Source organism: Cibotium barometz, chromosome 14 (assembly GCF_041138505.1).
Source record: "Cibotium barometz isolate CiBa-2024 chromosome 14, ASM4113850v1, whole genome shotgun sequence".
In the NCBI taxonomy this organism is placed as follows: domain Eukaryota; kingdom Viridiplantae; phylum Streptophyta; class Polypodiopsida; order Cyatheales; family Cibotiaceae; genus Cibotium; species Cibotium barometz.
Window position 1 is genome coordinate 4,063,486 of NC_141059.1, and position 72,089 is coordinate 4,135,574.

A 72,089-nucleotide genomic window follows, 5' to 3' on the forward strand; every position below is an offset into this window, starting at 1 on the left:
CAAAACTCCTTTCACCTCCGCCTCATGCCTATTTATTGACCTTGAAACATCATGTACTTTGATACCTCGCCATAGTGTCTCAAGCTTCTCAATCAAAGGCCTGAGGTACACATCCATGTTCGCCACCTTATACTTGCCTGGTGCAAGGAAAGCAAGCATGATATGACCTTTCTTGATTGCCACCCATGGAGGGAGGTTGTAATTCACCAATACAATAGGCCAAGTAGACCATGATTTGGACTTGAAGCCAAATGGGTTAACACTATCCATGCCCAAGCCAAGACGTAAGTGACGAGGCTTATCTTTAAACTCTGGCCATTGATGCTCCACATGTTGCCACGCCGGTGAATCAGTTTACGATATTCATGATGCCATCGGTCGAGCGATGAGTAACATGCCATGTTATGAGTTCTATAATCCCCTTACATTTAAACATGTGTTGGATGCGAGGAATGATAGAGAAGTGTCTCAAAACCTTTCGGGAAACTTTATCTCCTTTTGCAAATCATACCTATAACGGCTCTCCCCACATTGTAGACATTGTTTTACATCTTTATTAACCTCTCTAAATAGCATGCAATCATTGGGACATACATGTATTTTTGTGTAATCTATACCTAGCATAGAGAGCATTTTACAAAACCCATCTCGTGAGTTTGATAATAGATTTTGAGGGGGAAGAATCTTCTTGAGAAGCCTACAACATAACATAAGAAATCATATTTAAAAATATTAGCAACAAGGAGAGTATATAGAACATGAAACATTTTCTATTTGAGAGAATAGAATGAGACGTTCTTATCAAAGAAGATTTGTGATGCATCACTCCATCCATAAGTTGTTTGCAAGTTCAATAGCTCCAAGTTTGCTAACAGTGTGGAGTATGAACATCCTTCATACAAGGGGGTGCTTGCCTCTCTATGCAAGGTTTCCTCCTCTTGTGACATTGGAGTTTGCTCAATATCATCTATGACCTCCCTTCCAAAGAAGTCATTCACCATGTCATCCATGATGAGATTCTCTTCCTCCTCCATGATGAGATTCTCTTCCTCCTCATGTGGCAATGGTGGAGGCACACCTCATTAATTGGTTGGGAAAGATGAGTCTCAGCCATGCTTTCCATATGAAGCCTCCCCAGTCCCTCCCTTGTAATCAATCCCCTTTTCAGAATAATAACAGATCTTGTTTCTATCTATTTTGGCCTGGAGAGAGAAAATGTCTAGAGGGAGGTAATTCAAAATTGAGATATTTTTTGATATAAAAATTTTCCTAGTGTCTAAAATGATTTTCCCTGAAACAAAAATTCAAAAAGAACTTTCCAATGTGCAATTGGAATTAATTAAAAATAGGTATAAAGGACCTTAGCCTAAGGGTCCAGATTTTCAAAAAAAATTGAATTATAATCCAATTAAGGTAGGGAGGAGATAAATTGAAGAATAAAAGAAAAACCCCCCAAAAATGAGTAAATGCTCACATAAGATGAAGAGTTGACTGAGTACAAGGTTTATTAGTTAAAAATTAAGAGATATTTAGAGAAAATGATGCATTTTTGATACCTCAGTATGGGGATCTCCCCTCATAAAGGAGGCGCCTATTTCACATGTGTAGAGGAGTTTTAAACTAAAAAATAATGAGATAATTTCATCTCTCCTCTCTCCTGTTTCAACTAGATCCAAAAAGTAAGCTAAAGTGACCTAAAAATGGTCAAAAATTGACCAAACTCATCTGGAAAATTCTAGAATCAATTTGCTTGGTTAGAGGCTCACTTTTTCTTATAAATAGAAGCCTCCTCCCTTTGTAAAAGCTTAATGGTGTTTTATGCATTGTTACTCTACTCCTACCCAGAGCCATTTACATTGAATTTTCTTGATAATTCAATTGTTTTTGGCTTAATCCTCTCCAAAGCAATTGGTGGCCACTCTTGCTTCAAACAAGAGTAGAACCCTCAATCCCTCAAGCCAAAGGAAAGCTTACAACTCCATGTAAGCTAAAATTTTCTTCCTTTTTAATTTTAAATCTATGGTTTTCTTGATTTTCTTGTTTTATAATTGATTGAAGTAAATTCTAATGCTATGCCTTAATGAAAAGGCCACCCCCTTCTCATCTTTACAATTCAGTCTTTCTTTATCCTAGAATGATTAACAAAAAATATTAATTAAACTTTTCTTATTGTTTACTCTCTTGATTTCTGAAAATTGAGTAGATTAGAGTCCTATACATCTAGATTGGGTTAATTTAAGTTCAATTAGAATGATAAAAATGAGAAATGGTCAGCCATACAAAGGAGGTTATGGCAAAATTTTCTAGAATTTTAGGGAAAAGAAAGTTTATTTTTATGTTATTCCAAAAGAGTAATTCCCACCGTTTGTGCATTCTAAAAGAAATATTCTAATTTAATCCATGTACATATTCACCTATGAATATGCATGGATATCATTGATATTAATTATTAAAATTAATTTCTATGTATAGAAAGATGCATAATGGAAATTGTTTTATTTTAGAAGTGTTATTTTCATTGAATTTAATTTCTATGTATAAAAAGATGCATAATGGAAAAAAAATATTATAAAAGTGTTATTTTTCTTAAAATTGATTTTATGCATAGAAAGATGCATAAAGGATTTATTTTTATTTCAAAAGCGTTATTTTCATTAAAATTGATTTTATGCATAATAGAAAGATGCATAAAAGATTTATTTTTAATTCAAAAGTGTTATTTTCATTAAAATGGATTTTATGCCTAGAAAGATGCATAAAAGATTTATTTTTATTTCAAAAGTGTTATTTTCATTAAAAGTGATTTTATGCATAGAAAGATGCATAAAGGATTTATTTTTATTTCAAAAGTGTTATTTTCATTAAAATTGGTTTTATGCATAGAAAGATGCATAAAGGATTTATTTTTATTTCAAAAGTGTTATTTTTATTAAAACTGATTTTATGCATAGAAAGATGCATAAAGGATTTATTTTTATTTCAAAAGTGTTATTTTTCTTAAATTTGAATTTATGCATAAATAGATGCATAAAAGGATTTTTATAAAAGTGTATTCCCACAGAAGTTGATTTGTATACATAAATAGATGCGTAAAAAATCTTTATATCAAAATTAGAATTCTCTTAAATTCTATGTTTAAATTCTATGAAATAGATGAATAAATCCATGGATGGATGGATGTGATATGAATAGAGGTGATGAGATGCGAGGTGAATAGATGTGATGAGATGTGATGTGAATCAGATAAATGTGAATGAATGAATGAGATGTGATGTCATGTGAATTAGGATGTAAATGAATGATATGGGATGTGAGTGGATGTATGTGAAAGAATAGATATGAATGTATGTGAAAGAATGTGATGTGGATGTGTATGCGAAAGAATGTGATGTGATGAAAAGAGATGTGATGTGACATGAATATATGTGGATGTGAAGTGATAGATATGAATGTATGAATAGATGTGGGTAAACGTACATGTGAGAGATTGGATGCATGTGTATGAATGAGATATGATGTGGATAGAAGTGATGTGATATAATGTGGATAGAATGTATGTGATGGGATGGTTATGAGAATGTATGTGGTGGATATGAATGAAGGAATGTGATGGATATGAATGAATGTGATGTGATGGATGTAAATGGATGCGATGTAAATGAATGTGATGGACGTGAATTGATGTGATGTGAATCAGGACGTGAATTGATGTGATGTGAATCAGGATGTGAATGAATGAGATGTGATGTCATGTGAATCGGGATGTGAATGAATGAGATGTAATGTAAATTGGGATAGATGTGATATGTGATGTAAATGATTATGATGTGATGAGAATGGGAATACAGATGAAATCAATGAGGATTGATGTGGAACAATGTGGAAAAACGAGAATTCGCTATAGAAACTGTATTTATGACTTGTTTTTTTAAAAATGACTATTTTATGTCAAGAATGCTGGGGAAGCATTTTGACCATCTTGTGAATGAGGCGTGGAGACCTAATCTGATAAAGTTACAACAGCTGACGGAGATTCAATGGAGGATGTCTCGCATAGCAAGGTCGGCCGAGGTCTTGACCAGCCTCGGTTCGATTAAAATGGTGAGCTTCCGGTACGGTGGATGAGGGACCAAGGAAGCGGCCTATGAGTCAAGTGCTAGGTCACCTACGAAGGATCCTAGAGGGTACTGACTATACGGTGCTCGCACTCTGGGTCATCGAAGATACCCACACGTGTGTCGTGGAAGATATTAAAACAAGGAGTAAGAGTTGTTTTCTAAATTTGGGCATGGATCTTGTTGATTGACCTTGCTGGTCTTCAATGGATGAGTCCATGGTTCTTTTATATGGATCTGTTGGTTGATCTTGTTGATCTTCAATGGAGATTCCATTTTGATATGTGAATATATTACCGAGTACTATGAGCTAGGAACCATCAAAAAGGCCCCTGAGTGGACAGGTGGTGAGCGTTTTGGTTGCCAATGATGCCATAGGTACACCGATGAAGGAATGATTGGAAATGAGGATTCAACCGGAGATTTTGAGGATTATGATCAGTGACACTATGATTTCATTAAATGATTGTTTTAAAGATAGCTCAATCTGTGAAAAAGACAATTTCATATTGGGTGTGTAAGTGATGTGAATAGTTTTAAGTTTGCATGAATATCCGGCTAGGGAGCCTGGGAACTCTTTTCCCTCCCTGGTACCCGAGACAAAACCTAACCAAATTCCTAATTGGATCCCATCACTACAGTGGTTGGGTGGTTGGTTAACCCATGGGACTAGATGGGGTTAGGCTGGACTGATGGATCCCTAACATGAGACTCAATTCTGTTATGGTACGATAGATGAAGTAAATCTCGGATAAAAATTGTTCTATGGAAAAGAATCAACGGGTGTGCCTCTCAATGAGAAAAAAAGCGTTGGTCTCTATGATCCTTTCCTTGATCTGACTATGGGACTTACGGGTTCGGTCAGATCAATTTAGTTAGTTAAGGCTTTTGACTACGTTAGAGTAAAAATATCTTGGAGGAATCGCCCGCCTTTCGAGGCGAGGAAAGTTTTTTCCAGGTTCGGTTTTGGAAGAACCAAGGGATTAGTCTCTTGTCCGGATATCCGTAGGCGAGGCCCCAAGTGAGGGACCCTGCCCTGCACAAGAAGTGCTACTTCCGCTGCTAGTACCCCTAAATTCGTTGTGCGGAGGGGACAGGGATCTTTCAGCTGGTATCAGAGCAAATTGGCTAAAGTGGATCAACTGAGAAGCCAAAAATGATAAAAATTTATGAAGTAACAGTAAAAAGTTAGAAATGTGTGATGAAATTCATACAAATTGATATTCAGACTGAAATTCATAAATTAGTAATTGGGTCTTCAGATGAAAGTATCGCAATTATATGGAATCCCTGACTTGCTTGAGGCCTAGACATGATGATATTTACCCTATAGTTCCAAGGACCATGACTACCTGTATATACCGAGGATATAACTGCAGATCTTTACTAGCAGTATATACGAGTAAATCTAAGATCTTGAAATTATAAGCAAAAATGCTATCCAAATGATGAATTCAAATGTGGTTGATATGATTTTTAAATTCTAGTTGAGAACTGATGAGTTGATTTGGATTCTGATTGAAAAATGATGATTCTTGAATTTTGGTTGAAAAGCGATAAGCTGAGCAAAACCACAATGAGGATAAATGGGATGAGTCCCTGTGATGATGTTCATAACTGGAATGACGATAATGACTTCAGCAAATCACTATGAGATTAGTGGATTGTGCTTGACAAATTGTTACTGTTAACACTTGACCCAGTGGATCAAGTTAAGGGATGACAAATTAAAAATCTGTATAATTGAAATTCCCATGGAGGACTGTTCAGATGGAAATTTTGGTCTAATGGACCATTATTATGTTAAAGATATGAATGATATGTTCTGAATGAATTGTTATCTGATAATGAGTTCTATATGAAAATCTTTATCCCATGATTCTGTGAGGAGCTGACCCATCTAAAGAACCCCAGAATCAGTTGAATCTAAAATCAGATTTGAATCATAAATAAAGGGACTTAACAAGAATTTTCGTATTGATAGGAACATGGATCGAGGTCGTCATGGTAGAAATGATAACCCCCAACTCGATGAGGAAGAGCTCGACTTAGATGTTCGTAAAACTCTTCATAGATCGCAGCTTGGACCTTTCAAGGGTGAAGGGGAAAACCTGGGGGGCGAGGCTGTGGAGAAGTGGGTACAAGCAATGGAAGAGTACTTTGATGTCACTGGTGGATACAATGAGAAGAGCAAAATGGCTCTTGCAAGGCTGAAGATAGTAGAAACAGCTAGAGTGGCATGGAGAAACCACTGCGAGACAAATCGTCTGGATCGGAATACCCAAACATGGAATGATCTCAAAATTTACCTAAGGAGACGAGGTTCTGTCCTCCCGACTTTTTGGAAACAAAGATGAACGAATTCTTAGAGTTAACTCAGGGGAGCAGAACTATTGAAATATATCACCAAGCGTTCGCTCTTCTCCTCAAATACTCGCCACTGCTAGATGAAGAACAGCTGATGGCCAGGTTCATTCGAGGACTGAACGAACCTTTGAATATCTTGGTGAAGAATGCTAAGCCAGTTTCCATGGCTGAAGCAGTGCGGATGGCGAAGGATTTTGCCAAGGCCTTTGATGTCAAAGTCCCGCTGAAACCAACACCATCACCTTTCAAAAGGTTTTTAATTACAGAAGGTGATTCCAACCTTCCGCCGCGCCTAAAAGATATCAGGGTCAAGCCCAGGATATGGGAAGTTCCAGAATGGAAGAAATGTCCTTTTTCCGAAACTGAATCCCCTGGAATTCAACTTCAGAAGTTCCACCCTTGAACAAGGGAGTGAAATGCTATAACTGTCAAGGATTTGGACATCACAGTATAGATTGCCCAACTCCTTTTGGATCAAGGTTATTGGGGTAGGGAAATCAGGGGATCAAGATTCTAGACTCCAGCTCCTTCCTTCTAGAGTAATCAGGTTTCTTCTAGAGTAATCAGGCTTCTTTCTGCCAAAATCAAGGAAATCCCAAAGGTAGACCCCCTAACCAACCTGCAGTTTCAATCCAAAGTAATGCAAGACCTCCGCCTCAGAATAGGGAAAGTCAAAGAGAGATGTTCCCAAATCGACTGTCCACTTTCAAGGCAGTAACACTGGAAGTGATTGAAGAAGAAGAAGAAGAAAATGAAAGAGAACATACTCCACTTGCGAGATGAGGACATCTCGCATTTTTTAAGTAGGGTAGGATGTAAGTTTCCTCCCCAACCCCTCAAGATGTCCAGTTTCTCCCCCTGTAATCAATACCCTTTTCAGAATAATAACACATCTTGTTTCTATCTATTTTGGCCCTGGAGAGAGAAAATATCTAGAGGGAGGTAATTCAAAATTGAGATATTTTTGGATATAAAAATCCTCCTAGTGTCTAAAATGATTTTCCCTGAAACAGAAATTCAAAAAGAACTTTCCAATGTGCAATTGGAATTAATTAAAAATAGGTATAAAGGACCTAAGCCTTAGGGTCCAGATTTTCACAAATTTTTTAATTATGCTCCAATTAAGGTTCCTATGGACCAATAAGATTAGTGCAAATGTAGGGAGGAGATAAATTGAAGAACAAAAGAAAAACCCCCAAAAATGAGTAAATGCTCACATAAGATGAAGAGTTGACTGAGTACAAGGTTTATTAGTAAAAAATTAAGAGATATTTAGAGGAAATGATGCATTTTTGACACATCAGTGTGGGGACCTCATGAAGGAGGCACCTATTTCATGTTGAGATATCGAGCTCATCTAGTGAGGTGGTGGACATTGATAACCCGCTTGGGGGATAGGCCCCACACTTACACCACTGGCATGGTTGGTGAGATCCTGGGTGATATGCGACCAGTGGGATGATAGGCTATGTGATAGCCATTTTAGAGACTGACATAGTTATAGCGCCAGCTCATTTAGTTGGGTTCACACTATAGAGAACCCTAGTATGTATTTGGTTGAGTACCTTTTCATATAGTGTGTACTCTTATCTTTGTATATGGTGTGTTGAGTGTTGTGTGAAGAAGAAGAAGATTTTCAGCCTCTCACCTTCTGTGCTCTCTTTTAGGGTTTTGTGAGTGTGTGTGTGTACTTGCAAGAGCTCAAGCTCTCATCTCCCCTGCATCTTTTCATGGTATCAGAGCCTAGTTCATGCTAAGGGCTGAGCTGGAAGCAAGAGAAGTACAGGAAGCAGTACGAGGACAAGAGCTTCATCTACTCTTCCCTATTTGTGTTGGCAACTACACCCTTGTCGGGAGCTCTACGGGAGGCACTGGCAAACGATCTCTGATTGAGGAGCTTTCTTCGCGGGAGTAAAGCGATAGGGCAACTATTTCCTCCTATCGGACATCATTTTTCGGGCCGAAAATGCATTTCGGGCACGTTAGGACCTCCGTTTTTCAGAAAGCAGGCGATTTTGAGCACTGCAGGTAAGTCATCGATTCTATGTAGAACTCTGTTTTAAGAACTGCAGGAAGACAAATTGGTTGTACAGACATTGTGTGTGCTGCAAGGAGGTCAACAGTTGCCATTGGGTGTATGTATGCACATTGAGGTCACTGGTTGTGACATTTGAGTGTCGTACAGTACCACTGACCTATAGAAAATATAGTTTGTGCAGGACAAAACCAGAGTGCTGTTTCTGGTAAATTTGTGTCTGGCAAGATGTCAAATGATGGCATAAACCAGATTGTTGCTGAGAAGCTTGATAAGAACAACTTCCATGCTTGGAGGTTCAGGTTAATAAATTTCCTGATGGGAAAGGGTTACTGGGACTACATAGAAGGTGAGCATGAAGAGGCACCGGAGATATCGGAGATCAATCCGACTGCGATGAAATGCACCCCATGATAAGGAATTTCATTACATGGGTATTTTTATTTGAAAAGGCACCGATGGATTTTACATGAAGACTACATTGGGTTTACAGCAGCTGAGGAATATAGAGCTAGGCGATGGATATGGCCATATGCTAGGCAGATCTGAAATAGCTAATATGGCATTTCCTGGCTATCAGCCCGCCAACTTTTTACTACTCTATATTAGAGTTCACGAACAACTAAAACTGCAGATAGAAGAAAATGCTTACTTCTTCGGGATTGAGCACATTGCATACCCCAAAAACCATCCTACATGAAGAACTTGGAGAGCTAAAATACCTCCTTGAGGAGCTAGAGCATTTAAAGAAGCACAAAGGAAACTAGGAAATTTCAGACATCTTCGAGGAAGGGAAGAAGAAGAGAACAAAGAAATAAAGGGGCCGGATGAGGGGAAGAAAGATGACAAAGTGCAAGAAAAGAACAAAGATAAGGATGGCCAAGAAAAGCAAGACGCAGAGATAGATAAAGATTACAAGCAAGACCAAGAGAAAGAGAAAGACTTCCATGGCCACAGTAGGAAAAGAAACAATAGCAAGACCAAGAGAAAGAGAAAGACTTCCATGGCCACAGTAGGAAAAGAATGTTCAATAGCAAAAAAGGGGGCCAAAGCTAGCAGTAGTCTGGCAAGTCTACACAAGAAACTCAAAAGCCTAAAGAACACACAAAGAAATCGAAGGAAGGGGAACAACCCAGTGCAACCACAAATATTTTATTTTTTGATCTACCCTCTTCCACAAGCTCGCAAAGCAAGCACCAGCAGCCTCACCATCCAACCACAAAAAATTCACGATACCTAAAGGATTTCTAACTATTGTTCCCCTGAAGAAGACCCACGGCCAGAGCGCATGATCCCATGGCACATTCTAGTCTTAGAATATGAGGAAAGTGCAGAGAAGAGAGTTTAGACAAGGAGAGAATGGGAACAGATCAAGAACTCAAATGGCAACCTTCTCTAAAAAAGGGAGATGCTCAGGTACAACAACTTCATTTATGCCATAGAAAGCCCTAGACTATAGTCTCATGTGACTCTCGACATCTACAAAATAGAGTGCCTCTGCTCCACACATGGTGGTAATGGAACATGGACACTTAGAGGATGAGAGGGCTCGCTACCACTTGGCTACCATAGACCAATCAAAGAAACCAAAAACACCATGGAGAATTAGCCAGTTTGGAGGCTCCTTTGGTTTGCCATAGGCCCCTAGTACAAGAATACATACCATAAAGCACCAACCCAATAAAGAATGGATCCACAATACATGCCAATCGAGAGGATCTACTCATGGTAGAAGTACTTTGGGAGGTAGGCCATGAATTCCTTTTTGATAAACTTTCCAAAGCTTCCCTCTCTACCACTTGATGAAGCCCTATAACCGAACAATGGATGCTCACGTCAAGGTGATGAGTATGTTCATGGTGAGCACAAAGATTTTGAAGACTTACATGCCCAAGCCACCTACAAGATCTTTTATACATTGGCTACTACCGAGCTTGTAGGATTCAACAAGGTGAAGAGCTCTACGGGGTGGCATATTTATCATGAAAGTGAAGTGTAGCAATTAGCCTTCGATTTTGCCATCGACCTCACTCTGAGGCACATCTATGGCTACTACGAGCAAACCTAATAGAATTTCTTTCAGTGTGCAGCATGTCAAATATTTTCCAACCATTTTCTGTAAATCTTGTACTTCGACATGACGCCATCAAAAACTTCACTCACACCACTCACCTTACTGAGAGGACAGAAGCTAGACGGGTTGTTACTCCTTCTCCTTGCACATTTTGTAATCCCCCCACCATAGCTTAGTAGGTGCATATGGCCAGGGACCTTTCTAATGGAAGCCGACCATACAAGTCTTGTACACATAAAGAGAACATATTTTGGGCACCCCATACAGCATTTGTATCTATCCGACTTATGATGGTGTGGAAGGCCAATTTTGATAATACAATCTACAATTGAGCTTCATCTTGGGAGCTCGTCAATTCTTGCTTATCTTGTTATTTGCTTGTTTCTTGCATGCTTGCATGTTCTTGGCTATGGAGTTTTCTAGAGCTTGCTTACTTGCATGTGTGAGTGCTTGAGTGTGTGCACGTGCGTGAGGGGTGTGTGAGTGCTGAAGTGTGTGCATGTGCAGAAATATAAGAAATGGGGAATCTCATTTGGGTGACCCAAGCTATCAAAAAATCAATCTTAGGGGATGAGGGTGATATGGGAGAGGAGTCCTCTTCAATTGGCGCTTAGTTATGTCACGGAGAGCGAGGAGAGAGAGAGAGAGAGAGGGGGGGGGTGGTGGGCCCTCAGCTTTATCTTACACGGGGTCTAAGGCATGGGATCAAGGGCGCCCACCAAAAGACAACCCCGTCGCTTGATTTCGTCCGTTGATCCTGGAAAAATTAATCTCGGGATAAAAATTAATCTCGGGATCCCGAGATTAATTTTTAAGTTTTGAATATCGGGTTGAAAAGGCGGCGAAAGGGTACACACAATCATTAAAGGCTGAGCATTCAGAAAAGATTTCATTCTCTTAAAGAATATTTGGTGGAATTTAATGCCAAGACCTATGGAGTAAATGCCACGAACTACCAAACTAATCTCGGGATCCCATAATCTCGGGATCCCGAGATTAATTTTTACAGGAAAAAGTTTCCTATTGCGCTTTTCTTTTTTTCTCCTTCATTCTTCTTCATGTTTGTTGTAGGGTTCTTACAAGAAGCTAAGAGGCCCATTATGGTGGTATATCTACATACTCATAAGGTACTTCACTAAATAGCATTCGTTGTTCTGTTTACATAAATGCAACAATGGATTATGTATTTGAAGAGGAGAGTAGTGATGACAACACTTCAAATGAATCTAGTGAGGATTTTAGTGATGAAGAGCTTGGGTTAAATGACACCCTAAACGAACATGAGAGTGTGTCAAATGATGAGGGTCCTCATAATGACACCCACCATGGGCATGACTCTTATCAAAAAAATTGGGTCGATCCACTTGCACATGTATCTCAAACTTATTTATATTTTAATAGAAGTACGTATGAATTAATGATAAGAGCATTACAGCATGATGTTTCCCTATCATTAGAAGATCTCAAGGTTTGTAGTCCATTGCTTGATTTGAAAAAGTGGCGAAGATTGAAAGATGCGTTGGTCCTTAGAACTAAGGAAGACAATAGTCATTGTCTTTGTCTAAAAGACACGCCTAATCTGAGGATCTCATGTATTGAGGATTGGGAGAGTATTGTTGTTGGAGCACATCAAAGTGAAAGTGATAGTGCTCACCGCAGTCTCAGTGATACAATAGACAAAATCAAGTCAACATGGTACATTGGTATTCAAAAGCATGGAATTCCCCAATCCTACATTAAAGAGTTTATCAATGCATGCGGATGTAAACGCCCTAAATGTAATACCGTTCCACAATCTCAGGATCTTTCAAAAGTAATAAGCACTACTAAATTTAAGGTACAGGAGCAGTTAAAGAGTATAATGATTGAGTACAATGCTAGATTAATAATGGTGAGATCAACAAAGACATATGGTTCTTCTAAGACCATGGTAGACTACATTTGTCATAGAGGAGGCAAGCCAAGAAGAAGTGGAAAGCAAAAGCGCCTGCGAACATCCAAGAAATGTGGTTGCACATTCAAAGTGCAAGTGGAGTATATAGAAGGGATGGAAGATGTTCATTTATTTGTATATCCATCACATAACGGTCACACACCGGGCACAAGAAGTGATTTATATCACCTTCCAGTTCATCCATCAGTGATTGAGTGCTGCATTCAAGATTTGTTTGATGTGGGAAGCTCTAGACATGTTTCTCAAATATCATTATCTAAACAGCGACTCCATATGGAAAAGGCTTCTCTTTTGGATTGCAAAATCTATAGGTTTTTCATGATTCCTCAAGAAATTGCCATGTTGTCATATCAAGTCCGTCACCAAGGTACTATCTTCTCCCTACAGTTTACAACCTTTGTCATAATGTTTTTGGATATTCTCTAAATTGAATACATTGCAGCTAATGTGTCAACTGATGATTGGACATCAATGTTCATGGAGGCTTTGGCTCTACAGCAACAAAATAAGGTACCACTAACTATTATTATATTTAAATCCAATATAGTCATTGATACCGAAAGTATTATTATATTTAAATCCAATATAGTCATTGATACCGAAACTATCATCAAGTTCGCTTCGTTTCTAAATGTGTAGGTGGTTTACTGTCAACCATATAATCCCCATGCAGAGAAGATCAAAGAAAGGCCTTTCATACTTATCATTCAAGATGATTGGATGTTACAAATGGCTATTCGATTTTCTCACAATAATGCATGGGCAATTGATAGTACTTTCAAAACCAACATTTATGGATTGCCTTTATTTGCTGCAGTAATACCAAATCAACTTGGTGTTGGCATGCCAATATGGTTTATGATGTGTTCATGTGATCCAGGGTCTCATCATGAGGTCATTGCTCTAGAGATGACACTAAAAATAATTATGCAAAGGATGGGTAGTGTAAGGCCTAGTGCTTTGGTTATTGATAAATGCCAACAAGAACTTGAGGCTATAACCCAAGCTGTAAATGAAGATCCTCACTCTTGGATTCTCGATGATAATGGGATTCCAAGACAAATTGCATGTCATGTGCTACTTTGTTGGTTTCATGCAAAGAAGGCATGGGTGGAGAATCTACTTCCACAAGTATGCAAGCACAACTTTCGTCGCTCTTCTTTGGAGTTTGTTGAAGTAATACTTACTTATCCTAACCCATTTTGATATCCAGGTCCCAAAAGAGAAGCGAAATGAAATTTATTCTTTGATGTCTAATTTAATGCAATGTGCTACCATAGAAGATTTTGAGGGACGCTACCAAGATCTCCTGCGAAGGTATTCATCTCATCCTAATGTGCTTCGATATGTCACAAATGGTTGGTGCGGACCTAATTGCATGTGGAAAACACGGTGGCCAAAATTTGGACGAATGTTCAACTATGGCAATGTTGATACAACAAATTTGATTGAAAGATTATGGCAATATATCAAATACACTCTTCTAGAAGCTCGTATTAATCGATCAATTGTCGAGCTACTACATGCGCTCATCGGTGATTCAAAGACTGGCAACCGCATGGGTGGAACATTAACAAGGTTCTTTAGGCAAAAGCAAGAAATAGGTGAGTCGTTGATATCGAAGTCCCATCTATTTAGTCAAAAGCATGGAGTTGAATGTTATGATTTACATACATTAAGCCATTTCTTATTTATTATGCAGCTGACTCAGGTCGATTTTCAACCCGTGGCTCCTCAAAAAGACATACCTCAAGATTGCATGCCGGAGAGCAATTATTACAGAGATTCAAGGACAATCCATCATGTGTGGAGGTAGTTAACTCTATGTCATTATTGTTCAAGATTCAAAGTGTCTCTACTCCGAGCTTATGGTACCATGTGAATTTGCAAAGCAACTACTGTGATTGTCCTGATTGGAGCTCCCAATGCAAGCACATTTATGGTATTCGCTTGATAGTATTACAACATTTTCCAGAATTACAGCAATTGCTTCCTACAGTGGATAATGGAGATGAAAACCCTTTTGAAGTGGTTGATGATGTCAATACTGCAACGTGTCATGATACACATGACCATGTGACAATAGAGGAATTGTCCAAGCATATTGGAAAGCTTAAAGAAATCCTCTCCACAATTGAGCAAGTAGCGCCTACAAAAGATCCAAGGGAGATGAAAGCTGCTCTAGCACAATTGAGGGCTACTGAGGATCTACTCTTATCCGTGATGACACCAGGGAAAATCAACATGCCAGCTCGAGGAAATGTCCGACTTATTCAAGCGCATGTGACTCAAACGCGTCTTGGCCACGGAAAACCACGCAATGAAGATGATGATGTGATTACTATGGATGTTGTAGCCTCTTCAAGTCAACCAAAAAAGCCAACATGCCAAAGTGGTGTTCTTCGAAAAAGGCATCAACGTGGTAGAAGTCGAGTTCGTTTTGATAGATTTCCTCGCATATGGTGTCCACATTGCTGCACCAAAACACTATTGGTGGATCCTATAGCTATCTTCTCATGCCATACCTGCCATGCATTACTACCTTTGTCTAGGAGACATGTTAGTGAAGGAGCAGAGAAGTGTCTTCTTGGAAAATCTATTCAAGTATGTAATGATAATGATAGTTTTATGGGTATCATTTCTTCATGTCAGTATGGGTCTTCCAAAGATGAAGAGAGAATATTCATATTAAGTTCTAATGTTGCACAATTGCAACAAATCAGGGCATCTCAATTTAGAATCATACTCATGTACACTGGACATGTACCTCAAATTTTGGATTTCATCTAAACATATATTTGACTTGATCTCAATTTTAAAGTTATATGTGCATCTTTTGTCTCTCTACTAATTTCAATTCTATTACAAAGGTTACAAGTTTAATTCATCGTTGGTTAGGGTACTTTGCTTGCATAGGTCTTGTTTAATTATGATTATGACCTCTCTACAACTGGTTTTGGTTTAGGGTCTATAAGTATTAAACAAGACCTGGTTTTGATGACTGTTCTCTGGAAAACTTAATCTCGGGATCCCGAGATTAATTGTTCCAGAGAATAGCCATGAGCATTATAGTGGTTCTGGAAAAATTAATCTCGGGATCCCGAGATTAATTTTTCCAGAGAATAGCCTTAAACAACATTAAGACTCTGGCAAAATTAATCTCGGGATCCCGAGATTAATTTTTCCAGAGAATAGCCTTGAACAACATTTAGGCTCTGGAAAAATTAATCTCGGGATCCCGAGATTAATTTTTCCAGAGCCTAAATGTTGTTCAAGGCTATTCTCTGGAAAAATTAATCTCGGGATCCCGAGATTAATTTTTCCAGAGCACAACATTAAGGCTCTGGAAAAACTAAACTCGGGATCCCGAGATTAGTTTTCACAGAGAACAGTCATCAAAACTAGAACCAAGTTTAATACTTATAGACCATAACCAAAACCATGTGCACACTTATTACCCTAACCAGAAAGACCATAATCCTCACTAGACCATAATCATAGTCCTAAAGAGACCATAATCATAAGTAAACAAAACCATAGTCATAGGGGGATCGTAATCATAGTTGTAGAGAGCCCATAATCATAACTAAACAAGACCTATGCAAGCAAAGTATCCATAACCATAACCATATTTGATCATAACCATAACCATACTTGAGACCAACAACATAACCATATTTGAGACCATAACCATATTTGAGACCATAATCATAATCATAATTTAGTGATTTCCTCATTTTGGCTTGATTTCATGCTACCTTTGCTAAATCACTCGTACAAGTCTTTTCCATTGATAGTTTTCGCCCAAAAGTATATCTGTAGAACCAATTGAACATTTCTTTGAGGTAATTTATACGAGTCTTTCCTCCTCCATGTCGGGAATTCATTTTCTTGCCATAGCTTCCCTGCATTTTCTATGAAATGAGAATGCTCAAAAAAAAAAATTTAATATAAAAATTAATTTGTGCATAAACCTTCATTTTCTAATGATAAAAATTTGCCATAGCTTCCCCGCATTTGCTATGAAATAAGAATGCTCAAAATTCTACTTTTAATATAAAAATTAATTTATGCATAAACCTTCATTTTCTAATGATAAAATTTTGCCATAGCTTCCTCACATTTTCTATGAAATGAGAATGCTCAAAATTCACTTTTAATATATAAATTAATTTATGCATAAACCTTCATTTTCTAATGATAAAATTTTGCCATAGCTTCCTCTCATTTAACATAAAAATTAATTTCTGCATAAACCTTTTTTTTCTAATGATAAAATTTTACCATAGCTTCTCCACATTTTCTATGAAATGAGAATGCTCAAAATTCACTTTTAATATAAAAATTAATTTATGTATAAACCTTCATTTTCTAATGATAAAATTTTACCATAGCTCCCCCACATTTTCTATGAAATGAGAATGATCAAAATTTCACTTTTAATATTAAAATTAGTTTATGCATAAACCTAAGCATAAACATAAACATTACTTCATCGAAACAACAACATAAATCAAGAAGGACATGGTTTTAAGAGGAAACCATGAGATAAAATGCTTGCCAAGCATGTAGAGAGGTTGGGAAGAAGATTAACATCTAAAAAGAGAGTAAACATCATTGTTTAGGCTAATGATTGTGTCAAGTTTCAAGTATACAGGCATTTTGCAATGCTAGCCTGCAACCTATTGCCCACCATTTCACACAAAATGCTCTGTTGGATAGTCATGCTGATAACCGTTGTAGTCGTAGTAGAGCCTCTCACCCTTGGGTATGTCTCTGATTGCAATGAGCAGAGCATGAGCCTCCCCATCTGTGTTGAACCTCACACATCTCAGGTTCTGTTTCTTCCTTCCATCTCTGTAACATGAACCCAACTCTAGTGCACATCAAGGGACAGTGGCTAAGATTTTAACATTTGAGCTTGTATCACTTTTGGACATATTTACTTAAACCTAGACAAGTGAGATGGGCATTGCTTACTGAGTATGATTGTTGATGCCGGACACAAATCGAGCAATGTTACCCCTTTTGTCCGGGCAAATCACGAGGTCGTTGGTGGAGCATTCAGCAAAAAGCAAGCCCATGATACTATCACCTTCATCATTCTCTCTGTTGCACATGTAGTCTACATCCCCGGTATACTCAGCTACAATGGTTAAATCCTTGATGGGGGCATCTGCTTCAACCACAAACCTGCATGAAAAGAGGTCACCCTCCATCAGACGACAAAGTTTGACTTCTTCTAACCCAAAGCTTAATTCTGTTGCCCTTGATGACAAGTCCATTACCCTTCTCGAGGATCATAAGCCAACATTAAGGGAGGGCAAGCACCCCTGCTACACATCTCCTTGCAGAGATCAAATGCAGCTTTGTCATCTTTGCTCATGATCTGGAATCGTTTAAGGGACAATATATGTACAATTTCAGCAAAACAATACATAAAGCTTAAGTAAGAGTTTTAGTTTGCAAAACAATACATATAGGTCAAGTAAGAGTTTAATTTGCAGAAGCAAGAAAGAATCAGGACAGCAGACAATCAAGGGCCCAAAATTGAATGATCATAAGCAGCAGAGGTTTTAGCTCAGATCACAAGAAACACAGTAGAATAGCAAAAATAGCAGTATGATAACAATGAAACACGCGCAAACATAAGGTGCATAGAGCCAGGAATGAATTCAGAACAGGAGGATATTAGCAGAAAAAAGGAGGGATTAGATCAATTCATACAGGGTTTAAGAGCCAATTTGCAGGCCGAAAGGAGGCATAAGATCAAATCACGATGGAGCCCATGAAATATATTACCTGCATTCCACCTTTCTCAAGGCTGGGATCATTGGCCGATTGCGGGGGGCGAGTCCGGCAATGTAAGTCAGGTTATCGCTGTACTCCACCCCTGAGATGGTCATGGCGGTCGCAAGTGAAGCCATCTGCTCTAGCCTCCTTGAGGCGTCACTTGAAGGTGTGAAAGGAAGCAGCCTCCTGCTTTTTTTCTTCACACACAAGCTTGACCCTGCCCTTCTGCGCTTCTTCCCGCCTGCAGCTTAGCCCGAAAAAATTAAAAAAAAAATTCACATTTGAGCTTGCTACTTCACCCATCTGGAAAACCCATATCAGTGATTGAAATGCATCTAGGCCCATCTCGAAAACCCGCCTCTGATTGAAATGCATTGATTAAATCTAGCATATCTGGAAAACCAACCTTAAATCGATTGAAATGGCCTCCGAATCTTAAAGAAATCAATGATTTTCATCTGCACCAATGGAAATCCTGGCCTCCCACATAAACAACCCAAATCAGATTCTGCCAAAACTAAGAATTTTCACAGCTCAATTAGACGCAACTTCCAGCTGAAACCTAGACGAAGTTAGGCATGGATTAATGTTTCCATTGCCGAATTCAAACCACCAAGCAGTCTGCACAGATTAATGTATCTTAAGGGGCGGGATTGGATGCACGATTTCTGCATCCAATCCACTCCTACAGGCATAGCGGGTGCAATAAAATACGAGGGAATACAGCGATTTGAAATTGGCCCAAACAATGTTGGCAAACCTGAGATGCGTTTCTCCTTCGAGGCGCAGACGGCGTGCTGCACAAACTCCATGGTGATGGAGAATATCCGCTTGCTCTTTTGCCGCTGTTGGGCAGCCATAGCTAGTAGCTCGCGCTCGCGCTCTCATCTCGTCTCCCCTCCCCCGTAGCCTCTGTTCGTCATCTTCAAATCTTCCCTTTTCCCACTCAGGCGGGCGCCCACCCAGTCAGCGTCCGACCTCCCGAGATTAAAAGCTAATCATCGGCTCACATTAAAAGGCGCCCCCCCTTTCTCTATATGCCGTTGATCCCATCCCTCCCATCCCGTGTGACTTATAGGGGAGGGTGGTGGGCCACACTCGGCGTCGCCGCTGGGTGAAAGAGAAAAAACTAGAATTATAGCCATGCGGGTACACGCGGCGACGGTGACGGGACAAAAGAGGCGTCCAACTGAGTGTGACAGCATGAGGCCTAACTTCTGAGCAGGCCTGTGCGAGGTACGCAAGTACTCCGCCCCCTTAGATTTGGCGCTAGATTTGGGCGTGATGAGACAAGGACCTCCAGCTGCAGCAGCAGCAGGAACTATCCCATCACTATCAACACAGGAAGAGAGAGAGAGAGAGAGAGAGAGAGAGAGGACACTGTGACTGACTGGCCAAAGAATGTCCTTCGTGAGGCCGCGTCGTTAGCGAGCGAGTTGGGTTTCCCCAACTGACATCACGTAACCAAACTTCAAACTCTAGAACCTCGTCCCTTTTGAACCATGCCGGCTCAACTTCGCCTTTGGAAATTGTGTGGTGTACTAACTCATTGCTCGAAAATAACCCGGGTTTAGTGTAATATCACCTTCCAATTTTAAAAAATACTTGTAAATTGATATAGTTGACGGAATATATTATAAATGCTTTTAAAATTTTAAAAAAAATTGATAATTTCTTAAATTTTTATATATGAAGGTTTTCCAATTTTTGAGAAAATAGTTTTTTTTCGAACATTGGTGTAGTTGCCTTTTAAATAGCCCATTCCTAACCCTCTCAATTTTCAAAGTTCCAACTTTCTCTCAATAGCTATAGCTATTTACGTTCATGCATTGTTCTGTGTTTTCTATTACTTTATCTTAATAAATGTCGAATAAACTACACTACTAATTACTTCATTTAAAAATTTTGTTGGAAATTCAAAAACTTTGATACTAGAGTTTTGATCATGGGGATAAACTAAATCACATCGATTTGATTTCCACAAACTTATCATCCAGCTACAAAGAATAGATGTAGTGTCACATTGATTTCTATAGATGAACTAAGAAGATTTAGATGCTTTAACTATAACAAGCCACACAAATGAAAGATAAAGATAGCAATTTTGGGCATGGTGGTGTTCTTCAAAAGAAATAACTCTCCAATCCCACTAAACTCAATCCTCCTAGGAGAAAATGGTACTTACGCCATTTTGTTGTGATGATTTTATTTCGCACGCCCTTTTACCTTCCCTTAGTGAACTTGAAGGGACGTGGACGAGGGGTAGGGGCAAGGGCAAGGGCAAGGGGGATTTTGAACTCATGTCCCCCCTGGAGAGAATTCATGCTCTAACTAATGCTATTGCCTCCATCCCTTACTTGCACCATTGTTAAGTTCATTCGTGTTAGGTATCCCCACTGCAAAACCATTCATGAATGGTTTTAGGATATGTAGACTATTACTATCCAAGGGGATCCAATACTGACATGCTTGATTTTATATGGCAATCATGCTCATTTTGACCATCGAATAGATGTAAAAAATTTCCATCCCCGTAAAAAATACACATAGATCATATAAGACGCATGGTTTTTTAACTTCAATTAGGTGCAACACTAACTAATAACCATTGGAGAATTCTCAACTAAGAACTAAAAGATTTCTTGTAAAAGAACAATTATTTCAATCCAAATTTAAAATTAGAATCACCTAAGTGTGAGACTAAAAGTTGTTGTGCTTTCTCTCCACAAGCAAGAACGACACCCATTGTTTTTTATCGTAGTTACATGGCAAGTGCCAATTTCACTTGTGTCTTTTTTATGTTTTATCATGTTTCTCATAATAATTTTTCATGTATGAAAACTTAATACTGATTTTGCATTTTGCTTTTCCAAATAATCTTCAACTTGAAAAGATTGGTTTAATTTCACTGGATTAAAATACACATTAAAGCTTGAACTTATGAGAGAGAGGGAGGGGGGGGAGGAAGTGGGGGAGGGTTCAATATCTTCACATCTCAAAAGTTTATCTAGGAATATGTGAGCATACATACATGTGTATACTAAAGTTCACAAAGCAACAACAAAGTTCTATTCTTTGAAGTCAACTCTCCTCCATTAATACTCTCATGGTAACAAGATGATATGTACTGCTATGTTTAGATTGGAAGCTAGCTTTCCCTACATTTTTAATCAAGTGACTCAACTTCCCCTCGATGTGTGTGTGTGTGTGTGTGTGTGTGTGTGTGTGTGTAAGAGAGAGAGAGAGAGGGAGGGAGAGAAGATTATGCTAAATTTTCTCAACAATAAAATCTTTTAAAGATTTTTGTAAAGTTTCTCAATAAGAGATTCTTCCCAAAAAGTAATTACACCACTTTTGGAATATGCAACCATGTGCCATTTAGAGTTAGCATGTTCTTTTACCCACTCTTTTACACACAATCACAAGCATTAAAGATATAATTTTTCTTTTTTAAAAGTGTTTATTTGATACTTTTTATCTTCCAAACACTCATACTTTCGAGTTTTAATGCTTCAAAAATAATCACAAACATGTGTGCAATCCTAATAGAGCCCATCTTCTCAAATTTTTGTTTGTTATCTCTATTTGATTCTTTTTATCTTCCAATCACTCAGACTTATGAGTTGTAATACTTCAAAATAATCACAAAACCTGTGTGCGTTCCTAATAGAACCCACTCTTTTACACATAGTCACAAGCATTAAGATATAATTTTACTTTTTTTAATGTTTATTTGATATTTTTTATCCTCCAATCACTCAGACTTGCGAGTTATAATACTTGAAAATAATAAAAAACATGTGTGTAGTCCTCATAGAACCCACTCTTTTACATGAAATCACAAGCATTAAAGATATAATTTTACTTTTTTGTGAATGTTTATTTGATACTTTTTATCCTCCGACCACTTAGACTTGCAAGTTGTAATACTTCAAAATAATCACAAACATGTGTGCAGTCCTTTATTGGGCTTCTAGCATTATTATCCATAATCTTCGCAATTTTTTTTAAGTGTAGGTCAAACTTGCACCTACATAAATTAGTAATATCATCTTGTGGAGGCATCATGTATAGGCGAGAAATCAAGAATAGAGAATGCAGTGGATTTACATTGAAAAGATAAAGAAAGTATTTAAAAGGATTATAAGAAGAGATGGAGCATCATGGATATAAAGGAAATCAAGATCAAAGTGTGATGGATTAATGATGTAGCTTAAAGAGTGTAGCGAGTTAATTGAAGATCAAAAAGTGTGTTAAAGACTATGATAAGAAATTGATGGAAGACTAGAGAGTGTGATGAATTGATAAAAGAGGCTAAAAGCAACAACAACAAAAAAAGATGATTTGAGTCATATCAAGTTTTAGGATAGTTTGGTGGAGCTTTTGGATGGGATATATGGGGAAGGTAGGGGATTCAAAATTTAAAAAAAAGTCAACTTTTTGGGCATTAAGAATGAGGATGGGGGATGGGGGATGGGACATAGTGTTGAAAATATCAAGTAATGTTGGGTAAATGTTAGAAGCAAGGACCCTCAATTGATATATGAGTTGCATTAGTCATAGACTATGGTTGAAAGGCTTAAAGGAAACCCAAATGTGAAGGTAATATGTGGAATGTTTAGCCCAAATGGAGGCCAAAAGAAGGCACCTAGAAGAAGGTGGGAAATAGCCCACGTGGGTGCTCACTTCAAGGGAGATGGTGCTCAAATCCATGAAAGATTAGGAGATGGATTAATTAAGGTTAGGAGCCATAATTAGTGGCTAATGGAGGTGTAATCAAGCTTAGGAGCCATAATTAATGGCTAATGGAGGTGTAATCAAGCCTATATATAAAGGCCCTCTATCTAATGGATTATCATATGATCTTTTTGCTAAATCTCTTGCTTTGTCATTATGCTCTAGTTTAGCATCGGTTTTAATCTCTTTCTTGCATTTTTATTATTTCAAGATGTTGGTACTAATCCATTTCTACACACCCTAATCCTCCCTAGGTATGAAATTCAATTTGGTATCAAAGCCACCCATTGTCCCTTAATCATCCATACACCCTAGGAAAAACCTTAGCTAGCAAAATCATTGGCATCCTATTAATCCACTTTTCCCCTCTTTTTCCAAGCTCCAAAATCATCAAGAATAAAAGTTTTTGGGCTCATCTACTATAAGAAGGTATCATTTACAAGCAACTACATCAACTCAAAATGTTACAAGGCATCTAAGGGGGAGTGAAGTGATTAATTTGAAGACTCCGAATCAGCCCAGGTGGCAATGATTTCTAGAAACAAGGGGGTAAAAACATCACATTTCTCATCAATCGTGTGAGTTTTCAGTTATGGCTTCATCATATAGCATGTGGAGAGTGTACATATTTGTTTATTGAGCATAAACAACAAATATTTGAGCTTTAGTCTTCAAATCATACCCTGGTTTATTAACAAAAATTGTCTCTCTTACTAACCACAATTAATTTTTTGAGACATTAAGGGTTAAAGTCTACCATTGGGGTGTTGCTAAAAAGCCTTGTGCATCATCAAAACCATTTTTCCACTTAGTTTGTTGGTACTCTAATTTACTCTCCCGAAATAAGTTATTCTATTCTTTGGTTTTGCAGTTCTTTGAACTAGGGAAGAGTTAATCATATAAAATGCATCTCTCTACCTTTGTAAGGGACTAGACACTAGCATTGGGTCACTCCATTGCTAAAACCTTCCCATTCCCATGGGGAAATCATGAGAACTTCACTCATAGATGATAAATTTAATGGTGATGGTTTCCATACATAGCAAGTAAAGCTTAAATTTGTACTCATGAAAGTTGGGCTTTGGGGGATTATGAACGGAAGGGAGAAGTGTCCCAGATTGGAAGGAGAAGAGAAAAGGTTTTGGCTTGGGAGGAGAGATGAGAGAGCCCTAACCATCACTGCATTAGGACTAGGAGATAGTTTCATTCATCATATTGCATCAGAAGAAAATTCAAAAGGAGCATGGAATGAACTAGAGAAGTTGTTTGGAGAACTCTAAATTTAGTTTTCAAAATCAATTTTTTGGATTGGACATGAAAGAAAGTGAGTCACTTCAAGATCACTTGAACAAAATGAAAAGTGTTTTCCAAAAACTTACATGTGTTGGATCGTGATTGAATGAGGAGGATGCCATAGCAATCCTCCTCAAGATCATGACCTTGGAAGCATTTAGCCCATTGGTGGCTACCTTTAAAAATCTACATGACCAGACCTTCACTAGCATTACAACAATCTTGATTAAAGAGGAGAAAAGACTCAAAGTTAAAGTGAGTGGACCTTCATCACATTACAAGGAGAAATCATTCTTCACCAAAGGACCAAGAGCCAAACTAGATTACAATTTTTGTGGCTAACTAGGTCACATAAAGAAATATTGTTGGAATAAAAAGAAGACTCAAGCCAACACTCAAGCAAACAAAATGATCAAAGAAGAGCCACAAATGAATAGGCTTCTCAAGAAGGAGGCAAATCACTAGAACATCTCAATTAATTGATGGAAGGGGGTTTAACCCACTCATTGTATTCCTACCCTTGTGTAAAACTTCAACCCTAATCCAACATTTTAGCCTATCTGTGATAGACCACTCTAGCAAATGACTAATAGTGTAGATCCAATGTATGTATGGTAGTACTAGTTCATCACTTAAGGGGGAGTGTTAAAAATAGCAAGTGATGTTGGGTAAATGTTTGGAGCAAAGGGGAGTGCAATATGACCCTCAATTAATGTATGAGTTACATTAGTCCTAGACTATGGCTAAAAGAATGAATAGAAGCCCAAATGTGAAGGTATATGTGGAATGTCTAGGCCAAAATAAGGAGCCTAAAAGAAGGTGGGAAAAAATAGCCCAAGTGGGTGCTCACTTCAAAGGAGATGGTGCTCAAAGGAGATGGTGCTCAAATCTAGGCAAGATTAGGGGATGCTCACTTCAAGGGAGATGGTACTCAAATCTAGGCAAGATTAGGGGATGCTTTAATCAAGCTTAGGAGCCACAATTAGTGTCGAAGAGAGATGTACTCAAGCCTATATAAAGGCCCTCTATCTAATGGAGATGTACTCAATCCTATATAAAGGCCATCTATCTAATGGATTATTATATTAGTTTTTTGCTAAATCTCTTGCCTTGAAAATAATGCTCTAGTTTTGTCATTAATTTAGTCTCTTGCTTGCATTTCTATTATGTCAAGATGATATGCTAATCCATTTCTACACACCTAATCCTCTCTAGGCCACCTAACTGGAGATGTGAGATGATGAGCTTGGATGTTTAGACAAGGAAGGATGGATGGGGGAGGTAAAACGTAGGGGAGGTGAAGCAAGGGTGTTACAAGGGGAGGTGAAGCAAGGGTGTTGCAATTACACCATAGCTAAAATTTCTATAATGGTTACATTTTTTATTGCTTTGATTATTGAACCTTTGATTTTATTTATTGAATAATGCATGCTAAAAGTTATACCTCTTTTTAAAAAAAATATTTTCCTCTATAAAGGTTCTTTTAATTTCTTCAAATGTGGGATTTGGAAGGTTTTTAAATGTTGATTTTAGGGTGTTGAATTCCTTTGACATATATTTTAATGGAATTATGATAACATCAAAAACCACATTGCTCCTCAGAGTCTAGTGCAACAACTTATAGTTTGAGACTCTTTTAAAATTCTTACCCTTTGCAACATATAATGTTTCAAAAGATATTTCCAATCCTCTTATAATGTAGATGCAAAAGTAATAAGGTGAATGAATTCCTCACGTAGCTTAAGTGCAATCATAAAGTGCTCTATCATCTCCTCAATGTAATGAAACCCTCAAGCAAATCTAGGAGCTAGGGAGGATTAAAGATGTGCAACGTTAGCAAAAAGTTTACATTGGATGTAAACATGCCACGTGGTTGTTGCAAAAAGGGGGGTATAATTATTTTCAGTCATGGCTAAGAAAACTTTAAAGCATGCAAAAAGCTATGATTTGTTCTTCAATGGATTCACCCAATTGTGGCATGTAATGTTCATCACATCAATGAAGGTAACAAAGTATACATAAGCCCCCCGATAGGACCACATGCATTACTATGGATAAGTTCTACATAGGACCACATGCATTACTATGGATAAGTTGTGATTTGTGGGCAACTCCCATCGATCCATCCTTGGGAAATGAGGCATGTTACATTTTGTCAATCCTTCACATACATGTTTTATAGGCACTTTAAGTGATGAGAAAGCACCATGTCATGCCTTTTGAGGCAAAGTAAACTATTAACATTCAGATTACCAAACCAAGTGTGCCACAACTTTGTGCCAGTGTGATAACTACAATGTCAATTGGCAAAAAATCTTCTAATGCACTCCTATCATAGACATCCAGCTTATATAAGCCATCCAGCTTATATAAGACATCCAGCTTATATAAGCCATCAGTAATGACAATCGTATCCCCTTCGTGAGACGATCCTGCACTATGCAAATATCATCCACAAACTAAACAAGGAAGCTTGCTGTACAATTGCTGAAACCAAATTGAGGAGTTTCTTAATGCCAAGTACATATAAAAACATCTTTGAAAGTGACGATATCTCCATTCACTACAACAAGCAAAATTTGTTGACCAATGCCTTTGATGGCATATGAAGCATTGTTTGGTACACACGATAGTGCCCCACTTAGGTGCATCCCATAAAGAGACAAACAACCCTCCAAGGTTATGTGCTTAGAAGTACCACTGTAAGCACGGCTGCCCACTGACATGCATTCTATGTGCTTTGAAGGATCATAAGCACAACTTATCCACAATTGGCAAGCATGCCAAACAAATCACTCTGATCCCTGCCATTATGTTGTCCCAAAATTTGTACACACTACTACAAATGTATGCAATAAAGGATGAACAAAAGTCAGGGAAAAAGAGCAAGTACCGGGGCTAGAAAATGTGCTCAACAATGGAATGCGAGGCTGTTACAGATTGTGCATAGGAATCGAAGGATCCATGATGAGCAATCGGACGATCAGAGATGAGCAATTGAGAGACGGTCAAACTCGAGCAATCAGATGATATATACTCGAGCAATCAAACATTCAAAGATGAGGAATCGGGTGATCGAAGATAAGTAATCAAATAATCAAACGAGCAAATTCAAGTAATCAGAATGATTGGAGACCAGAAAACAACAGACTATACAATCAAAGATGAGTAATCGGGTGATCAGAGATAAGTAATCAAATGAGAAATCAAACGATCAAATTCGAGTAATCAAAACAATTGGAGATAAGCAATTGGGTGATCGGAGATGAGTAATCAAGTGATCACAAATGAGAAATTAAACAATCAAACTCGAGTAATCAAAATGATCGATGAATTAGCAAATCAAGTAATTAGAGAAGTGCAATCGGGAAATCGGAGATGTACAATTGGGTGATCGAAGATGTGCAATCGGGTGATCAAAGATGAGCAGTCAAGCGATCAAAGATGATAGATCAGATAATCAAGATAGCAATCAAATGATTGAACCTTAATGACCAAACTAGTGCAATTGGGTGATTGGAATTTTCCAATTGTGATCAATGTAGTCGTCGATTAGAGAATTGAGCGATTGTAACCTACCATTGCATAACCAATCGGGCGATTGAAGAACCTGTACCACTAATCAAACGATCGATGATTGCAAAAAACCAATGATTATAGATGTTGGCAATTGAATAGACATACAATTATAGTACCCTTGAATTTGTGGAAGCCGATGATTGCACAACCAATCGGGCAATTGGAGAGTCACGTGATTGTAGAGCTGGCTGATTAAGCGACGATTGTTGCAAACATGTATCTTATTTAACACATGTGGCACATTGTGGTGATGTGGTGGGAGCGACAGATAGAAATGGATAAAACTGGATGAACTGCACCTGTTTCATCAATTAATCAACGGATTTGATGCCACTGCTCACGACTGCTACTCCGATTACTTGTCTGTTGGACTATTTGTGTGAAGCCATCTTACAGAGTTAAATCGTTTTTGCTATCAACTGTGTGGAGCTAGGAAAGCTATGACCACCACCACCTATACAAAGCTGTGAAAGTTGCAAGCTTCAATGGAGAGCTTGGAGATGGAAACCACCAACTCAAGCCACAAAACCTACTCCCGATACCACTGTTGGGCTGAGGGGGACTAAGATCACACACACACACACACACACACACACACACACACACACACACAGAGCTTGAGACACACAAGAGAGAAAGAGAGCTAGAACAGTGCTTCTGGATGCAAATATGAGAAGTGATAGTACAATACTCTAGGGTACTCAAGTACCACCGCCTAAGTGGGCAGTCACATGGGGAAAAAACCCTTCCAAGCAAGAAGGTAAAAAGTGCATGTATATAAGAGGACGTCCGTTCACGACAAAACGCCCACGAGAATATACACAACATGTGTAATAGAGCCTACCATCTCTCCTAATCACAAGTATCCATACATAATTTACCACTCCTACCTAAGAGGGTAGTCACACGGGGGAAAAAGCCTTCCCAGCAAAGAAGGTAAAAAGTTTACGTGTACAAGAGTCCGTTCACACCAGAACGACCATGAGAGTATAATACAGCCTACCATATCTCCTCCTCACTCACAAGTATCCATATATAATTTACCACTCGTGCGTATAGTAGTTTTTAATCCTTTGCTCACTCTAGCTAACTTGGCCCCTTTTAGCCCCTTTTTGCTTGGCCTTTTTTGATTGCATAGAGGTGATTCACACAAACGGTGTATACAGAACTTAGGTGGCCCTTCTTGTATTATATGTGGAGGTGATGGTGGTCTAGGGCTTTTGATGGGGAAAGTGCCAACTTGAGACATGTGATGCCAATGAACATGAAAAGTGCATCTTCATTACATCTTGATCGCGTACTATGAGAACATGCATATATATTTATCTAAATGTTTTTAATTATAACATTTGATGTGGACAACGAGAGAGAGAGAGAGAGAGAGAGAGAGAGAGAGAGAGAGAGAGAGAGAGAGAAGAAGAAGAAGAAGAAGAAGAAGAAGAAGAAGAAGAAGAAAAACTACATTAACATCTACAAAAGGATAAAATAAACTATGAGACCAAATAAACAACATGAAGGCCATGAAGGCATTGAGCCAAATTTGTGGTCCAATAAGAGAAAACGCCTGAAGAAAAAAAAACATACTGCTTAATTAGTAGACCCAAATTTGTGGTCAAGTAAGAGAAAACACCCAAGGAAGAAAAAATCATACTACTTAACTAGTAGAGCTACAATGCCGAGATTCAAATACATTCATCTTAACTGAGAGAGAGAGAGAGAGAGGGAGAAAGAGAGAGAGAGAGAGAGAGAGAGAGAGAGAGAGAGAGAGAGAGAGAGAGAGAGAGAGAGAGAGAGAGAGAGATTTACAAAACAAAGACCAAGAATCACATACATTCAGCTCAACTTAGAGTCATGTCTACTTTTTGGGTTTGGGCTTGCCAAAATCTTCAATAAGGGCTATGCACTTTCCTTCTTTGTGAGGTGCTCAAACTCTACAAGCTGTTGCTCGAGTTGCATTGGGGTTAGCTCAATCCATATCGTAGTGCCTTTGTCTATCTCAATCTTCTCATGTTTGGTATGGCAAGTAAGTAGTACATGATTGCCTTATCATGAAAATGGTAAACTCTAAAATGTGCATGCTATGCAAAAGAGAGAAATTTTTTTGGACATGTCAAACTTTTTGTTTAACAAGTTGGTGGTTTTTTGAACCAACTATTGTTGCAAGGGTTGGTTCAAAACAAGTGTGTATGTACGTGACGTGGGTATGTGTGTGTTTTCGAATATATATCGATCTCCCTCACAAAACACCACCAGTAGTAACCTGGGAATGAACAAGACCTTAGGTGATACTAAGATGGCTAAGCGTAGTCATTTGAATTGGGTTAGATGGATTCCCTTGCAAACAATTGGGGGGAAAGTCTTTTATGAGTGTTTGTGTGTCCATCATGGACGAGATGACGTTGAACGTTGGCAACCTGGCATACATGCAATGTGGACCAATTTGGATCTCAGAAAGAGGCCGCTCAAAATGGGGCCCTTCTCTCATGTACCTGAAGCTGGAAAAAACCTAATGCCGTATTTTGTCCGGGACGATTGAAGCGGCACTTGAATGTGACGGCCACATGAGGAGTTGGCGCATGGCCCGCCCGCCCGCCCCTCCGCCCGCCGGCCCTACTCTTCATACAAAGAAATACTTTAGACGCAATCCTAAATTTTGTGCCTCCCAACTTCAACTGCCAGGAAAGAACCCCCCCAACGTCAAACAAGCGAATTTTTTTAATTTTTTATTTCAGTGGAAATAGTATTTAATATTTAAACTATGAAAATATATACACTGTATGCCCCCCCCTATTGGAATATATATTAATGTATGTATATTGCCCTTGTATATTACGTAGCAAGTGTTGTCACGGGAAAAGTCTAAGTGCCTACATCCTAGTGTATGGTACATACACCGTTGTATAATACCAACACTGTGTATCACGGTACATGTATATATATATATATATATATAATTCACACCCTTGCACAGCACCTTTTAACCAAAAAAAACCTAAATTTTGGAAGTACAAAATCATTAAATGATTCTTTCCACATCCCCCATGGAGAATCTCCTCACTTTCATGCCTCCTCCTCCTTAGTCTTGAATTCAAGGTATTCTCGCTTAACTTATCACTACTTTTATACATGGCATATCCACATCACATAAAATTTTGTTAAATTTAGAATCTTTTCTTCATGCTCAAATAATATGGCATTACTTGGTGAGGGTCCCAATCCAAACATAAGCTTTAGCCATTAAATTCAACTTAGGAGACCCAGATTCACATGACAAGTCACTAATCACGAATCTTCTCAGATGTGGTCAATGGTTTTGTGTATATACTAGTTGTTTTCTAAGTGATCAAAAGAATGCTTTCATGAGGGGTGCTCAATCGTTTGCATGGAGAGACACTGCAAACACTAGCAAACAAATCTACCATTCAACCCTTGTTTGTTTTCATAATAATAAGAGGATAAATAATAAACCCCTTCTTGAAAATCAAAATGGCCTTATTATAGATGACATATTGTGTGACATATTGTAAACCCCTTCTTAATAATAGCTCATTTTAATAGGAGGACAAATTCTTAAAAATCAGAATGGCCTTATTATACATGATAATCCTTTAAAGCAAACATAGTTTCATGGCACTTGACTAAATTTGAGATACATTTCTACATAATCTCTTTTCATGTGATCTGACATTTTAATTAGATTACTATCAAAGTGTACTTAATATACAATTGAGCACTTAATAATCAAGAATTGATTCTACTATATATTTAATTTCATCTTACGTAATAATATTTTGATGTATCTTGTAAAATCATATAGTGAGAGATGAAAATCCTTTCTGAAATGAAAAGGTAACATTTTTAAGGGGGGAAATCAGTGTGAAAACCCCCAATAGCATTTACATATAGAGCATGTATATAAGTACTAAGGCATCCAACCTATACTTTTTGTTTGGTGACTAATGTGACTATAGAAGTATGAAAGGTCACCTAACATTTATGTCTTAGTTGTGTAAAAAATGTCATAAGGACTTACGCCACAACATGTGTTCCTTTACAACTATCATGATATTAACATGGCATTGAGTCATGAGTTCATTGTTGATAGAAATGTGTTAGGGGAATGTCCATGCCATTAAGAACATGGCACTTACAAAAATGAGTTGCAATGGAAGGGCACATAAAGGCAAGGATTATGCTAAGGCTCGTGCAATTTGATAAGGCTCATGCAATTATGCTAGAATTCACAAGCCATTTATACGTGGTGATCTTAGCAATTTCTATACACTACAAGACTTCATAATGTCGACCCCGAGAGGTCAAGGAGCCATTTGATATCATCTTAAGCCAATATTATATAACTGCTAATAGAATAGGGAATAGGAGTGCCACCTAACTCAATTGCCATATGTGCACATCATCTTAGGCCACCAATCTCATATAACTACTAACAGAACAAGGAATATGAATTCCACCCAACTCAATTATCATGTGTTCATATCATGGCAAGTCATAAACCAAGGCTTCCAATATTCACATGTACCTCAAAGGAACATACACTCTCTCTCTCTCTCTCTCTCTCTCTCTCTCTCTCTCTCTCTCTCTCTCTCTCTCTCACACACACACACACACACACACACATAGATATCAAGCTCAACTAATGTTGCAAACACTAATGACCTACTTGGGTGATAATAGCTTCCACAGTTATGCCATTGGCATGGTTGGTGAGATTATGGCAACATATACTGCCAATGGATGACAGGGTGTGTGACTACCATATTTGGATTACTAGAGTATGGCATAGTTATAGCGCTAGCTCATATAATTAGGTTCACACTATGGACCGACCATTGTATGTTATAGTAGGAGAATATTTTCCCTTATAGTATGTACTCTTATCTCTATAATTTTATGGTCGTAGAGAAGAAAAGAAGATAGAAGAAAAATTCAGCCATCCACTCTCTTATGTCTTGCTCTCTTGTGTGTGTGTGTTTGTTTGCAAGGGAATCAAGCTCTCCCTCTCCCCGGCATTCTCTTTATGGTATTTGAGCTCCGGTTCATGTTAGAGCTAAAGAGGTAAACAAGCAAGGGGGATTTCCATCTCTTTCCCTCTTTGATTTTAGAGCAACACCTCTGGTAGCTATCTATGAGAGCTACCCAAGGTGTAAGAGCTACAAGTAGACAGTGAAGTCATTATCTCATATTAAAACATCCTCCTAGGTGAAGGAAGAATATCATATTTTATGTAGTTAACTACGTTAACACTTACCTGTAGGTTAACCTAGGAGGATGCCTCAGATTGAGACATCCTCCTGGGTGAAGGAAGAAGATCATATTTTGTGTAGTTACTCTTATCTGTAGTTAACTATATTAACTACATAACCACGGGTAAGGGTAGTTCCATCCTTTCCCTCTTTGATTTTTGAGCAACACCTTTTGGTAGTTGTGAGAGTTACAAGCAGATAGAGAAGTCATTGTCTTAGATTGAGGCATCCTCCTGGGTGAAGAAAGAAGACCATAACTAAGTTTTGGCGTGCTTCAGCACGACTCACGTGCATTTTGAGTCCCATTTTGGTTTGCAAGTTTTGTCGCAAGCACTATATGAAATTATTGATTTTGACTATGTATGACCAATTTCTAGATCGGTGCAAAGTTGCTGCAAAATTTTGGTTACATGATAGTCTATATAGAGAATCTAAGTTTTATAAACTTGTGTTGGTGGATGCATGTTTATGTGATTGGTTCACATACATTGGTATTATAACATGTTTACAATATCGTTTTACAAGCACTGTTTTGTAAGTTGCTACAAGTTAAGATGTTCGATAGCTTGTCACAGATTGTGAGCAAGAAGCTAGATAAGAATAACTTGCAAGCATGGAAGTTAAGGATGACCAATTTCCTTATGGGAAAAGGATATTGGGAGTTTATTATAGGTGATGAAAAGGAGCCAGATAAATCTTGCCCCTCGATAAGTGCAAGCATATAAAGCATGGCATGAAAGAGCCAAAAAGGTGCTACATTGGTTGTCTATTAGTGTAACAGATTCTATGATTGTGCATACACAGGATGCACAAACACTTGGGACACCTTGGTGAAGATATATGGCATAGACACCCAAGCTCAGAAGATGCAACTAAAACAAGAGCTGTACTAGAGAAAATTGAGTATAAATGGTTACTGAGTGAAGGTTAAAGGGCTTGCAGATTCCCTTGCTTCTATTGGATCACCAGTAGAGATGATGATGATATGGTGTCCGTGACCTTGAATGGTCTTGGAAAAGAATGGTCAGTCTCAGGCCTCCATTGGGGTTTGAGAGAACTTTCTTGATTTTAAGATTCGATTGCTCTCCTCATCCATGAAGAGATGAATATTAGGGGAAACTTAAAGATGATAGGATGCTCACAATGAAAACTATAATGAGAAAAGATAACTTTAATGCAAATAGTTATAAGGCTTTATTTGATGATATTTTTCAAGAATTTCATGACATGGTGAGCTTAGATGGCATTTTATAACTGAATGATGAGCCAATAAAATAACCAATACTATATATGGCTCTTTAATGAAGTTACCTCGGGAAAGAAGGTTCACTTTTTACTTCGAGCTAGTAGAGTTAAGCATGGAAAGAAAGAAGAGAATAAAAAGGTAGTTAACATGTTGTAAGAGTTTAAGCACATTGAGGGGTCAATGCTCACCTCAAAGTGCGAGAATAAAAAATATGATTTGAGTACAATGAGTATAACACCATGTTTGCCATGTTTGTAGACATGATGATTATAAACAACAACTGTGGAGTTAAGCATATTATAAATGCACTAAAAAAAAATATTCTATATGTATTTAGTCCATTGGCATGTACCATAAACTAAAGACACACTTTTTATACATATCTCCTTGAAGATAAGGTTATTACAAAATTTTTATGCTATTTTTAGTAATTTAAAAAAGCAAGTTCACTAGATATATTATTTTTTGAAGGATTTTTACCATAGATAGATGCATGCTAACCAAACATTCTTAAGAATTTTCAATGGAATTTTAAGTTAATTTACCTTTTTATTTATTTATAATTTATAAATCATCCTTAAACTCGATTGCAAGACTAGTGATTAACTAATGCAATAAAAATTTATTCATTAATTTCTTCAATTACAAGAATATTGATTAAGTAACGAATAAAAATTTATTTAATTTCCTCAATTATAGGAATTAATGATTAAGTAATGCAATAAATTTTATTCATTAATTTCTTTGATTATAGTGGGATGATAAACTTGTAAGATGGATAAGTCACAAGTCAAAAAGTGTTAAAATATATTGAAAGGCTGATAATTGCACTTATGATAGGGCATTACAATAGGCCAAATGGTAGATGAAGGCGTGTAGTCACTATGTGCATTAAAAAAATTTAAAGGAGAGTCATGAGAGAATCATGAATATGACTTTCAAAGGAAGGAGATCCAATCATAACTCCTATACAAAATCAAAGAGAGATACCTGATCTAAGATCAAGGGAAGGTTTTTGTATAGTGACATCGTTTTGCTCACTTAAAAGCCTTGAAAAGTGCATGTTTGGTGTTTTGAAAGGCCCAAATGTCACTAATCTTTGCTTGTAATGCATGGCAATATGGTGATGCTCTTCATTGGTTGGGTTCTTATAGTAGATCATAACAAGTTTCCAACTCGAGATAAGCTAAAACAACGATGAGCCAAAGAAGGGAATGCAGTAAAAAAAGAAACATTGTTAGAATTCAAGCTTGTTTTCCAAGGCCCCAATTGGGACTCTATTTTAGATTTTAAGATAGAGAGAGTGCACCTATTTATATTGTATGCCAAGATTTAGATACTTGACAAGAAGATTGTAGAACTAGACTTTGTTCTTGGAGGCTGTGGGGTTGGGACTCTATTTTAGATTTAAGCTAGAAAGTGTGCACATTTGTATATTGCATGCCAAGATTTAGATACTTGACAAGCTTCTATAATTAGTTTATTTATTGAAGTTTATTGAGTGACTTTTACATTACTACCAGAATGTACAACTTTAGAAAGTCATACTAAGTGCTCATTTTGTGGTCATGTCAATGTTTTGCATTGATAATGTTGCTAAAGGTTTTGACACTTATATATTGGCAATGCCATTATGGTTTCTAAATCAAATTTCTCATATTGAATCAAAATGGGCTTCATGAACCAAATTTAAAGGTCTTTTAATGTCATGAAGTGAAAAGATAAATCTCGTGTAAGTTTAACAAGTTTACTTCATAAAGCACCACAAGTTTCTATTGATGCTTCATAAAGCACCACAAGTTTCTATTGATGCTTCATCTTTAACATTGTAATACGCAAATTTCATACTCCTCTTGTCATATAAAAAGATAAATCTAATGTAAGTTTAATGAGTTTACTTCATAAAGAACCTTAAGTTTCTATTGATGCTTCATAAAGCACCACAAGTTTCTACTGATGTTCATCTTTAACATTGTAATACACAAATTTGATACTCCTCTTGTCATATAAGAAAGTAGTTGAATCATTGCTGATTGTCACATTTAAGGGTTTCCAAAAAGGACGTTAGTAAGACTTGTTGAGAAAAGTGGTGCCAAGTGTAGCACTACGAGATTTCTACAAAATGGATAGATTGAAGGTCCTCCATCGCCTTAAGGTTTTGGGGTTTGAATGGCTAGACCAATTTGTGGAAACCTGCAATCAACCATGCATTGGCCTATGAACACAATTGGGATAGGTGACAACCCGGGACTTGGCCCCCTATCCAATTTCCAAACATTATATCACAGCCATGGGTCGAAGTGTAACTTTTAAGCCACAACAGGAGCCAAGTTGAGCCTCTAAACCAAGAAAACATGGACAAGTTCAACCTCCATGCTAGGAAAAAGTGGACAAGTTGGCATGGGGGGTGCTGAGAAGAGCGATGCCAGGTGTAGCACTAGAAGATTTCCACAAAATGGATAGACTAGAGATCCTCCATTACCTTTAGGTTTTGGGGTTTGGATGGCTAGATCAACTTGTCGAAGCCCCTAGTTAAGCATGCATTAGGGTGAACACAATTGGGATGGGTGACCTCCCAAGACTTGGCCCCCCGCCCAATTTCCAACAAGACCTTTTGCCATATGGCCTAAACAATGTATTGTTTTCTCACTGACTAATGGTGCATGAATTGGTGACAATATTTTAAAGTCTATATCTCTTTAGGTTTATGGTATGTGAATTTAATCAAGTCCTCCAAAGCTCCTCTAAAAACTTTCCAAAATCTACTTTTCCAACTCCATCCCATGTGGGATGCTTTTCCTCTTAAAATAAGTAGGACTTTGGTCACTTCCTATCTTTCTTTTTAAGGGAATATGGATTTTCCTCCCTTACCATTTCTTTTGGGTTCATTGAGAAACTTATCTTGAAATAGAAAGGTTACACTTCACTTGTCTATCATCATAGAAATCGAGTTAACATGGCAAAGACTTGAAAAGCATGGAATATTTTTTTGGTGCATTTGTCACTGCTACAATCCATTCAAAAGTTTTATGTATGATCCAAGTTTAGAATATGCAAAAAGGCCTTTGTATCTTGATGGACCATAAGATGCTTATAAGAAAAGCCAAAGCTCTTGTCTCTCATGACATAATTTCCTTGCCTCCCATGCAACCTCTCTTTGACCATTCCTTTCATTGCACTTTTGCTTCTTATAATGAATTCACTTTATTATATTTTGATTTGAAGCTCATGGTGGTGTAATGTTAATCTTGATCCAAATTAGTCTTGATCACGAGAACAATTGCTTGAAAAATTTAGTATTACACTTCTTATGCTCTTTTTTAAAAAATGCAAGGATATTCATAATTTATTTAGTCATTTCAAAAACACCAAGTCATTTATCGACGAGAATTTGGTTAAGGTCATATACTACCCTTGATATAAGGTACATTCAAAAAAATTAAAAGTTAAGGAAACTTTATGTACATCAGGAGTAGGTACATTGGTATATAAGGACGATGCAATGAGTGTATCACTCTAATTTGGAGCAAGGGATGTTTTCTTTGAAGATTCTAACTTTGCATCATGGGAAAATAATCAAAGAGGTCTCCATATGAGGTTAAGCACTCCAAATTTACATCCATCATGTAACTTTGGATCAAGCTATCAATGAGAATACCTAATATTTTCTTGTGTTGGATTTTATCTTCCTCTTCTTGAGATGTCTTGTTTTATGTGTATCATGTTTAGGAGGCAAGGAGATTGAATGGTCCATTGTTAACCAATGTGGTAGCTATAGAAGGCCTTACTTGGTCTTAATGAAAAACATTAGAACGATTGACTAGCTCAAGTTAAGAATCAGGTGTTTCTCCACATCTTAAGAAAGAATGATGATGGAAACTTGGTAATTGAGTAATTTTTTGATATGTCAGATTGCTTGTAAGCTCAAAGGCCGGATTGTTTACTAACACATTCATTTTTTTGGGGGGGGGGGGGGTTCGTGGCCTATTGGCTCAAAGGGTCACTTTATATTAAAAGCCATATAGCACATGCGTGTGCAAGAAATATCAAATTTTTTTAAATTTATACATTTTTAACATATTCATTACACCACATGTTTGGATTTTGAATAACACCCCGCTCCCTTCCTTCTCTCTAAATTTACATTAAACAACTATTTGTTTAATCCCCTCTTACATGTAAATGGCATGTAATTTCCCCAACTAAAAACCTACGTGCACTAAGGTGCTATGTTACATAAGCAAAAGTGACCCGATAGGTTTGTGGGGGAGGGTGGTTGTGGAGGAGGAGGAGAGAGGGAGAAAGGAAATAAGGTTTTCATTTGTTCTAACGTGCTCATCATACACTCTATAAATCTCCATGTTATGAGCTCTGTATCAAGTCAGTCGTAGAAAAAGTTTCTTTCAAAAGATCATAAAGTTTATGACCTCAAAATTTCAAGGCTATTTGCGATTTTTTTTAGATTTTTTGAAATGGTGAGAATAATATGTAATGATAAAAATGAGAACCTTGGAGCTCCATTCATTGTAGCCTTGGAGGTTTTTTAAGGAAAATTGACTAGGAGCATTTGTGTGACTTCAAATTCTTCCTCACTTTTATTCTCATTATTCTAGCAAGAGTGTGAAAATAAAGACAAGAAGAGAAGCCCATGGTATGCAACCTCGGCCACATGGATGTTTTGATGAATGGCAAGGCAAAAGCATATGAGATTTCAAGGCAAAAAAGACATATGTAAAGACTTTGGGTCTCATGATGATTGGCACATTGCACCCCAATCGCACATCAAATGAAAAAGAGAATTTCAAACCCACCCACTGAGGGGGCGGTCACATCGACAGGGGCGAAACCGGCAGCAGCAGGTCAGAGACGCAGAGTCTCACAGGCTTGAGCGGTGATGGAGGGGGTACGGACAGCCGGCCGCGAAGGACGGGTCGAGATAAGCACCAGCAGCAAGATAGTGGGTCACTGCGCTGGACAGGCGTCAGTAAAGCGTAGAGCGGGAAAGGTACCCACACCCGGTAAAAAGCCCCTGATAGAATGCAATGGCAACGGACCACATTCACTGTATTCCGGGACCCAAGCATGTATCTGACGGGAACCGGCAGGTGACCGGCTGGTCCCCGTCGGCGTCCGCTGGAGAATGTACACGCATAATTACGCGCATACCCTCTACTGTCTCTGTATATATTGCATACGGTACTTTAGTACGCAATACGGTCCTCCCCTCTCTTTCTATCTCTAGATACGTTTGTCCTTCTCTTTCTACCTCTAGGCTCTAGCCTCTAGGTTGTCCTTCTTGTCTTTCTATCTCCTCTCTCTATCTCTATTGGCACGTAGACTGAACGTGGCGGCGGCTCGGTGACTCTCTCCCTCTGCCAAAGCGATTCAATTTACTATAATGATGATTATGATAATCTACGCGTGCACGAATCTGGATTAGTTAAAGCCTTAAACCACGATAGATTGCGGTGATAATGACCCTGCTTGCTTTGTCAACCCTGTCCTAGTTTAATATTTTGATTGTAATCATCCCACGTTTTGCATATATTTTAGAATATGAGATCGAATTAATCTGAATGGTAAACCAGACCTGGTTTTGTTAACATCATGCCCGGTAGTTGAGTCATTAGTCGTCGCATTCGAGCCTTGATTTTCAGCCTTAATTAAAAATTTTGCCTGGTCTTGTCAGGCCTGAGGCCACCCTCAGGTGGTTCATTCGATTTATGTATTTTTATATACCACCGGTTTTTCTCATTATTCTAAAAGCCAGTTAGAGGCTTTATCTGTTTTTTTTTCTCTTCAAAATATCATAATTGCAATCACCAGTAAAATGAAAAAAGTTCTACAAAAAAAAATTATAAATTAGCTGTAGTACTAGTACTACCGATTAAAACCCAATTTTCATTCATGTACGTAAATATTATTATTATTTACATCAGAATCAATGAGAAAATATCGATAAATTATAGAAAAATCAAAAGAATTTATATGCCACGGATCAGTAGAGGTGTTTTTAGTACAATTTTGCTTGCCTCCTCCTAATTAAATTGCTGCAATGATCGCCTTTTAGAAAGCAGTTAATGGCCGAAGTACACCTTTATTATGATTTTCTCCATTCAGCCTTGCGCGGATGAACCTAGAGAGCTCTCAGAATCTGCTGCACCACATGAAACCTGCTCGAGCTGAAAGGATTCGCGCTAACCAGAGGGTTAAGCACGCTACGTAATCCTGGTTTCAAGACGTTCTCTGTTGTAGCTTTGCTATTATCGCCATCCAGAACCCACCACACCACAACAGTAGCATATTGAGCCGGCAGCCTGTAACAAGAGTTCAACACTCTTAATGTCCCCTCCAAACCAAGATTAACAGCCGTAACATTTAACTCATCGTCAAGGAGCTCAATAGGAGCTGGTATAATTCAATGAGGTCTATGAACAATTGGCTCTCATTTTCGCTGTCGCCATATCTGGGTATGGAGGAGACTCATGCACAACAAGGCCCTGCAATGGATGCCTATGGAAGCCACGTTGATCATGTGGTTTCCCCCCATCATCATCATCATCATCATCATCAGCAAATACCGTCTTCCAACTCTTCCACCATCACCTCTAGCTACAGCACCTCCCCCGACTGCTATGAAATCTCTGCAGACCATGGCTCCTTCACTTCCCAGATGCTTGAAATCGCCCGCCTGCGGCCATCTAGTCACGACCACGGGTCCCTAACCATGATGGAAGCCCTCACCAACACCAGCAATGGAGGTAATTCGGTTCTTCTGCACTCTTGTATGCTCTCCAATTTTGGATTTTGCACGTTCAAAATTTTAGCTGTAGCACTCTTTGATTAACGTCTTCAAGCCTTCTGCCTAACATGTTACCGGGTTGCCATACCATCTTTTGGGCTTGAACACTCCCAATTCAACCTGTAGACTGGCATTTCAAGGCACTTGAACAACTGGCAACGGTGCAGCCTCAATATCTGTTGAACACAGACTTGGCCATGTTTGCGGCGAACGCGGACGGTAATATGACGGAGCAGGTGGGAGTTGGCAACATAGCGACGCAAAGCAGAGTGAAGTCAGAGGAAGGGCCAAAGTTGGAGGACTTCCTGGGAGGTGCCAGCTCTCTGGGACAGTATGGTGGTGGTGGCGACCGCACTGGGAGCATGTACTATGGGCATGATGAGCTTGGTATAAACATCAACAGCATACCCTTTCCCACATGCAGGTCAAGGTCAGAGCAAGTCCCTCCATCTTTCCATGCCTTTGGAGCTGCTGTAGGATCATCATCCATGTCGTCACATGAATATCATGCCGATCAAGCCGCCCGGTTGAGGGTTATTGATATTCAAGAACACTCTAGCAAGGTTTATCAAACTCATGATCATCATCAAGCCCATGATCCTAGCTTGCTTCATTTCCCTTCAATCAATCAAGGCTCTCAGGAGAACGTATTTGCAGACAACTCTTTGCAATTGCTAAATCAAGGCTCTCATGCAATGGCTAGTAATAGCAACGACAGTAATGATAACATTATAGGCTTTAATACTGCCCTGAAATCATGGCTAGGGCAAAATCAAGTTGCAGTTCCAGCTTCTGAGAAATTAGAACAAGATCTGAGGCCTCCTTGTGGCCTGAAGGCTCGTGTAAGTGCACTTGGGGATTTGCAATCCCTGTCATTGTCTATGAGCTCGGCCTTACTGGTTAATCATTCTAATCATCCTGATACTACTAACCTCAACACACAGGTAGTGGTTCATCCTGCTGTGGGCAATGCTCCCATCGTTGTTGAATCAAAGAAGAGAGGGTGTAGCAGCAAAACTGGTATCAAGGCGCATGGTCCTCGCAAATCCATTGATACCTTTGGTCAAAGAACTTCGCAGTATCGGGGTGTAACGAGGTACCATACTATTCTCATTATGATTGAGTGTTGATATTATCTCACCTTAATTGCTACTATCATGTGTTAAAATCTCTCTCGACGTTAGTTACCAAGTCCTTAAGGTTTCGTACTTGTTCATAGTGGAACATGGTTGCACATATATACTATCAGAGCCAACAAATATGGTCTAGAAACGTTACGTTAGGGGAATGCACCGCTATAGGTAGTGTAACTTTGTGATTAGAACGGTTAGTGTACATATTGTGCCTGAAAGTCCAGTAATCAAGGTGTCTTTGCAGAATGGAATACGATCATGTGGTGAGTTGACAAATTGTGACAATGTAGTGAAAGTATGGTTTTTTTTAATTATCACTTGTTGGTGCAGGCATAGGTGGACTGGGCGTTATGAGGCTCACTTGTGGGATAACAGCTGCAGGAAGGAGGGTCAGACCCGCAAGGGAAGACAAGGTGACATTATGATTATTATTGTTGCTGACGTTAGTATTACTTTTTTTTTGGTTGTTGTTTATTAAACGATTCGTTGGTGGCTAAATTGACGAGCTATTACATAATTTATCTATATGCCTCGCCCCCATACATAGTATAGTAGGCTAGTGTAATTAAGTCAGATTGCCATGTCACCTGTATAATCTCGGATCTTTTATCGGTGTTCTTTGCAAGGGCTTAATCTTGAGCCTTAAGGTTCTAAATGTATTGAATTCATGATAATGCAACTTCATCACATATTCTTTAGAAACTAGGCCATTATAATACTACGAACCTATGTTCAAATACATAAGTCCTACCCAAGGTTATATTGCTGTCGATCGCTTGTATATTTTTGTGATGCTGCTGGTATAACTCAAGGATTTTCCTGTGCTTTTTGTGTAACACAGCCCTAACATCTACTGGACTTGGATCGCTTGTTGAGAGAGAGTCAGGATTTTATCTGTATTTTCTGTTGACGCCAGTACGTTAAATTGATTTTTGTACTGATGTTTATTGCACTTCTTTTTGCTCTTTTGTATATTGGGATGCGATGCTGCGGAATGGTCGTCATGCAGTATATCTAGGTATTCTATCAGTAAATCATGTGATTATGGTTACCACTACTTAATTGCATGCTTGAGAACTTGTTGATTAGCAGCGCTAATACTACTATTACGTATTGGGTAACAAAAATGAAGGGGGCTATGACAAAGAAGAGAAAGCGGCCAGGGCATACGACCTAGCAGCGCTCAAGTATTGGGGTCCCTCAACGCATACAAACTTCCCGGTCAGTAAGCTGGTTGATTAATGTAACGCAATGTGACACGAACACGAACACGAACACGAACACGGCCACACCCACACCCACACCCACACCCACACCCACACCCACACTCTCTCTCTCTCTCTCTCTCTCTCTCTCTCTCTCTCTCTCTCTCTATATATATATATATATATATATATATATATATATATATATAAACTCGTTGAAGATCTAGGTTCGTTCTCGTGATCAATATTTACGGATGCAAGAATGTATGCAATATAAGGTCATCAATCTATTAAGTTGTAGTACATTATAAATAAATAAACATAAATATAAGAATACATACATGTGAGTTCTATATATACAGAGAGAGACGGAGACGTGTTCTTGATTTTATGTACTGCTTGCGTTTGCGATTAAGGTCCACACTTAGATTCAAAATAGTAAGGAAGTGTATGAGTGTCGGTATATTGAATAAAAGGTTTGAAGGTCTAGATTGGTTCTTGTGATCAATATTTACGGATGCATGAATGTAGATGTATTAAGTTGTAGATTATAAATAAATAAACGTAAATATAAGAATACATACATGTGAGTTTTAAATTTTTTAGAAAAACAAACAAATAACTTAATGTGTAAAATGGAGTTTTTTGGTGACCCTTACACGAGGAGAATAGTTATACATTATAAATAAACAAATAACATAATGTATGCATATGTAGGTTTTTGACGAATGAGTTATGTCTATGAGTTAACTCATTAGAATATACTAGTATTCAACCTTCAAGTTGTTGCATTATGTACAAGACATTAAAAAGAGAAATGCAATAATGGAATACAAAAAGTCAATCGAAAGTATTTTTTCTTCTTATTTTTTAAAGATTCAAGATTTTTTTTTCTCTTCTCTTCTTGTACCTCGGTTGTCCACGGTTTTTATATATATAATTTGTATATACATAAATATAAGAAGAGAAGTCTGAGGTCACTATTCGTTAGGAAAAAAACAAAATAAAATTATATACATATTATACCAAGATAAGTCAAGTGGGTCACTATTCAGCACTAAATATATACCGGTGCTTTGAAATTAGCTAGCTCCCTTAACTTAAGTCTAAAGTTAAGTTTCTTTCCAAGAAAAAAAACATTTCGTATTACGTAAGGTCTTTTCATATAACATAAATTGCCCTTATTTAAAAAGAGAAAGAAATTAGTATTAGTATATGAAAATACATGAAGAAAAGACAATGGACTCGTCTATATCATCACCTTGTACCCTTATTTAAAAAGAGAAAGAAATTAGTATTAGTATATGAAAATACATGAAGAAAAGACAATGGACTCGTCTATATCATCACCTTGTACTGTGTTTATTAGAAACAATTACGTCAATCGAACTTTAAAATCCAAACTTATCAAAACGAATTTATAAAAGTAACGCAACCTTTGAATAGATAGTTTGATGATCGATATTTTTAATTGTAAATAACAAGAACTTCTAATCAAATTAGATCTACACCGAATCCAAAGTTTTTTTAATGGTTTTCTCTGAATAATACTATATCCACCGTTATAATTTAAAAAGAAATTCAAAACGAAAAATTATACATGTTGACGTCAACGACGTGGAGTGAACAAATTGTCCCCCCACTACTTCTGCAAGACTTGAGCACCAGTCATGCTAAGCCAAATTGTTACGTAGGGTCGATTTAATTGTTGCGCCAGTAAAAAAAATTTGACATATAGCTGACAGAATTCATAAAGAACATATTTGCATGGCAGCTAAGCACGTATGAGGAGGATCTGGAAACGATGAAAGACATGACGAGGCAAGAGTATGTGGCGTCCTTGAGAAGGTTTGTAATCTTTTTGTAATTTATTTCGGCTAAATTACAATTTATTTTCCAATCCTGTTGTTTAAGTTTATTTCCACTTTCTCGCTCTATTCTGGAATAAAAGACACAGAAATATCATGAACGCTTGTCCCGAATCTTAACCTTTGTCTCTACACATATATCTTGTATTGTCAATTGACGCGGTTGTCCTTGTCTTCGTGCATATTATTTAGTTCTTTCTCTTAAAATTGAAAAGAATTAATTCGCTTTTTGGCGCGTGGTGCAGAAAAAGTAGCGGCTTTTCTAGGGGAGCGTCGGTATATCGAGGAGTGACAAGGTTCCTTTAAATAACTGAAATTAATATGAATTAATTGGCTTTTCTCTTGCCCTCTTCTGTTTATCGTCTTGCTCTCAACGTGCATGGACATGAGTCAGCCGTTCAATAATATAAATAATGACTTAAGTTTACGGTGCTTTCTTTTTTGAGCATTTTCATTCGATACTTCGATACAACATATACATCAATTCCATTTTTAATGGAGCTTGTTGTATTCGACGTAAGTCACTTTTGGGACAGTATATTATTAGTTTGTGTTATATTTAAATTGTGGACTTGTCATGTCAGGCATCATCAGCAAGGTAGATGGCAAGCTCGCATAGGAAGAGTTGCAGGCAACAAGGACTTGTACTTGGGCACCTTCAGTAAGTTAATTTTTGATCTAATCGAAAAATTTGTGTATTTAATATTGGAGCGTTTTAATTTCCGTGTTGTAACGGCTTGTTTCTATGTTGCCAGACCGTACAAATATGGCTATTATTATTATTATTATTATATATTCGTACTGGTAGTAGAAACATGTAGTAGATTCCTCAAACTGGTTGAATCTTTCTGATAGCATTGATGTGATATGTATCTAACATTGAGTTATAGAATGCATTAACAATACATGTATGCATGCTGTGATATGAGAGTATAATTGGCTGCTTAATCCCCATTAGTCTGCCCATAAACTGCAGGAACCAGGTCCTATCCCGGGCCGCAGCAGCTCTAACGGTCGTAAATAAAAGACACCATATTAGCTGTAATCGTAAGAGAAAATAAGAACAATTCATGTATGCATGTTGTTACACGACACTAAAATTTGGTCGTGTTTTTGTCCGTCATTGATTGGCCAGGTACTCAAGAAGAGGCTGCAGAAGCTTATGATATAGCAGCAATCAAGTTCCGAGGCATCCATGCAGTCACCAATTTTGACACTAGCCGATATGATGTAAAGCGTATCTGCTCCAGCAGCTCTCTTCTGATCGGAGATCTTGCTCGACGTAACGGCAGCAATAAAGTGGAGCAGAAGAAAGCTAGGATTGAATCAGAAGAAAACCAATCCAATGAAGACATGTTGAGTTTGCAAAAAGCAGAGAGCAGCAACACTAACAATGATAGATTAGAGGCTCCTAAACAACACAGGCTGCTAGAGTGGTCCGTGCCACAGCATAGCAACGAAGAGATCAAGGGGCAATTGGCAGAACAGGAACATGAAGAGAACCAAAGCAAGTTGGCATACTTAGATGATGATGTCAGTAGTCAAAACCCTTCTCTCGATTCTGCTGATCACCATATACCGGAGGGTTTAACACGTAGCCCAGGTGAGTTCTCTCCTAATCCTAGTGGGGCACCACATCATCCCAGTGGGTTCCCACATAATCCAAGCAGGTTCTCTCAGGAAATGTCAGAAAATGCGAATGGATTATCACAAAATCCAACTGTTTTGCCATCAAATGCCACTAGCCCTTCATCATTTGTGAGCAATTCAGCAAACACTACAGTGGAAAGCCCTGAAAACTCTGTGAGCGAGATTGATAATGGGAGCCCAAAGGGATCTAGTCTAGAGATAGTTTTGCAGGGAGAATTCACGAAAGCACTAGATCTAGCAAGTGAGCATCCTCATGCATTCAGGTCAAATGGGTCTTTAATGGCACCTTGGATGATGAATAGCTCCAATGTACAGAACGCTGGAGGGAGGTCTATTGGTGGGCATCTGCCAATGTTTGCAGTCTGGAATGACACATAGAGATCGAGCCAAACGGTGCAGAGTATCGCTCCCTGAATTTTTCCAAAATTGAGCAAGGGGATTGCTTAAAAATGTGAGCAAAATGCCAAATCAGAGGATATCAGGAAGGCTCTCCCATCAGTTTGCACCATGTCGTACCATTCTTTCAAATTGGTGTGGTGATGATGGGGGCCGAAATGAAGAGATTATTCAAGCCCACCATGATGATACATGGGGCTCCCTTTCTCCAAAATGGCCAAGAGGGGCCTTGATTGGTTCTTTTTTGTATTCTTTCAACCTTCAAGGCTTCCAGCTTCAAAGAGCATATTCGGCACAACCAGTCCTAATTAATGCCCTTTTGGGCATGGAACACCCTTAGCTTAGGCTTGTTTTTTTGTATACAACCTAGTCAAAGATGGTCACGTCTTTCCTTTTTTGGGTTGGCACATTACCGTCGTCCCTGGTTTTTTAGCGGAGGAGGATAGCGCCTCAATTAATCCCTAAACTGCTAAGACAAGTCTTAATTCTCCCTTGTTTTCTAATCTCACTGATTCCATCGAGTACCACACTATCGTTATATACTTGTAAGATGTTCAGATTTGCCTTAGCTCTCTACCTTAACATATGCATTGGAAAGGTATTTTAATGTTTTGTGGTAGTTACACTCTTAAGATGTTCCCCAACAGGCAACCTCCCGCTCTACACCTCCACATGCATTGAAAAGGTTTTCAATATTGAAAGGGCTTTTAATGGTTTCTGCTTTTTCATGAAGTCAAAAAGAAGATTTGATGCATGAAAACTCAGTATGTTAAGTTCATTCACGCGCTCCTGTCACCCCGCGTGCATTAATTGGTAATTCATTCACCTCTTATATGATCACCAAGTATTGCACCTATGAACGCGTGCGCTGTGCAGAGAGAGAGAGAGAGAGAGAGAGGGAGAGAGAGAGGTGGTATTGGTGGGTGATTAGGTACAGGGGGTCGCAATTTTCAAGAGTTAATCTAGAGTGATACATGTACGTGTGCATGGATGGGAAATGACGGTTCTTTTTCGTATAGCAATATATGGGAATTGGTGGGATTGGCGTGGCATATAGCTTTGCATCGTCTCTCACTTCGATCTCCAATTCTTTTAAAGAAGTCTTTTTGCTCCGTGCTCGTGGCACCGACGGCCAGTAGCCAAAGGGTCCACAATTTCTAAGGGTTATCCAAGAATGGTGTGTGCACATGGATCCATCCATAAGGACGTGTTCTATTTTCGCCTTGTTGCAATGCACAAGAGCTTTATGGAGAAAAAAACATTGCTAGGGAGTCAATTGTATTGCAACTTACCGTTGTAGCTATGGCCTACAGTGTACCACTAGTGGTATCTGTTGGCATGAGAGGAATTATCTATTTTTTTTTGTGAATAACATGGCTACTCTACTAGAGGTAAAAGACTTGTCACACATGGAAAAAGATGAGAAAGCTATGAAAGCCTCTACTCAAAACTAGACTGTCCAAACATCTAATTGAGTTAAGTCTAATGTAATCTTTGCAAGCGTTAGTCTTTACTCAAAACTAGACTGTCCAAACATCTAATTGAGTTAAGTCTAATGTAATCTTTGCAAGCGTTCCTTTGTATGACTTTAGATATTTGTAATTCACAGATCCCAATAATGGATAACAAAAGTGCATACACACTTTCTTTCTTATAGAAGTAACATTAATATGTGTGCATTTATAAACATATGAAAAATAACCGTTGATGCTTCTCTCCAACAATTAAAAGACCCAAGGAACGTGTTTCTCTTTTTGTTCTTATTAACAAAGTATCAAAGTTTGATGTTATTTGATTCTCATGTTATGTTTTATTTTAATGCAAACTTTGTGTATTTGGAAGAATACATATGCTTTGTATGTTTTATTTTAATGCAAACTTTGTGGAAGAATACATATGCTTTGTAAAAGTTGAGAATGTATATTTTTCAAATGTTGTGTTTTGCTATAGTCAATGAATGAATGAATGAATTGAGTTGAGAGAGAGATCTAAGAGAAAAAAAAATGGAGACAAAGGGCTTGTGTATGTGAGATCTTGGGGGTGTGTACTAACATTGAAGATAGCGTGTTGATCATGATTCAACATGACTTGGGAGTATGTGAAGCTTGCATGATGGGTAAGTAACATCGAAAACCCTTTTCAATCACAAGAGGTTAGTCTTAATATGGCTAAAAGGTCCTCTTCAGTTCATACTCATTGATCTTTGTGGAAAGATGAGTGCTATTACACTTGAGTTTCTTCCTATTTTTCACATTAGTTGACGATTGCAGTAAAAGATTTGGATGTATTTCCTTGTGTTGGAGGACAAGGAGGGCAAAGAGACTCTCCTAGAGATTGACATTACACTCTTGAACCCTCGCATTTTGGATGGGTAAGAGTTTCCCTTTCTTGATGATTCAAAAGGCTGTGGGCCTTAGGGAGGATGACTCACTATCCATCCTCACCAACCAAAGGTCAACTTCAAATTGATCACAACGACAACAACTTTAGCAAGTCCTTCGAGTACTTCTCATATGATGCTAGTTGCTCCATGGAGGAGATAGTTGCTTCTATCCTCCTTGCTATAGGAAAAAGAAGAGTCTTTCTACAATCAAGTGTCTGAAGTAGAGCTTGACAAAAACATGCAATCGACAAGTGATGACCTTGTTGGCAGAAGCTCTTTTTGTGGAACCATAATGTGTTAGGGAGCATCGACATCAAGAAGCTACAAGTCATTGAAAAAGATGAAGACTTGGTGGTAGTTCTTCTCCCAAGTCTTCATTGTATACATTGTTACATCTCTTGACATCAGGTGTCCTTTTCTATTCATCTCTTGACATAAGAGTGATTGGCAGGTGTCTTTTTCTGTTAACTCCTTCATAGCAAGAAAGGGAGGCGCTCGAGAAAGGCATTTGGACGATATAATCATGCCACTGGCATAGGTGCAGAGGTGTCGTCCTAGCCTCTCATCCATATCCACACTAGTTGAGCTCGATATCTCAACACTCCCTCCTTGAGTTGAACTCCATACCTTGCACTCTAAATAAGCTTCTAAACCTACGAAGCTTCTCTATATACCCAATGCCTTCCTAAAGATTGTTGGAATTAGGGTTGCAGGAATGCACACACAACTTCAAGAAGATGAGGAAGCTTGAGCACAACACAGTAGTGTATTATGAGTGCCAAAAATGAAAGATAACTAGCCCTAGAAGATAATAGGCGTATATACAATGCACGGGGGAAAAAACCTCCTAGTGAGGGAAAAAGTGCCCCGGCGGTCCTAAGTGTGTTCACACACATCACTACTATAATATGGTAACAAATCCCCCCTGGAGTGATGCGGTGAACAAGAGCTAGCACTCATGTATAGGGAAGTGTCTAGCTATGTGGACGAATCCACAAAAGGGAGTAAGCCCAAAGCTTTGCGAAAAGCTTCGAACTTCTCACGAGGCAGAGCCTTTGTGAAAAGGTCTGCAAGGTTATCCTGTGTTGGCACATAAGCCAAACTGATCTCTCCTGCAGAGAGTCTCTCCCTGACATAATGGTAGTGCACCTCAATGTGCTTCGTACGAGCATGGAACACGGGGTTCCGCGCAACTGCCAATGCGCTCTGACTGTCAGTGAAGATGGTGGTGGCAGATGGCTGCCCAACACCCAAATCAGCCATAAGGCGTCTGAGCCACACACACTCAACCGTAGCTGTGAAAGCTGCCCTGTACTCAGCTTCACAACTAGAAGTGGCCACAGTAGGCTGCTTCTTGCTCAACCATGATATGCATGAGCTTCCAAGCATGAAGCAAAAACCACTCCTGGACACGCGTGTGTCATAACAACCAGCCCAGTCAGAATCTGAAAAAGCATGTAAATCTGGCGGCAATGATCCCCCCTTGGGATAAAACAACCCAAGATGCCGAGTACCACTCAAATAGCGAAAGATACGCTTCACTGCCTGCCAATGCTTAATGCCTGGGCTATGCATAAATCTGCTCACCTGTGAGACTGCAAACTGAATGTCTGGCCTCGTAATGCATACATAAATGAGGCAACCAACAGCTGTCTGATAGAGTGTGACATCAAAGTGATCTCCAGCATCATGAAGACTCAACTTCAAACCTGTCTCCATTGGAGTAGCAATAGGCTTGCAGTCTTCAAGGCCAAATCTCCGCAACAATGTTTCAATATACTTTGTCTGACACAAAGCAATACCTCCATCACACTGCTTAAATTGTATCCCCAAATAATGATGCAAATGCCCCAAATCTGACATCTCAAAAGAGGCATTCAAATCAGCCTTAAAATCAGCAATATGACTCTCATTTGGTCCTGTGAGCAGCATGTCATCGACATAGAGAGCAATGATTAGATGTACACCATCCACACGTTTAACATACAAAGTGCTTTCTGTTGGACTATTCTGAAACCCATGTGCAGTCAAATATGCATGTATTTTTTCATACCAAGCTCGTGGAGCTTGCTTTAAACCATATAAAGCCTTTTTTAACCTGCACACTTTGTTTTCCTGCCCTCTTTGAACAAAACCACGAGGCTGCGATACATACACCTCCTCATGCAAATCTCCATTTAAGAACGCAGTCTTTATGTCCAGCTGATGTACATTCCAACCATTATGAGCTGCTAATGCACAGATGCTACGAACAGTGGTCATACGACATGTGGGAGCAAAAGTCTCATCAAAATCAATGCCCTTCTCTTGAGCATAACCTTTTGCAACAAGCCTAGCCTTATGGCGATCCACTGTGCCATCAGGCTTACGCTTCAATTTGTATACCCACTTAGTGCCAATGGCCTTCTTGCCAGGGGGCAAGTCACATAAAGACCATGTACCATTCTTCATAATAGCATCGTATTCTGCTTGCATAGCAGCCATCCAATTTTCTGAACTTTGTGCCTCATCAAATGAAACAGGCTCACTTTCATCGCACATACTAGAAACAGCCAATGCATAACAATCTGACGCATAAGAGGCACCATGAGAGCCAGAACGAGTGCGACTAGACAAAGGGGCATCCAACTTGCTGTCACGCAAAGTCTGCACCAGCCATCTAGGCATATTCCTAGAGCCCTCAATCTCTTGTCTCTCATCCTCAAGTGCATCATGCACATCTGCATCAGATATAGGCTGATCTGTGCCATCATTTAAAACCTGCATAGGCTGAAAAACTGCCTCATGAGGTATTGCACTTGACTGTGCACCACTGAAAAGAGGCAACAATGTATCATAGACATCACGTGAGCTGATATCTGTCTCCTTAGTACATGAAACCAAGGGCTGAACTGCATCTTCCACAAATACAACATCACGGCTAACCAAAATGCGCTTTGTCTGTGGATGATACAAACGATAGCCTTTGCTCTCAGCACTATATCCAACAAAAATACATTTGACAGCTTTGTCATCCAATTTTCTGCGATGTTGCACAGGCACTAATGCATATGCCAGGCAACCAAAAACACGTAAATGGCCAACAGATGGCTTGCGGCCATGCCATGCCTCATATGGAGTGACAACCTGTAATGCTTTGGTGGGACACCTGTTTAGTACATAAGTGGCACACATGACAGCCTCAAGCCAAAAACCATGTGGTAGACTTTGACTCTTAACCATACATCTTGCCATTTCCATGAGAGACCTGTTTTTTCTCTCAGCCACACCATTTTGCTGTGGTGTATACGGCACTGTACATTGGTGTTTTATCCCACGCTCAGCCAGAAATGCATTAAATTCTGAAGACATATACTCCCCCCCTCGATCTGAACGGAGGGTGCCCATCTTACTTTCTGACACATTTTCAGCCATAACCAAAAACTGTTTGAAGCACAAAAACACTTCGGACTTTGCCTTCAAAGGATATACCCATGCATGCCTGGTAAAATCATCAATGAAAGTCACGAAGTAAAGGTAGTTTCCAAATGATGGAGTTTGCATGGGACCACAAACATCACTGTGAACAAGCTGCAATCTGCGTTCAGCTCTCACTGATCCATCTTTGGGAAAGGAAGCACGCTGCATTTTACCCAATATGCAGCCCTCACAAACATGCTTGACAGGTGCCTCAAGCTTAGGCAAAGAAGACACCATTTCAGATTTCTGCAGGCGCAGCAAACTTGCAAAATTCAGATGACCAAAACGTGCATGCCACAGTTTTGCATTTGAAATAGCCTGCGTATCCATAATAGCACATGCTGAATCCTCTACACATTTGCCATCCATATTGAGCTTATACAGCCCTCGACATAGTGAACCAGATGCTACAATGATGTCACCACAAGAGAGATCATGAACAGTACATCTGTCATCCACAAATTTTACAACCAAACCTGTTTTGGCAAATGCGGAGACTGACAGCAGATTCTTTTTGATCCCTGGCACATACAATGCATCAAAAAGTGTAAAGGTGTTGCCATTTGCAACATTCAGCACAATCTGTCCAACTCCTTTAACGGGATAAGAGGAGTTATTGGCACAAGTGACAGTATTCCCTGTGGGAGCAGACTCAAGGAAAGTGAATAAACTGCGCTGCGAGGTGATATGCTTAGTGGCACCACTGTCAAAGTACCATACATCTGAATCTACTGCAGACATACATGTGTCATGCAAAGATGGGTCATAACTGCACTGCGCATTGAATGCCCATTCTGTATCTAGCACAACATTAGCAGATTCATTGTTAGAAGGAGAGGCATCTGCAACAGCCATACCAGCCTCTTTCTTCTTAGCCTCTTTCGCAGCCAGCTTAGGACACGCTTTGATGACATGATCATTTCCCTTACAGTACTTGCAAAATGTCTTCTGTTTGTCACCCTTCTTCTCATCTTTGTCTTCCTTCTTTGGTTGCGCAGCATTTGCAGATTTCTGCTTACTAGAAGAAAAGCCAGCTTTACCTTTCCCGCTTCTCTGACTAGCACCGAAAGCTTGATCTGCGACACGCATACTATTCCTGTTTTGCCTTGACTGGTCTTCTTGCAGCAAAACAGAAACTAACTCCTCAAATGATAAGGCATTGGGATTGCCTTTCATCATCAAGCGAAGAGTGGAAGCAAAACCCTGATAAGAATCTGGTAGACCATTCAAAACAGTCTGCACAAGTGAACTGTCTGACAGGATTTCATCTGCAGAAATGAGCTGCTCTTTGAAATCCTTGATCTTTGTCAAAAAGCTATCCATAGAATCACCTTCGTTCATATGCTCATTCTCCAACTGTTTTCGGAGATAAGCAACACGAGCCTCATTTCTTGCCTGATACAATGTGGCGAGTACATCCCAAGCATCCTTAGAAGTCCTGCAGGAGCGAATATGTGGGATAATGGTACGTTTGACAGACAGCGCAATCAAGGCATGAGCCTGCGCATCTCTACCATCCCAACGAATCTGCTCTGCTGAAAGTGGTGGTTCCCGAACAGCTGCTACAGCACTTGTGCCTGCACCATCATCAACAGTACCTGTTTCTGATGTGTTTGCAGCATTCCCAGCCACAATAGGACGTGCATCAATACCCTGCACAATATTCCATAACCCCTTTGCTACCAATACATGTCGCATCATATATGCCCACAATGGATAGTTGGTGCCATCCAACTTATCCTCAGCAGCCAACATGCGGAATACATCATTGTTGTCAGCCATGGCCAATGACTGTACTACTAGATGTAAATGCTGTCTGCAAGAGGTAAACCTGTATAAAATCGACCTGTGCTATATAGCACAGCCCAAAACAGACGAATGGGCACCTGTCCTGCAGATTTTAATCTTGACAGAAAATCTGCACAGTAGGACGATTTTGCCTGCGCAGTACTTGGAATGCAAAAACGGAGGGCGAAATGACTTCAGATCAAAATTCTAACCTGCAGACACTCGTGAAACCTCGTTGCAATCGGAGGAGATGAAGCGGCAGGTGCCGGTGATGCTGCCCGGGAGGAGGAAGCCTGCTCTGATACCAATTGTTGGAATTAGGGTTGCAGGAATGCACACACAACTTCAAGAAGATGAGGAAGCTTGAGCACAACACAGTAGTGTATTATGAGTGCCAAAAATGAAAGATAACTAGCCCTAGAAGATAATAGGCGTATATACAATGCACGGGGGAAAAAACCTCCTAGTGAGGGAAAAAGTGCCCCGGCGGTCCTAAGTGTGTTCACACACATCACTACTATAATATGGTAACAAAGATGTTAGCCACCTGATCCCTCTGTGCGACGTAAACCAAATCTACATCATGTGCTAAAACCTTCTCTCTCAAAACGATAATGCGCACCTCAATATTAGTGCTTTGTCCTCGCATGATACACTAGGTTACTAGAGCCAATTGTATGCTGCTCATGTTATCATAATAAATGACAATTACCCTATCATTGGGCTCATCTAAATCTACATCTGCAACTAAGCTACATCACATGCACCCTTGTACACAACCTTCGTACTTGATAAAGCAACCTTCAGTTAGTGCTCGCTACTCTAACTAATAGTAGCACTCTCAAAAGATAACATACAACTGCTAGTAGGTAGATCTTTGAGACACTACCAACTATATCTGCATTTGTGTATCCATGTCCATGTACTATAGCTCAGTCTCATAGAAAAGTCCATAATGTTTTGTATCTCAACCTCATTAAAAAATCCATAATCTACTGTGAAATTTATGTACACGAGTGTTCTCCTAGCTGAATCTAGATGTGGTTTGCTCATGGCTTGCATAAACTAACTCACAAATCCACCGAATAGTTCAAACTTAGCTTGGTCTCACTACAACAGAATGAGGGTCTAGTAACGAAAATAGCAGCTTTTTTATAACTAGAAGGATCGGTAGATGTCGGGCCATTTTCACTGCTAGAAACACTGTGATTTTCACTGCAATGGGTTCGCTGCTCCAATGCTATTTTCGCTGTCTGCTGAGCAACGAAAGCTCTGCACAGCAAAAAAAGAGCTGGGACAGAGACTGGGAAGTCTTGTGCAAACTCCCCAGTCTGCCCTATCTCTTAAGGAAATAAAATAAAATGGAGTCACAGTTTCAGATTTATAACATAAACACAAATATAAGAAGATAGAGTCAGAGTCACAGCTTCAGATAGTTTCTGAGGACTTTCCACATGCTTCCCACTATTAAAGCCAAAGGCAACTCTTCTTTTACAAGAGAAGGATAGTGAGAAGATTGAGGACTCCCCCTCCACTATAACCACCTACTCGCAGATAACCACTCCTAAGTTGACATAAGCAGCATTCTAGATGGCATATAACAATGCTCCATATCTCTATGCATAAGGCTATGCATATACTATGCATAGCCTATGCATACCCTATGCATACGTTAACACATTAGTAAAGAAAGAAGAACAAGAGAAAAAAGAGGTGAGTACCCTAAACCCTACTCTTAATGCATAAGTGAATGAAAAAATTAGTTTATGTTAAGCCTAAACCCTAGCTCTATGCATAGAAATGCTTAATAGAAAGCTTTGATGGAGAGCTCTCCAGCAAAGCTCTCTATTAGAGCTCTATGCATTAGGCTAGGGTTAGGGCACGGGAGAGGAAAGAGAGGGGAAGGGAGCAAGGGGAAGGAAAGAGAGAGAAAGGGGAAGAAAATCTCACATTGAGCTATGTCCAAGCTTTCCATGAAAGCTTAGGCGAAGACAAAGATTGAAGAAAACCATGAAAGCTTGAAGAAAAAAAGAAAGGGCTTACCTTGGTGGAGAGGGAGACTTGATTGATGCAAAACCCTTGAGAGAAGAGGTGTGGTGGGAGGAATAGTCGAGCTGTAGGTGTAGGCTGTGCATGTGCAGGATAGGGGAAGTAGGTAGGTATTAACAACCTCGCCTACGGATATCCGGACAAGAGACTAATCCCTCGGTTCTTCCAAAATCGAACCCGGAAAAACTTTCCTCACCTAGAAAGGACGGGCGATTCTTCCAGGATATTTTTACTCTAACGTAGTCAAAAGCCTTAACTAACTGAACTGATCTGACCGAACCCGTAAGTCCCATACTCAGATCAAGGAAAAGATTGTACTTGGATCATAGATACCAACGCTTTTTTCCTCATTGTTTTGAGAGGCACAGCCGTTGATTCTTTTCCATAGAACAATTTTTATCCGGGATTTACTTCATCTATCGTACCATAACAGAATTGAGTCTCATTTTAGGGATCCATCAGTCCAGCCTAACCCCATCCAGTCCCATGGGTTAGCCAACCGCCCAACCACTGTAGTGATGGGATCCAATTAGGAGTTTTGTTAGGTTTTGTCCTGGGTACCAGGGGAAAAGAGTTCCCAGGCCCCCTAGGTGGATATTCTTGCAAACTTAAAACTAGTCACACCATCTATTCACCTCACATCTCATCACCTCCATTCACATCATATCCATCCATCCATTCATTCACATCTATTTCATGTAATTTAAGAGAATTCTAATAATGATATAACGATTCTTTACGCATCTATTTATGCATAAAAATCAACTTGAGTGGGAATAACACTTTTATAAAAATCCTTTTATACATCTATTTATGCATAAATTCAAATTTAAGGAAAATAACACTTTTGAAATAAAAATAAATCCTTTATGCATCTTTCTATGCATAAAATCAATTTTAATGAAAATAACACTTTTGAAATAAAAATAAATCCTTTATGCATCTTTCTATGCATAAAACTAATTTTAATGAAAATAACACTTTTGAAATAAAAATAAATCTTTTTTGCATCTTTCTATGCATAAAATTAATTTTAATAAAAATAACACTTTTAAAATAAAAATAAATCCTTTATGCATCTTTCTATGCATAAAATCATATTTAATGAGAATAACACTTTTGAAATAAAAATAAAATTTTTATGCATCTTTCTAGGTAAAAAATCAATTTTAATAAAAATAACACTTTTGAAATAAAAATAAATCTTTTATGCATCTTTCTATGCATAAAATTAATTTTTAATAAAAATAACACTTTTGAAATAAAAATAAATCCTTTATGCATCTTTCTATGCAGAAAACCAATTTTAAGGAAAATAACACTTTTATAAAATTTTTTCCATTATGCATCTTTTTATGGATAGAAATTAAATTCAATGAAAATAACACTTTTAAAATAAAATAATTTTCATTATGCATTTTTCTATGCATAGAAATTAATTTTAATAATTAATATCAGTGATATCCATTCATATTCGTAGGTGAATATGTACATGGATTAAATTAGAATATTTCTTTTAGAATGCACAAGCGGTGGGAATTACTCTTTTGGAATAACATAAAAATAAACTTTCTTTTCCACAAAATTCTAGAAAATTTTGTCATAACCTCTTTTATATGGCTGACCATTTCTCATTTTTATCATTCTAATTTTAACTTAAATTAACCGAATCTAGATGTATAGGACTCTAATCTACTCAATTTTCAAAAATCAAGAGAGTAAACAATAAGAAAAGTTTAATTAATCTTTTTTGTTAATCATTCTAGGATAAAGAAAGGCTGAATTGTAAAGAAGAGAAGGGGGTGGCCTTTTCATCAAGGCATAGCATTAGAATTTACTTCAATCAATTATAAAACAAGAAAATAAAGAAAACCATAGATTTAAAATTAAAAAGTAAGAAATTTTTAGCTTACATGGAGTTCTAAGCTTTCCTTTGGCTTGAGGGATTGAGGGTTCTACTCTTGTTTGAAGCAAGAGTGGCCACCAATTGCCTTGGAGAGGATTAAGCCAAAAACAATTGAATTATCAAGAAAATTCAATGTAAATGGCTCTGGGTAGAAGTAGAGTAACAATGCATAAAACACCATTAAGCTTTTACACAAAGGGGGGGAGGCTTCTATTATTTATAGGAAAAAGTGAGCCTCTGACCAAGCAAACTGATTCTATAGTTTTCCAGATCAGTTTGGTCAATTTTTGACCATTTGTAGGTCAGGTTAGACTACTTTTTAGATCTAGTTGAAATAGGAGAGAGGAGAGATGAAAATATCTCATTATTTTTTAGTTTAAAACTCCTTCACACATGTGAAATAGGCACCGCATTCATGAGGGGAGATCCCCACACTGAGGTGTCAAAAATGCATCATTTCCTCTAAACATCTCTTAATTTTTAACTAATAAACCTTGTACTCAGTCAGCTCTTCATCTTATGTGAGCATTTACTCATTTTTGGGGTTTTTTTTAATTCTTCAATTTATCTCCTCCCTACATTTGGATTAATCTTATTGGTCCATAGGAACCTTAATTGGAGCATAATTTAGACATTTTCTCTCTCCAGGGCCAAAATAGATAGAAACAAGATGTGTTATTATTCTGAAAAGGGGATTGATTACAGGGGGAGAAACTGGACATCTTGAGGGGCTGGGGCTGGGGAGGAATCTTACATCCTACCCCACTTAAAAAAAGCGAGATGTCCTCATCTCGGAGGTGGAGTATGATCTCTTTCATTTTCTTCTTCTTCTTCTTCAATCACTTCCAACGTTACTGCCTTGGAAGTGGACGGCCGATTTGGAAACCTCTCTTTGACTTTCCCTATTCTGAGGTGGAGGTCTTGCATTACTTTGGATTGAAACTGTGGGTTGGTTAGCAGGTCTACCTCTGGGATTTCCTTGATTTTGGCAGAAAGAAACTTGATTACTCTAGAAGGAAGGAGCTAGAGTCTGGAATCTTGATCCCTGATTTCCCTGCTCCGAAAACCTTGATCCAAAAGGAGTTGGGTAATCCATACTGTGATGTCCAAATCCTTGACAGTTATAGCATTTCACTCCCTTGTTCAAGGGTGGAACTTCTGAAGTTGAATTCCAGGGGATTGAGTTTTGGGAAAAGGACATTTCTTCCATTCTGGAACTTCTCATATCCTGGGCTTGACCCTGATATCTTTTAGGCGGCGGAAGGTTGGAATCACCTTCTGGAATTAAAAACCTTTTGAAAGGTGATGGTGCTAGCTTCGGCGGGACTTTGACATCAAAGGCCTTGGCGAAATCCTTCGCCATCTGCACTACTTCAGCCATGGAAATTGGCTTGGCATTCTTCACCAGGATATTCAAAGGTTCATTCAGTCCTCGAATGAACCTGGCCATCAGCTGTTCTTCATCCAGCGGTGGCGAGTATTTGAGGAGCAGAGCGAATGCTTGGTGATATATTTCAATAGTTCTGCTCCCTTAGGTTAACTCTAAGAATTGGTTCATCTTTGTTTCCAAAAAGCCGGGAGGACAGAACCTCGTCCTTAGGTAAATTTTGAGATCATTCCATGTTTGGGTATTCCGATTAAGACGGTTTGTCTCGCAGTGGTTTCTTCATGCCACTCTGGCTGTTTCTACTATCTTTAGTCTTACAAGAGCCATTTTGCTCTTCTCATTGTACCCAGTGACATCGAAGCACTCTTCCATTGCTTCGATCCACTTCTCCACAGCCTCGTCCAGGTTTTTTCCTTCACCTTTGAAAGGTCCAGGCTGCGATCTATGAAGAGTTTTACGAACATCCAAGTCGAGCTCTTCCTCATCGAGTTGGGGGTTATCATTTCTACCACGACGACCTCGATCCATGTTCCTATCAATACGAAAATTCTTGTTAAGTCCCTTATTTTAGATTCAACTGATTCTGGGGTTCTTTAAATGGGTCAGCTCCTCACACAGAATCATGGGATAAAGATTTTCATATAGAACTCATTATCAGATAACAATTCATTCAGAACATATCATTCATATCTTTAACATAAGAATGGTCCATTAGATCAAAATTTCCATCTGAACACTCCTCCATGGGAATTTCAATTATACAGATTTTTAATTTGTCATCCCTTAACTTGATCCACTCGGTCAAGTGTTAACAGTAACAATTTGTCAGCACAATCCACTAGTCTCATAGTGATTTGCTGAAGTCATTATCATCACTCCAGTTTTACGACCATCATCACAGGGACTCATCCCATTCATCCTCATTGTGGTTTTGCTCAGCTTATCGCTTTTAAACCAAAATTCAGGAATCATCATTTTTCAATCAGAATCCAAATCAACTCATCAGTTCTCAACTAGAATTTTAAAATCATATCAACCACATTCGACCTCATTCACAAGACGCTCAAAATGCTTCCCCAACATTCTTGACATAAAACAGTCATTTTTAAAAATAGGTCATAAATACAGTTTCGATAGCGAATTCTCGTCTTTCCACATTGTTCAACATCAATCCTCGTTTATTTCATATGTATTCCCATTCTTATCACATCATAATCATTCACATCACATATCACATCTATCCCAATTTACATCACATCTCATTCATTCACATCTCGATTCACATCTCATTCATTCACATCTCGATTCACATGACATCACATCTCATTCATTCACATCCTGATTCACATCACATCACATCAATTCACGTCCATCACATTCATTTACATCGCATCCATTTACATCCATCACATCACATTCATTCATATCCATCACATTCCTTCATTCATATCCACCACATACATTCTCATAACCATCCCATCACGTACATTCTATCCACATTATGTCACATCACTTCTATCCACATCATATCTCATTCATACACGTCCATCCAATCGTTCACCTGCATGACTACCCACATCTATTCATACATTCATATCTATCACTTCACATCCACATATATTCATGTCACATCACATCTCTTTTCATCACATCACATTCTTTCACATACACATCCACATCACATTCTTTCACATACATTCACATCCATTCTTTCACATACATCCACTCACATTCTTTCGCATACACATCCACATCCACATCCACATCACATTCTTTCACATACATCCACTCACATCCCATATCATGCATTTACATCCTGATTCACATGACATCACATCTCATTCATTCATTCACATTTATCTGATTCACATCACATCTCATCACATCTATTCACCTCACATTGCATCACCTCTATTCACATCACATCCATCCATCCATTCATTCACATCTATTTCATAGAATTTAAGAGAATTCTAATTTTGATATAAAGATTCTTTACGCATCTATTTATGCATAAAAATCAACTTGAGTGGAAATAACACTTTTATAAAAATCCTTTTATGCATCTATTTATGCATAAATTCAAATTTAAGAAAAATAACACTTTTGAAATAAAAATAAATCCTTTATGCATCTTTCTATGCATAAAATCAATTTTAATGAAAATAACACTTGAAATAAAAATAAATCCTTTATGCATCTTTCTATGCATAAAACTAATTTTAATGAAAATAACACTTTTGAAATGAAAATAAATCCTTTATGCATCTTTCTATGCACAAAACAAATTTCAATGAAAATAAATCCTTTATGCATCTTTCTATGCACAAAACAAATTTCAATGAAAATAAAACTTTTGAAATAAAAATAAAATTTTTATGCCATATTTCTAGGCATAAAATAAATTTTAATGAAAATAACACTTTTGAAATAAAAATAAATCTTTTATGCATAAAATCAATTTTAATAAAAATAACACTTTTGAAATAAAAATAAATCCTTTATGCATCTTTCTATGCATAAAACCAATTTTAAGGAAAATAACACTTTTATAATATTTTTTTTTCATTATGCATCTTTTTATGCATAGAAATTAAATTCAATGAAAATAACACTTTTAAAATAAAACAATTTTCATTATGCATCTTTCTATGCATAGAAATTAATTTTAATAATTAGTATCAGTGATATCCATGCATATTCATAGGTGAATATGTACATGGATTAATTAGGATATTTCTTTTAGAATGCACAAACGGTGGGAATTATTCTTTTGGAATAACATAAAAATAAACTTTCTTTTCCACAAAATTCTAGAAAAGTTTGCCATAACCTCCTTTATATGGTTGACAATTTGTCATTTTTATCATTCTAATTTCAACTTAAATTAACCGAATCTAGATGTATAGGACTCTAATCTACTCAATTTTAAGAAATCAAGAGAGTAAACAATAAGAAAAGTTTAATTAATCTTTTTTGTTAATCATTCTAGGATAAATAAAGGTTGAATTGTAAAGAAGAGAAGGGGGTGGCCTTTTCATCAAGGCATAGCATTAGAATTTACTTCAATCAATTATAAAACAAGAAAATAAAGAAAACCATAGATTTAGAATTAAAAAGTAAGATAATTTTAGCTTACATGGAGTTCTAAGCTTTCCTTTGGCTTGAGGGATTGAGGGTTCTACTCTTGTTTGAAGCAAGAGTGGCCACCAATTGCTTTGGAGAGGATTAAGCCAAAAACAATTGAATTATCAAGAAAATTCAATGTAAATGGCTCTGGGTAGGAGTAGAGTAACAATGCATAAAACACCATTAAGCTTTTACAAAGGGGGGAGGCTTCTATTTATAGGAAAAAGTGAGCCTCTAACCAAGCAAATTGATTCTAGAATTTTCCAGATCAGTTTGGTCAATTTTTGACCATTTTTAGGTCAGTTTAGCTTACTTTTTGGATCTAGTTGAAACAAGAGAGAGGAGAGATGAAAATATCTCATTATTTTTGAGTTTAAAACTCCTCCACACATGTGAAATGAAAAGATGAAAGGGAGAAGAGAGCTTGAGCTCTTGCAAGCACACACACACTCACAAAACCCTAAAAGAGAGCACACAAGGTGAGGCTGAAAATCTTCTTCTTCTTCACACAACACTCAACACACCATATACAAAGATAAGAGAACACACTATATGAAAAGGTACTCAACCAAATACATACTAGGGTTCTCTATAGTGTGAACCCAACTAAATGAGCTGGTGCTATAACTATGCCAGTCTCTAAAATGGCTGTGTCACACAGCCTGTCATCCCACTGGCCGCATATCACCCATGATCTCACCAACCATGCGAGTGGTGTAAGTGTGGGGCCTATCCCCGAAGCGGGTCATCAGTGTCCACCGCCTCACTAGATGAGCTCCATATCTCAACACTCCCCCCCCTCAAGCTCAACTCCATCTCATGTACACCAAGCGAAGCCCTGAATCTGCAGAGCTTCTCTGTACCCAATGCCTTGGTGAAGATGTCAACGACCTGATCCTGTGTGCTGACATAAACAAGGTCAATGTCTCCTGCCAAAACCTTCTCTCTGACAAAATGGTAGTGGACCTCTATATGCTTCGTGCGAGCATGAAAAACTAGGTTCCTGGCCAACTGTATACTGCTAATGTTGTCATAGAAAATGACAACTTGTCTATCCACTGATAGATCCAAATCTGCAAGTAACTTTCTCAACCAAGCTACCTCACATGCTGCCATAGCAGCACCTCTGTACTCGACCTCTGTGTAGTACTGGATAGAGCAACCGTAGGCTGCTTCTTGTTGCTCCAAGTCACAGCAGCACTCCCCAAAGAAAACATGAAGCCACTAGTAGATCTTCTATCTAAGATACTACCAGCCCAATCAGCATCTGTGTACCCATGTACACATATCTCTGTCCCAGTTTCATAAAATAGTCCACAATGCAAAGTAGACCTCACATACCTTAGTATGTGTCTCAATGCATTCAAATGCGACTTCCGAGGAACCTGCATAAACTGACTCACCAACCCAACAACATAGCTCAAATCTGGCCTGGTGATCGTCATGTAGATCAAGCTTCCTACTATGCGCCTATACATAGTAGGATCCTCCAAAATCTCTCCTGAATCTGCACTCAACTTGCCATTCTGATCCAATGACACTGAGATAGGCTTACAACTTGTCATACCATACTTGGACGACATGTCCAAGCCATACCGTCTCTGCAGTAATCCAATACCATGTGGTGACCTAATCACCTCAATGCCCAAGAAATATCTGAGCTCCCTCAGATCCTTCATCTCAAACTTCTGTCTAAGCAAGATCTTTACATCAAAGATCTCTGCATCATGGTCCCGCGTAATGATTAGGCCATTTACATAGATGACAACAAGCATAACCCCTCTATCACTGTGTCTCACATACATCGAGAAATCTGCATTGGCTACATGAAAGCCAATAGTGACAAGATATTCAAAAATCTTGTCAGACCATGCTCTTGGTGCTTGTTTTAAGCTATACAAGGCTTTCTTCAACCTGTAAACATGCTCGGGGTGACTCACATCCTGATAACCAAGTGGCTACAACATATACACCTCTTCCTGCAAATCCCCATGCAAGAATGCATTCTTTACATCCATTTGATGTAAAGACCATTGCTTTGACGCAGCCACTGCTATCACAACTCTCACTGTTGCCATCTTGGCAACTGGGCTGAAAGTTTTCTCATAATCAATGCCATATGTCTGCGCATATCCTTTGGCTACCAATCTAGCCTTGTACCTGCGTATGCTTCCATCATTGTTATGTTTTACTTTGTACACCCACTTGCATCCAATGGCTTTCTTGCCTTCAAGCAATTTCACTAAATCCCAAGTCTCATTTCCATCATTGTTATGTTTTACTTTGTACACCCACTTGCATCCAATGGCTTTCTTGCCTTCAAGCAATTTCACTAAATCCCAAGTCTCATTTCCATATAGTGCATCCATCTCCTCATCCATAGCTTTCTCCCAACACACATTTCCAACAGCCTCATCAATGCATCTGGGCTCTACAACCTGTACAACTTTTGCCATGTATGCATAGTGATGTGCCACATAACCATCATAGGTAAACCTCTACACAGGATTCTTCACTCTCCCAGATCTTCGCAGCTTTGCATTCATGGCTTCCATAGCCTTCTTTACACCAGGTGTTCTCATAGCTGGTATCCCAAGTTCCTCTCATCAAGGCTCATCTTTGAGCCACTAGACTCTCCATCATTATGAGAATGCCCTGCAGAAATGTCAGGCATACTAAGGGGCTCAACCACTTTCTCTTTGCCTTTTTGTGATGTACTAATCACATTTGTAGGACTGGTATTATGATGCAGCCTGCCACTCCATGGTTTATCAAACTGAACCACTAGATGAGGACTCTCCTGGTCCACTCAAAGACTGTGATTGCTGACTTGCATTCTGTGCAACCATATTTCCACTCACATAAGCCCCAAAAACAGCTTCTTTTTTATCAGCAGCATACCAGCTGCTCATCTCATAAAAAACAACATCCCTGCTTACCCTCAACTCACGTGTAGCAGATCGAGCCTCTGCACTCCAACATGCCCGATGCCCTCGACTCCCTCGTCGGCCACGATCACCTCATCAGCTCCAGATCCAGGACATGCTCCACTGCCCTCGAGCTACCTTTCCACGTGACATAGCTGAGGGAGACCTCTCGGCCATACTCATCAACCCCATGCTTGACATTTTGGAGTGGTATACGATCTACTCGGAGTTGATGTTGCTCCCATGTTTTTATGTTCTTAGTATTCCATGACGAGTTTCCATGGACATTTTTGTATCACCCCAGTGAGATAGCTATATTTATGTCTTCATTCTGTTTTATTTTCCATTCCATGATGAGATATGCCATGGACATTATTGTACCACTTTGGTCTCATAGGCCCATTGGGTCTTTAGTAGACGCTTAATCTCTCTCTCTCTCTCTCTCTCTCTCTCTCTCTCTCTCTCTCTCTCTCTCATTGTTCGCGCTGCACGCTGGTGGTCACCCTCTAGCTGCTCACGCTGTCCATGGCATGACGTCTTTGCTCTCTCGCTACTTGCACTGGCGATCTCACGCTATGCGTTGGTGGTCTGCGCCGAACATCTAGGTCGAGCTCTTCCTCATCGAGTTGGGGGTTAACATTTCTACCACGACGACCTCGATCCATGATCCTATCAATACGAAAATTCTTTGTTAAGTCCTTTTTTCCAACTTAACAAGATGCTCAAAGAATCTCAGGTGAAAAGACCACTTTATTTATAATTCAAAATCCAAAAGGAGTTAAACTTTAGATCCAAGTGATTCTTGGGTTCCTTAAAGTTTGGTCAACCCTCTTAGAATCCTGGGATAAAGATCCCTTCTATAAAAAGAAACACACATAACTTATTATTAGAAAATGGATCATTCATATCCTTAATACAATAATGGTCCTTCAGACCAGTAATTAACATCTGAACATTCCCCATGGGAATTTCAATTATACGGGTTCTCAATTTGTCATTCCACAATTGGGTCCACTGGGCCCAAGGTCACGCTGCGAGAACAAATCTCTCAACACGATCCACTAATCTCATAGTGATCTGCTGCTGAAAGTCTTGATCGTCTTCCAAGTTACTAACATCATCACTAGGATTCTCTCCATTCATCATCATCATCATGACTTATTTCAACCAAAATTCAAAGTCATCATCCTTCAATCAAAATCCAAATTAATTCATCAAATTTTCAACCAGAATTCTAAAATCATATCAACCAGCATTCGAATTCATCATCTAGGATAGCAATTTTTCTCATAACTTCAAGGTCTTGGTCTTAGATTCACTCGCATGTATTGTCAGTATAGAGCTGCAGTTATACCCACAATATATACAGGTAGTCACGGCCCTTGGTGCTATAATGTAAATGCCATCATATCTAGGCCTTAAGCAAGTCACGGATTCCACGCAATTACGGTACTTCCATCTAAAAACCCAATTTCCAATTTATGAATTTCCATTCTGAATATCAAATCGTACGAAATTCAACACAATTACAATATTTTACTGGTAACTCATAAAGTTTTGACATTTCTTGCTTCTCGGTTTATCACTTCAACCAAATTGCTCTGATACCAGCTGTGAGACCCCTGCCCTCTTTACGCATTGGACTCTAGAGTGCTAGTAGCAGAAGTAGCAACATCACGCGCAGGGCAGAGCTTCCCACTCAGGGCCTCACCCACGAATGTCCGGGCAAGGGACTAGTCCTGTGGCTCTTCCCAAATCTGGAAAAAACTTTCCTCGCCTAGAAAGCATAGGCGATTCCTCTAGGAAAATCTTCTAACGTAGTCAAGAGCCTTAACTATCCTTTCTATTCTGACTGAACCGGAGAGTCACTTGGCCGAATCAAAGGAGAAACTTGCACTTGGTTCATAGAGACCAATGCTTTTTCCCCCATCAAAAGAGGCACATCCGTTGATTCTTTTCCATAGAAGAACAAGGATTATCTTGTGACTTACTTCAACTATCGTAACTTGAATAGAATTGAATTTTCTATAGGAATCCATCGATCCAGCCTACCCATTTGTCCCACAATCAACCAGTTTACAAGTACACTTACTCTACTTTTTATACTGACAAGACTTTCTAAGTCTCGGCCATTACTTGGCTTAGTCAAAGGTAACTTTTTCTCGACTCAATTAAATCTAAATTTCCGTTCACTTTTGGATCCTTGATCCTTTCAAGAATTCCAGATTCCTTTCCTAGGGAATTTACGAATAAGTCAGTGGCAAGTATTTACATTTATCTAACTAAGCGTGTTTCTAGTCTTTTTTTGGATAATCCCTTTTCTCGTTCAGAATGTACTCAAGATTCTATTTCTCAAGATTCTAGATGTATATTTCATAATTCCAAAAGTTAAATATGTTCATGATTCCTCTTTTTGATTGAAATTTATCCATGTTTTCTCGATGCATTCCTATGAATATTTTCACATTCTTTTCTTGCAATACGATTATGATAGAAGATCTATTCTTAAACTTAAATCCAAATTATGATATTAAATCATAAATTATACCATAATCATAAACTTAATTATGATTATTCTACTAGATTAAGCTATTTCTATTATTCCTCTTTTTCCAAAATGATAGGATTATCTCTTTCACATTTAGAATCAATTAGAGTAGTTTTTTAACTACTTATAATTAATTTAAAAGAATTTACCATTATTTTGTTAGCATAAAAGCATAAAAATACCATTTTCTTAACCTCTAGCTTAACAAGCTTAGAGTTTGGTTTTGAAATAAGAATTTATCAATGAGAAGCATTCTTTTGCTAAAGAATTTATCAATGAGAAGCATTCTTTTGCTAAAGAATTAGCCATAGGAATGACTATTCTCAAGGTTTGGCTTGCTTCTTTATGTAGAAGCGAAGCCCCCCAACCAATCAATTGGTTTAGTACGTTGAGAAGAAAGCTCCAAGAGTTGTAGAAGCTCCAATCTCTCCAAAAGTAGAGGATTTTTAAGGGATAATAGAAAATATGATTATTTTAATGTAATACTGGCATGGTATAGCTCACAAATTTTTTTACAAAAGACTAAGGATCTATTTATAGGTGAGGGAGGCCACTAACCAAGTCCAACTGTGTTCTAGAATTTTCCAGGTATAGTTTGACTCAATTTGGACTAGATTTGGACCAGTTTGGCTCCCTTTTTGATTTAGTTTCATCCAGGAGAGAGGAGAGATAAAAATATCACATTTTTTTTGAATAAAAAACCCTTCCACATGTGTGAAATAGGCACCTACCTCAAGAGTCCCCCTCTCCTTATTACCAAGGTGTCAAAAATGCATCATTATTCTAAAATATCTCATTTTTTTAGTAATATCTCATAGTTTTTAACCTTGTACTCAGTCAACTCTTCATCTTATGTGAGAATTTACTCATTTTTGGGTATTTTATTTTATTCTTTTGGATTTATCTCATCCCCACACTTGGATTAATCCAATTGGCCCCATTGGAACCTTAATTAGACCATAATCCAAAAATTTCTGAAAATGTAGACCCTTAGGCTAAGGTCCCTTATACACATTTTCAATTAATTCCAATTGCACATTAGAAAGTTTATTTTAAATTTTTGTTTCAAGGGAATCCATTTTAGACTCTAGGAGGATTTTTATATCCAAAAATATCTTAATTTTGGATTATCTCTCTCTAGGCCAAAATAGGGTAAAACAAGATCTTTCTTCTATTTCAGAGAGGGGAATAATTACAAGAACAGAAGGGGAGGTTCTTACACCTTTACACCTCAAAAGATGGAGGGAGGAATCTTACAAACAGCATTGTAATAAGGGTTCTCTAGGGAACATGGAAATTGGTCCTATCGGCCCTTCTATTTCTAGCTAGGTTTGTTATACAAACTCCATAGATTCATTTAATATCGAGTTTTCCCCTCTTAGGTTAGGGTAAGCTTATAGCTTCTTAGGAAGGCTTAACATCCATGTCGGGATTGCTTTAATCCTTCCTATATGCATCTAACTTTATTTGACTTACTAAATTTGGAACATGGTTATAGTGACTTAGGCTGAGAGGATTGTTCTTGAGGCTCCCATTTCTCATTTTAGTGCAAGTCAAATCGTGTCATCAACTTGTCATCCATACCCATGTAGGATGGTGGAGTTGGTAGGAGCTAGGCTTAGATTTACATGGTACCTATGCCCATTTTCCAAAGGTTGTCTCTTCGTGTTTCCTCCCATTAGAGATTCTATGAGGGCATATTTCCTCTCTTGGTTAAGCCATTTTATGATGTGATCATGGAGCAGCCTCGTATTCTCTATTTTTGCAAGTTCCTAGAGCTCTTCCAATGTTTCATTTCAAGAGCTCTTCATGAGGATTCTATGAGGACATATTGCCTCTCTTGGTCAAGCCTTTCTTCTATGGTGTGCTCATGGATCAACCTCATATTCTCTATTTTTGCAAGTTCCTAGAGCTCTTCTAATGTTTTTGTTTCATTTTCAAGCTCTTTGTGAGGCTTTACTGTAGGATATTTTGGTTCTACCTCTATTAGTGATTTTGGTTCCTCATTGGAGAAACTCCCCTCATTGTGTGATTCCTCTCTAACTGGCTCTAACAGCATTGTAAGAGGGGTTCTTTATGGGAACATGGAAATTGGTACTATCGACCCTTCTATTTCTAGTTAGGTTTGTTGTAACAACTCCATCGTGTCGTTTAATATTGAGATTTCCTCTCTCAGGTTAGGGTAAGCTTGTAGCTTCTTAGGAAGGGGTCCTTCTAGTCTTTTAAATTTGTACTTCCCTCCACGGTTTTATTGGCCATTTCAAGAAGCTCATCCTTACAGTCCATTTATGTGATAGATCCATCTTAGATTTCCTTTTCTCGTTCTTTATCAAGAGTGATGTGAACTAATGGTTATTAGACAATTTCTATTTCCACGTAGCTTGGATCATCAATAATTGGGCTCAACCCTACGGTTGTACATTCCTCCCTATAAGCTAGTGAAACTCTTTCAACTTTCTCCTAGAGTTTTGGGGTTCTCTCTATTAAGACAGGTAGGTCGAGACCATTTTAATCCTTTCTGTTCATCTAAGGTTTTTTAACTTACTAAATTTGGAACATGGTTATAGTGACTTAGGGGGAGAGGATTTCTCTCGAGTCTCCCATTTCTCCTCTCAGTGTGCATGCCTTAGCGATGGCACATTTGTGTCATCAATTCCTCATCTATACCCATGTAGGACGGTGTGGTTTGGTAATGAGCTAGGATTAGATTTACATGGTACCTATGCCCATTTCAAAGGTTTCCCCTTCATGTATCCTCCCATTAGGGATTCTGTGAAGGCATATTACCCCTCTTGGTTAGGCCTTTCTTTTATGATGTGCTCATGGAGAAACCTCGTATTGTCTGTTTCTACAAGTTCCTAGAGATCTTCCAATGTTTCATTTTACAAGATCTCTTCGTGAGGATCCTATGAGGAAATATTGCCTCTCTTGTGGTCAAGCCTTTATTTTTTATGATGTGCTCGTGGAGCAGACTCATATTCTCTATTTCTACAAGTTCCTAG

General features: G+C 38.5%; 2 protein-coding genes and 1 pseudogene across 3 annotated transcripts; 2 read left to right on the forward strand and 1 right to left on the reverse strand.

Moving 5' to 3' along the window:
* Window positions 1-11,300: 11,300 nt before the first annotated feature.
* Window positions 11,301-15,335, forward strand: LOC147631575 (uncharacterized). The gene is made up of 5 exons (XM_086808946.1): window positions 11,301-11,718; window positions 12,988-13,055; window positions 13,185-13,676; window positions 13,759-14,149; window positions 14,248-15,335. The coding sequence occupies exons 2-5, from the start codon at window positions 13,017-13,019 to the stop codon at window positions 15,333-15,335; spliced, it is 2,010 nt and encodes a 669-aa protein (XP_086665072.1). The 5' UTR covers window positions 11,301-11,718; window positions 12,988-13,016.
* Window positions 15,336-17,180: 1,845 nt separating this feature from the next.
* On the reverse strand, window positions 17,181-19,198 carry LOC147631576 (putative Histone-lysine N-methyltransferase ATXR5; annotated as a pseudogene).
* A 21,279-nt stretch (window positions 19,199-40,477) lies between these two features.
* Window positions 40,478-48,036, forward strand: LOC147631577 (uncharacterized). Of its 2 annotated transcripts, XM_086808094.1 has the most exons (10): window positions 40,478-41,218; window positions 41,386-42,101; window positions 42,204-42,355; window positions 42,723-42,805; window positions 43,402-43,410; window positions 43,525-43,613; window positions 45,372-45,445; window positions 45,711-45,761; window positions 46,050-46,126; window positions 46,601-48,036. In XM_086808094.1, exons 1-10 carry the CDS (start codon window positions 40,879-40,881, stop codon window positions 47,491-47,493), a joined length of 2,484 nt encoding a protein of 827 aa, XP_086664220.1. In that variant the 5' UTR covers window positions 40,478-40,878; the 3' UTR covers window positions 47,494-48,036. The 2 variants fall into 2 exon arrangements, with proteins under 2 accessions (XP_086664220.1, XP_086664219.1); XM_086808093.1 differs by having other exon boundaries at window positions 40,483-41,218; window positions 41,386-42,355.
* The last annotated feature ends 24,053 nt before the right edge of the window (window positions 48,037-72,089 follow it).

Coding starts and splice junctions, on each gene's coding strand:
- LOC147631575 (XM_086808946.1), top strand. CDS start 13,017: ATGTTCATGGAGGCTTTGGCTCTACAGCAACAAAATAAG. Junction 13,056..13,184: donor CTCTACAGCAACAAAATAAG/GTACCACTAACT, acceptor CTAAATGTGTAG/GTGGTTTACTGTCAACCATA. Junction 13,677..13,758: donor TGGAGAATCTACTTCCACAA/GTATGCAAGCAC, acceptor TTTGATATCCAG/GTCCCAAAAGAGAAGCGAAA.
- LOC147631577 (XM_086808093.1), top strand. CDS start 40,879: ATGAGGTCTATGAACAATTGGCTCTCATTTTCGCTGTCGCCATATCTG. Junction 43,614..45,371: donor CAACGCATACAAACTTCCCG/GTCAGTAAGCTG, acceptor TTTGCATGGCAG/CTAAGCACGTATGAGGAGGA. Junction 46,127..46,600: donor CTTGTACTTGGGCACCTTCA/GTAAGTTAATTT, acceptor TTGATTGGCCAG/GTACTCAAGAAGAGGCTGCA.